Source organism: Oryza sativa, chromosome 8 (assembly GCF_034140825.1).
Source record: "Oryza sativa Japonica Group chromosome 8, ASM3414082v1".
NCBI lineage: Eukaryota > Viridiplantae > Streptophyta > Magnoliopsida > Poales > Poaceae > Oryza > Oryza sativa.
In genome coordinates this window covers 2,220,418-2,280,143 of record NC_089042.1, presented here as the reverse complement: position 1 = coordinate 2,280,143, position 59,726 = coordinate 2,220,418, and the positions used below count along the sequence as shown (strand labels likewise).

The 59,726-nt window shown below is 45.0% G+C and overlaps 3 protein-coding genes and 1 long non-coding RNA gene across 4 annotated transcripts; 2 read left to right on the top strand and 2 right to left on the bottom strand.

Moving 5' to 3' along the window:
* Positions 1 to 9,967: 9,967 nt before the first annotated feature.
* On the bottom strand, positions 9,968 to 11,888 carry LOC4344636 (tryptophan decarboxylase 1-like). The gene has a single exon (XM_015793215.3). The coding sequence runs from the start codon at positions 11,732 to 11,734 to the stop codon at positions 10,190 to 10,192; it is 1,545 nt and encodes a 514-aa protein (XP_015648701.1). The 5' UTR covers positions 11,735 to 11,888; the 3' UTR covers positions 9,968 to 10,189.
* A 16,282-nt stretch (positions 11,889 to 28,170) lies between these two features.
* LOC107281990 (uncharacterized) lies at positions 28,171 to 29,654 on the bottom strand. The gene is made up of 2 exons (XM_015793975.3): positions 29,415 to 29,654; positions 28,171 to 29,333 (listed from the first exon to the last, which is right to left on the bottom strand). Exon 2 carries the CDS (start codon positions 29,289 to 29,291, stop codon positions 28,500 to 28,502), a length of 792 nt encoding a protein of 263 aa, XP_015649461.1. The 5' UTR covers positions 29,292 to 29,333; positions 29,415 to 29,654; the 3' UTR covers positions 28,171 to 28,499.
* A 4,742-nt stretch (positions 29,655 to 34,396) lies between these two features.
* Positions 34,397 to 35,805, top strand: LOC107282029 (uncharacterized). Its single transcript, XR_001548178.3, has 3 exons — positions 34,397 to 34,590; positions 35,038 to 35,237; positions 35,324 to 35,805. It is a non-coding gene; the product is annotated as an uncharacterized lncRNA (long non-coding RNA).
* Positions 35,806 to 53,936: 18,131 nt separating this feature from the next.
* Positions 53,937 to 57,846, top strand: LOC4344635 ((E)-beta-caryophyllene synthase). Its single transcript, XM_015792727.3, has 7 exons — positions 53,937 to 54,213; positions 54,396 to 54,666; positions 55,023 to 55,398; positions 55,872 to 56,090; positions 56,232 to 56,367; positions 56,456 to 56,716; positions 57,404 to 57,846. The coding sequence occupies exons 1-7, from the start codon at positions 54,043 to 54,045 to the stop codon at positions 57,698 to 57,700; spliced, it is 1,731 nt and encodes a 576-aa protein (XP_015648213.1). The 5' UTR covers positions 53,937 to 54,042; the 3' UTR covers positions 57,701 to 57,846.
* Positions 57,847 to 59,726: the final 1,880 nt, after the last annotated feature.

The following is a 59,726-nucleotide window of genomic DNA, read 5'->3' as shown; positions in this document are numbered from 1 at the left end:
GCGAACCGACAGATATCAAAACCCAGTACGTCCTCCGTTTCACAATATAAGTCATTCTAGCATTTCCCACATTCATTGTTCAAGTATAAGGTAATCATCTAGATAATTAATATATATGGCGTCACAATCATGCATTATTTGTGCTAGATAATACGCACTCCCTCCGTCCCACAAAAATCAATATAGTATCAGATGTGAAACATTATAGTATTACGAATCTGGACATACACATGCCATGATTCATCGTTCTAGAATATATCACATCCGATCCTAGATTCTTTTTTATGGGACGGAGGGAGTATATCTAGGTGCTACTTGCCTGTATTAACATGTACGAATGAGTTTGATAAATTGATGGCTCAGCTAAGGTACGATACAGAGAGCTGCGCGCTTTGCTTGCTAGCTTGGTACCATCAGTGTATTCATTCTGACTATATATATCTTGGTAGGGCTAGCTGTGACTAGAACAGCATATAAATGTATGATGATCCAAATGCAAGTTGATCCAATTTTTTGCAACGCATGCATGGCTACCAAATATTTAAATTGATCGATCGAGAAGCAGACAAAACAATTATTAATTGCATCACGAGGACGTCGAGGAACGTCTGCAAGTTTATCGAGCCATAGCTTACATGCATGCCACTACTAATTAAGCTTATTATAATATATCGATGCAATATACTATTAACTCCATCTTGAAATATACTAGCAACTTACAACTAATTAAAGGGATAGATTTGTATTACTACGACGTGTTATTCAGTCCTCAGGCTCCATTTCGTTTGTGATGAAGGGGTAGGTTCTTCCTCGATTTTTGTTAGCACATATTTTCAAGCCAAATTTTGCTACAGGACATCGCGACTTCATGGTTTAGTTCTAGGACACCGCACGAAGTAATTTTTGGAGGAAGACGCTCTCAAATGTTGGATATTTACTGGTGGACAATTTCCGGTTGAAGAAAGAGAAATCGCGTGAAATTAATGTCAAAAATACTCTTGGGCTCACATGTCAGCTCTCCTATCTCTCTTCTTTTCTCTCTCTATCTTCCTCCTTCCAGCGTCACTCTGAGAGGAGAGGCAGCGTGCGGACGACCGGCACGGGCGTGAAGGCTGTGCGGGCGGCATGGCGAGGCGTAGTGGCGGCGACGGTGGCTCGCGGTGACGCCGTGCGGGGTGCGTCTGGCTGGGGCTCACGGCGGCCGTGCGGGTGGCACGGCGAGGTGCAGTGGCACGGCGGACGTGCAGATGGCACAAATGTCGTGCAGGTGCGGCGGCGGACGTCGTCGTGGAGACGCGCGAGTGCCTCCGTCAGCGCGTCCCACGACATTAAGTGCGCAAGGTGGTTGTGGAGCAGGTTGAGTGCCCGCCAGAGTGACGGGTCACCGGCGGCATGGCCTTCTCGCTCGGCCACGATGCGCTCCTCTTCATGCTCCCCTTCTCCGTCTACGCGCTCGTCTTCCTCCGTCCGCCCCGTGGCCTCCATCAGACGCCCTACCCGATTCTCGTGTGCGCTTTCATCACCCCCACCGCGCTCCTCGCCGCCGCTGACGATGTTGTGCTCGCAGCGGTGCTCGCCTGGACCGCGAACGTCTCTGCCGCCACGTCGCTGTGGTGGTGCCTCACGAACGGCGGCTACACGGCGATGGCGTTCTCGAGGGTGAACTAGTACACCAACTTTCATGGACGCGGTGGAGCGGACGCCGGAGATGGCGTTCCTCATCGTGTTCGATGTCCCCGCCACCACCGAGGTCGCTAGGCGCGACGCCGTCCGCTTCGCGGTTACCCTGCGCTGGGCCTTCGTTCGCCAACACACCTCGTAGTGCCACCTGCACGGCCGTCGCGCCAGCAACGGGCCTCCACACGCTGCCTCGCCCTGCATGTTTGAAGAGAGAGAAAAGAAGAAAGATAGGAGTGCTAACATGTGGGCCCAAGGGTATTTTTATATTTCACGCGATTTATCTCTTCTATTCAACCGAAAATTATTATTTTAATGAGCGGTGTCCACTAGCAAATATCAACATTTGAGAGTGTCTTCCCCCAAAAGTCACTTCGCGGTATCCTACAGCTAAAACCACAAAGTTATAATGTCCTGTAGTAAATTTGTCTATACCACTAAACGGTGAGTTTTATGTGAAAACTTTATATAAAGAAGTTAGTTTTAAAAATAAAATAAATTTATAATAATTAAAACTTAATTAATCATGCATTAATAAAATCTCCGTCCAAGCATCTAGTTGATGTATTTTAAAACGAACTCGTACGTAGCAGTAGTATTGTGGAGAGAGGATGGATGGATGAATCGAGCTCAGCTAGCTATAGGTAGGTAGCTCAGCTGTAACGGCCGACAGCCCATTATAAATTGTAGGTCCTCGAAACAGCACGGACGTACTACGTAATACTACTATAGTTCGTTGTAGTAATTAGATTCCCTGATACCGGCATGTATGTCGTGATCTCGTGGCCCTACGCATTACTTCATCGGTCACATAAAAAATCATTCTAATATAAATTTAAAAATATATTTTTTTTAGATTCGTCGTATATTAGAATGTGTCACATTTAGTCCTATTTTTTTATAGGACGGAGGGAATAGGACTAAGCTGCTAAACAGTATATGTCACTACTTATCTCAAGTTTTATGGAGTACTATATGACTAGGCTCCTCTCCGTTCATGAAGACTCTGTTTTTGGATTTCTGTATTCAACGTTTAACCATTTGTCTTATCTGAATCTTTTTAAAAAAATTAGTCATGCATAAAGTATTATTTATGTTTTATCATCTAATAACAATAAAAATATTGAATCACAGAAAAGTTTTAAATAAGAGGAGTTAAATGTTATATCCAAAAGCTGAAAAATAAAGTCTTTGTGAGACAGAGGAAGTACACTTTCTTTGTTTCAACATATATAAGTGTACTTTTAAAAGTGAAAGAGAAAAATAAAAGGAAGAAAAGATCACCTAAGTGACCCATATTAATTATTAAACGAGAGGTGTAGAGATTAAGTAGGAGGATAGTTGAGGGTAAGATAGAGAGAAATTTGAATTGGATATGGTTAGTGTAACAAGTACTAGTATGACAGGAATATACTTATTTTAGAACAAAATTTGTATACAGAATTACACTTATTTATTTTAAGACGGAGATATATATATATACTGTATCTTTGCAATACAGTTCGTGTGTCATGTGATAGAGTCCGAGGATTCAATAAATTTTCTGTTATATAAAAAACTTCAGAGTCTTCTGAGAATTCATGTTTTCTAAACCGTATGTCCGCCGCAAATGGTAGATCGATGGGCCTTAACGTAAGGTGCAGTCCTCCTGCCATACCAATTACAACCTATTTTTAATATACGACGTATTTGGTTTATTTACAAACGTTGGATCCTTTCATCTTATTTAAAACTTTTGTGCGAATATAAAAGTTTAAATCATAGTTATAAGAATATTTGACGATGAATCAAATTAATTAAAATAATTTTTTTAATAAGCCGAAAGGCTAAACATATCTTAAAAATTCAATAACTTTATAGGGTGTGTTTAGTTCCCGTCAAAATTAAAAGTTTGGTTGAAATTAAAATGATGTGATGGAAAAGTTAGAAGTTTATGTGTAGAAAAGTTTTGATGTGATGAAAAAGTTAAAAATTTAAAGAAAAAGTTCGGAAATAAACTCGGCCATAAATTAAAAATCCGAGAGATGCCTCACGTAGTACTGCTGCGCTAGTACTTCTGTCTCTGCCTCTCACAGTATCGATCCTTGAAGTGCCATGTTGTGCAAGCTGCACCATGTCATGTCCAGCTCGTTCGTAAGAGCTCCTTCCCAACCCCCCTCGCCTCGTTTTTTATACGTACGTTTCCCAAACTGTTAAACGGTTCATTTTTTAAAAACTGTTTCTCTATAAAAGTTGCTTAAAAAATCATATTGATTTATTTTTTTAAAAAATAACTAATACTTAATTAATCACACGCTAATGGACCGCTCCATTTTCCGTACGCACTCTTCCTGGTTGGGAACCTCCAGCAGCGAACAGAGCCTAGCTAATTATTGTTGGGAAAGTGATAGATCATACTTTGAGGAGATATCCCCTCGTTTCGTGCATAACAACTAAATAGTCATAAATTTTTTTTAAAAAAATTGGTAACATATATTAATATGAAATATATCAATCCAAAAACATGCAAGTTTAAATTCAACTTCTACAAGTTGTAACAAAAATAACAAATATAGCTGCGAACATATGATAACTATTTTCAGTTTAATTTGTTCTTTTTGTTGCAACTTGTAAAAGTTAAATTTGGTCTTGCATGTTTGTAAAGTGATATATTTTATATTAATCTATGTTGTTAATTTTTTTAAAATTTTTTAATAATTATTTAGATGACATGCAAACAACAAGGATGTTCTCTCGAGGGACGAAAATCCACACCCATTATTGTTAGCTATTGTATGCCCCACTATAAGATGCGCCATCACAACAATCACTGCTTCTTGTCATCCCACTCATACAACACACCGCTTCTCATTGCATTGTCCCATCGTCGCTTTAATTTTGATCGCTAGCTCCTCCATACTAATTCTTCATCCATTAAAAAAAACTTAAAGAATGGGAAATTAATATCTCATCCCTAGTTAGGTTAATTAGCTTTTTTTAAAAAAAATGAAGGGAATACTCCATTGTCAGATTCACCGACCATGACATTGAGACGTCTTACAGATACCGAAATACTTAAATTTCTTTTAAAGGTATAGATGTCATATTAATTAATTATATAACCACTCTTTAAACTTGTTGCAATATGGCGTTGCTACATTGTTTATTGTAAATATGCCCAGCATGAAACGAACTCATAGACAATCTACCTTCTGCATTTATTGCAGCGATCAATATCATTCCAACAAATTTATTTATTTATTTAATTAAATGTGGTTATACATGGTACTCCTACCACGGTTGAGTCTCCGTACATAGTCAGGTCTGGAATATTGTTTTCCTAGAGAATGCATGCAAGGCCTTTGGCTATTGGTTTCATATATCCACAAATTAAATAAATTAACTCAAGTTTAAAAAGAAAGGATATACTCCTATATAGGACTTATGGGGATTGCCTGACCCACAGGTCAGCCTCTACTACTGCATTAGCAGTACTATAGAGGATCTCTGCGTCTATATAACTAGGTGTATATATATGTTTTAATTTCGCTCCCTATAAATTAAAGACCATTATATTTACACCCATCACATACGATCCTTCTTGATAAATCAACTTCATGCCTTTGCAAGCATGACAATTACGTTAACCTCCAAACCAGGCACCATACATATAAACTTCAACAAATTAAGGTTCATGTAGATCGATCGATCATATCGTCAATGACTTGTGTGGCTTTAGATATAACGTGTTAATACTGAAACAAGAAAGTAACAGATGGGCATGCGGTGGATCGAAAGTCAAAGCACATTTCAATTAGTAATTTACTTCTCCATCCTGATGGAACTGATAACTGTCCATGATCCATACACGTATACTCTCCTAGCTAGCAGAACCACTGTACTCCTTGCAAAAGTTAGTTGGTAGCTAGCTATAGCATCAATTCATGTAGTACAATTAACACAGATGAATGCTGCATATATAATTGTGCTAGCTTGCAGGAGTATTAATTATGCTAGAGTTGACTTTGTATAGTAAAAGTACACAAATTATAGTTGAGCATAGAAGACTAGTTGACTGACCATACAATCTACTCCTTCCGTCCCAGAATATACTTCCTCCGTCCCATTTTAAGTGTAACCACGAGTTTCCGCGTCCAACTTTGATCGTCCGTCTTATTTGAATTTTTTTTATAATTAGTATTTTTTTTGTTATGAGATGATAAAACATGAATAGTACTTTACTCGTGACTTATGTTTTTAAATTTTTTTTAACTTTTTTCAAATAAGATGGACGATCAAAGTTGGGCGCGGAAAACCATGGCTGCACTTAAAATAGGACGGAGGGAGTAAGAAGTTTTAGAGTTGGACACGGTTATTAAGAAAGTAGGTAGAAATGAGTGTTCGAGGGTTACGATTGGATGAGTAGTGGAGGTAGGTGGTAAAAATGAATGATAGAGGGTTGTGATTGGTTGGAAAGAAAATGTTGATGGAGAAGTTGTTATATTTTAAGATAAATCCTAATGGCTAAAAGTTGTTATATTTTAGGACGGAGAGAATATAACACTAGATAATAAAGGTGGATCTAGTATTATCCGCAGGTGAATCCATTGTCTATCCATAAACACATTCATTATATATTCATCATCTTTACAATAGCGAAAAAGATTGAGAATGACGATTTATGTATACAATAATTTTATCATCTTTAAGAAAAAGGTATACCATGAGATTCCATATTTTCTAATGTTAAACTTGGTATCTCCATGTAATAATAAGTATCTCGAGGTACCGAGTTATTTTTGGTGCTACAAGTACTTTAAAAAGGAACTCTCTGAATTTTCTCATATGTATATATATTGCAAATAGAAGCTTATATACGACCTATTTATGCAAGAACTATATATGCATGCACAATAATTTGCCACTGACAAGCGCTAGATTCTACGATTTGTCATCGATAAAAATATACAACTTCTAGGTACAATAATATGTACTATCATACAAGTGTTATTTTACCATTTTTACCATTAGTATAGTTAACCTCCGTTATCAATCTTTCATTTTTTTTACGATGCCGAAAAACCACGCCTTGGGAGGTTTGCAATATCTACTACTATTTCAATGCCATTTTCAAATAATTCAATTAATTAAGAGCAAATTTTATAAATCCCTATGTCGTTTTATGGTCAAAATTTCAAAAAATCACATATATTATGATTTGTGGCATATAAGCACATGTTTTATGGTCTAAATGTTTCAAAAAATCCCACCCGGTTCAAATTTTATTTGATTTCAGTATATCTGAGATAATATTTTTCAAAGTAGTGAAAAGTTAAACTGACAACCTTAATCAACAAATCAACAACTAAAAGTTTCATGTACATTCTATGTTTTTTAAAAAAATTAAGTAAATATTTGCCAAGTATGTATAGGGATGGGGTTTTAAATTTGTTAAACTTTTTCTTTAAAATTTGTTAAACTTAGGAACCACAAAAGATTCTCTTATGTTTCACTGGTCATAATACCTGGGGTTTTACGCAACTTCGGTCATAGATCATGGGGTTTACTGAAATTGGCTCATTAATCAATCTACTGCTATTTCAGTGTCAGTGAAAATAAAAAAAAAAGCTAAATCGATCTCGGCTTGTTTTAGTGCATGTTATTTTTTATGGAGTACAGTAGGGGTCTTCCCATACAGGTTAATCAACAAAGTTAAACTAATTAGAATAATTAATGTAAAAAAACAACAATGGCAAAAACGAAAAGAAATGCTTGTTCGATGGCAAATTAATTATATAACTCGCACACTTGTAAATGCCAAATCGCATCATCGAGTTCTCTTGTGAACAGCAAATCATATAAATTCTGAAAACGTTTACACTGACACAGTACGTAGTATGAAAGCTGAGAAGGGAGAAGATGTGTGGTCCAAGAAGAGCAAACTAAAGCATCGCACAAAAAGTACGTACGTATATTCGTGTTTGGTTTCGTGCAGGAAGTGCAATTCATTTTGCTTTTGATCTCTCACTAGCTAGGAGAGCTAGCTGATATCGGTCGAATTCATATCCCAAACTAAATTAGTTTTGATCACGTAGTCGATTACGTTTGTCAACTAATCTACCTACCACACCCTGCGAAGAATATTAATTGCGTCTTAATTAGTTGCTAGCTCCTGGCACGTAAAACTAAGCAGCGTTTACTGATTAATTAAGTTTTAGCTTTTTTAAAAAATATATTAATATGATTTTTTTAGCGATTTTCGTATATAAACTTTTAAAAAAACGCATCGTTGAGCAGTTTGAAAAACATGCACATGAAAAACGAGATGGGGGAGTTGGAACAACTCCAAACGAACGCAGCAAGTCAGCTGCTGGGGCTGGCTAATTAGCGAGATAATTGCACATGGCACAATTAGTCCGTGTCCTATTCTAGACCGGTCGATCTCGGAACCTGTCCGTGGCGTCACAATTGATTAAAAATAATACTACATGTTTTCAATTATTGATTAGATGCGAATCATATATATGTCGTTTTCTTTGTGGCTAGCTAATTCATTCATTCACTCATTGATTATATGCATATATGTACAAGGAATATATATAATGGACCCCCCCACCACCTTTGATTAATTTGGGATTTTGTGGCCAGTGTACGTCTTGTTTTTAAATATGTGATCTGTATATATCAGTTAATTAACGAGGAAAGAGTACACATGAGATTGGAAAATAGCTACTGGATCCAACGAATTTACACACACGCCGTGATAATCCAACTTATGAACGTAGTAGGCATGAGTTCACGTACGTAGTACTACTAATCTTTGAATTGATCTTCGGAAATGCCCGGCAAGAACCGCAGCTCTGAATTAATTAATAAGTTGCACATGCATGTCTTAATTATTCAGCAATTTGAGAGTCACGTAAAAAGTAATTGTATTGTAAGCTATAAAGGGCGTGCTTGTTTGAATTTTATAAGTTAATTTTAGAATTAATTATTTCACTCAATCTTGCATTTTTTTTACCAATAAGATCGAAGATGTGTATAGCTAGTCTTAACATATTCTTTTTTGTTGCTTTGGTCACATGCTTTCGACTTGTAAGGACTATAGATGTGAAAACGTCTTCTAATCATAGCATGTATTTACCCTATACATTTTCCCTAAGATATGGTGAGCTAGTTAAGTACTCTGTTTCATATCATAAGTCACTTTGACTCTTATCCTAGTCAAACTTTTTTAGGTTAGACTAAGTTAAAAAAAAATAGTAACATCTCTACAACATCAAATCAGTTTTAATAAATGTAGTATTGAATATATTTTGATAATATGTCTGTTTTGTGTTGAAAATGTTGCTATATTTTCCTACAAACTTGATCAAACTTAACATAAACTTTAGTAGAATCAAAGTGAAAGCGACTTATAATATAAAACGGAGGGAGTAAATAGCAAGTTGGGACACCTCACGGTACCCACCAGGCTAGTTTCGAATCCCTTCCCAAATGGTTAACTATCCTTATATTATGAACAAACCATATATGGGCCTTTTGTGCATGATGGACCTTACAATGCCAGCCCACGTGTTGGCAGAAATGTAAAAACGGTCTGGTTCAGACTAGTCTGGTTCACCGGTTTTTAGCGAAAAAAGACATCCGGTTCACCCAGTTCTCACCGGATTAATTTCAATTTTCATCATTTCTATAATATTTAATGTGTATTCATCCATAATTAATTTCGTAGCAAAGAGCAGGGTATAACCTAGTCGTTATTAGTATATGTTGAACCATTGGCACTAGAAAAGTCATCGGGTTTGAAAAACACACGCATCTCCGCCGTACATATATATATATGTGGGTTCCTATTAGTAAAATGAATAGCATCAGCCAGATGATTAATTTGGATACAAATCTACAAACACCATGAAGCAGGTGAAGATCGAGGATCATGCTAGCAAGAATACGATTGAATCTAGCAACTCTCGTCATCTTTCGGTGGCAAGAATAACCAACACCGGTGCCTTTTCCCGTGTGCGCCCTCGGCTACTAGGGAAAAAACGAAGAGACGAGAGTCTCATTCACCGGCATGCTCCATTGAAGTGAGATATAGAGGGGGTAATTAATAGCGATTACTGACAAGGTAGAGTTGTAAGGAGCAATGAGACACCTAGGATCACGATCTGACGGCTAAAAATTGTGTGACTGATCGGTATATAGTTCAGTAAAAAATCAGTCACCGGATGTTTACCTAGCTAGCTAGCACAATGCCGATATATACACATTAATGAACACAAAAAAAAATAATATTCTGGGAAAGTAATAAATAAATTTTTATCATATTGTATTTCTTGTGTAAGGTATAGTATCAGTTCATCTTTTAAAAAAATTACAACCAAATAATAATTTATTTTGATCCATATATCCATAGGTATAAATAGCTCACAAAATGAATCAACAGATTCGCATCTAAAACCCCAAAAAAAAAAATCAAAAACGTATATGTGTTCTAAATATGTGTATTTATTTGTAATCTTCTCTTTACTTAGTTCATCATCTCGGTGGTCGTCTTCTTGATGAGCTCCCACGCGCTCCGCACGTGATGCTCTTCCTGCAGCGACGAGCCCACCGCGAAGCGCAGCACGAACCTGCCGCCGACCACCGTGTGCGCCACGTACGCCTTGCCGGTCTTGTTCAGCCGCTCCATCAGCTCGCGGTTCGCCTCGTCGGCGTCCTCCTCCGTCGCGGCGGCGGCGCCGGCGCCGGCCCTGATCCTGAAGCAGACGAGAGCGAAGTTCCTCGGCACGACGACCTCGAACCTGTCGTCGCCGCGGACGAGGTCCTCGAACACCTTGGCCATGGCGACGTCGCTCCGGATGTGCTCCTGCAGCTTGGCGACGCCGTAGGTGCGCATGACCATCCAGAGCTTGAGCCCCCGGAAGCGGCGGCCGACGCCGACCTGCATGTCCTTGAGGTCGGTGACCTCGCCGGAGTCGCTGGCGTGGTTCTTGAGGTACTCCGGGTTGGTCTCGAGGGAGCCGGTGAGGCGGTGGGTGTCGCGCACGTAGAGGCAGGTGCAGTCGAGGCAGGTCATCAGCCATTTGTGGGGGCTCATGCTGATGGAGTCCACGCGCTCCACGCCGTCGAGGTGGTGCCTGAACTCCGGGCAGATGCACGCGCTGCCGGCGTACGCCGCGTCGACGTGCACCCACGCGGCGAACCTCGCCGCGACGTCGGCCACGGCGCCCACCGGGTCGACGGCGTTGGACGACGTGGTGCCCACCGTGGCGCACACGTAGGTGGGCACCAGCCCGGCGTCGGCGTCGGCCTGCATCGCCTCCAGCAGCCTCGCCGGGTCGAGGCCGTAGTCGGTCTCGGCCCCGGTGGGGATCGACCGGATGTTCGCCGGATCAAACCCGGCGAGGCGGCACGCCTTGAAGAACGTGGAGTGCGTCTGGTCGGCGGCGTACACGGCGAGCCGGTGGAGTCCCGCCACGCCGTCGCTGCCGCTCCGCCGCAGCGCGGCGTCGCGCGCGGCAACGAGCGTGACGAGCATCGCCTCGCTGGTCGTCCCCAGAATAACCCCACCGCCGGTGCCACGCCCCTCGCCGGTGCGGTTCATGAAGCTCGTCGGCAGGTTGAGCATCTGCGCGAGCCAGTCCAGCGCGAGCACCTCCATCTCGGTGGCCGCCGGCGACGCCTGCCACGTGAACCCGACCGTGTTCATCGCCGACGCGATGAGGTCGCCGGCAATGGCGGCCGCACTATTCGTGGAGGGGAAAAACGCGAAGAAGTTGGGGCTCGCCCAGTGCGTCATCCCGGGGACGACGGAGCTCCGGAGCTCCTTCATGGTGACGTCGAACGGCGCCGAGTACGTCGGCGGCGAGGCCCTGAGCTCGTCCTGCAGGTACCCCGGCTTGACATTGGGCAGCACCGGCATGGACTCCACGGACTTGTAGTAGTCCGAGATGAAGTCCACCGCCTTGTGGAGGTAGGACCGGACATCATCGGCGTTGAGCGGCTGGAAGGTTTCACCCTCGCCGGCGGGGAAGGCGGAGAAGGCCGTGGGGTTGGTGTCCAAGCTGCCCATATCAACAACTAGTTCGAGATGAAACTAACTGTCTCAGCTAGCTAGCTAGGGTTTTGGAAGCTCTAGCTCGATAGCTAGGTCGCAAGAAGAAGGAGTGAGTGAGTGAGTTAGCTAGGTTGGTGTGTTGGTTTGGTGAGATGGAGGAGATGGATGTGGGTATATATAGGGAGGGGGTGAAGTGGCGTGGGGAGGAGGGCGTTGGAGGAGTCGTGAGGGGAGAAGATGGAGGAGGAAGACGAGGTAAGGTGTTGAGGTGAGGTAGGTAGGTAGAGGGAAGATGCAAGCGGGGTGGCTGCCTGTGACCGTGTGACCCCGTTTTTTTCTCTAAGTAATTGAATTGGATTATCTCACTAGTAGAGTCTCTACCCATGGGCATGCAACCATGAGGTTTTAGAAGTAAATTAAAAAGAAGGGGGGAAAATATGAAAGAGTGATGGGATAGATTTTCAACGACTCCCGCTAATAAAAGGATCAACTGAAATAACGTTTCCAATATCACATAGTTTCGATCTGGCACGAAATTATATAGTTACAGAGGTACTACGTCGTTCAAACTGAAACAAAAGATTCTTAGTGTACTAGTATTCTATTCTTTTTTCTAATAGCATCATATATACACTCAGAGGAAATACCACAGTCTTGTATAATGGGATGTGGATTTTCATCACTCGAGAGGGCATCCTCGTTGTTTGCATATCATCTAAATAGTTATAAAAAATTAAAAAAATTGATAATATAGATTAATAAGAAATATATCATTATACAAACACGCAAGACCAAATTTAACTTCTACAAGTTGCAACAAAAATAACAAATTAAAGTGAAAATAATTATTGCACATTCACAACTATATTTGTTATTTTTGTTACAACTTGTAGAAGCTGAATTTAAACCTGCATATTTGTGGAGTGATATATTTCATATTAATATATGTTGCTAACTTCTTTTGTATTCTTTTAGTGAATATTCAGGTGGCATATACGAAACGAGAGGGTATCGGATGAAATCAATTTCCCTGTATAATGTTAGGCAGTCTGTTCGTGTGACCATGACCGGCCGATGGCTGCGACCGACGACGAAATGAGGAGTGTCAAACTGTGAAACTTGCTGACATGGGTGCATGCGGCGATCGATTAATATAAGTCAGGGGGTGCCTGGGCTGGGCTTTCGATCGTATATCAAACATAATGCGGGGATAATTGATTGCTTGGCCAGTTTATCAGTTTCTGCATGTATGGTTCAGGGGCGCAGCCATGCATGCCTGCCTTCATCTGCGGTACGTACTCCCTCCTCCGTACGTTGTTTACAGCATCAACAGTCTCTATAATGATACTTAATTGTTTTCTTATGATATTTCAAAAAATATATATTCCCTCCGTTTCAAAATGTTTGACACTGTTGACTTTTTAGCACATGTTTGACCGTTCGTCTTATTAAAAAAAAATTGTAAAATATGTAAAACTATATGTGTACATTAAAGTATATTTAACAATGAATCAAATGATATGAAAAGAATAAATAATTACTTAAATTTTTTTAATAAGACGAATGGTCAAACACGTACTTAAAAAGTCAACGGTGTCAAACATTTTGAAACGGATGGAGTATAAAGGTTACAGTGTTTCAGATGACAAAAATATAAACATATACTCCCTCCTTCCCTAAATGTTTGACACCGTTGACTTTTTTAAATATGTTTGACCGTTCGTTTTATTCAAAAACTTTTGTGATATGTGTAAAACTATATGTATACATAAAAATATATTTAACAATAAATCAAATGATAGAAAAAGAATTAACAATTACTTAAATTTTTTAAATAAGACGAACGGTCAAACATTTTAAAAAAAGTCACCGGCGTCAAATATTTTGGGATGGAGGTAGTATCAGCTAGACAGCTAACGTCATTAAGTGTGCATGCTTTCTAAATTAAACTTGTTACTACTAGCATTTATGTGTGAACCGATAGAGTAGGGGATGGATCGATGCACCCTAGCAAAAAGTGTTTTTATTTCTCCCGTGGATATCCATTGTTCCACAAATAGCTATTAATTTTTTTTAAAAAGTAGATTGATATGAAATACTCCATCCTTCCACAAATGTTAGATTTATTCTATAATTTTTTTCAAATAAGTTAGTCATATTTGTAGTTTTCATGTATCTAAGACTTAAATAGAGAGAAAAAATTAAATGTTTAATTGAAACCTGAGGAACCATTTTAATACATTGATTGTATTCATGCATATACTCCTTAAACTTTATTACATACAAGATGAGTTTTCCTGATCTTGGTGATAAAGGTAATATATATAACTCTTGTGGATGAAAGGAGTATATCACTACAGAAAGCAAACTCAAATTCAACTTTTACAAGTTCTAACAAAAGCGTAAATTGTATTCATTGTGCATCAACTTAAGGTGGGTGTAATTTGGTGTAAAAACTTGAGAAATGAGTATTCTAGCAATAACCTGGCAGGTGGGTGCAATTTAGTCTAAGAACTCCATGTGAGTGTACGGGTACAAGGGAGCGATTTTGGTACAATAAGTTAAGAAGTGATGCGACAACTTAATTATTTCGAGCATTTCTTGTTATACACATTAAATTTTTAAGTACTTATTTTGACAATATACTAGCGCGGATTTGTATAAACATATTAAATTTTCTATTCTAATAACTAATAACTAAAAGCCAATTAAACTTTACAATGTAGAAAATATTGTATTTCGGTTGAGATTTGAGAAGGTGAAGCAAACGAAAATCCGAACCGGTGATGTAAATTGGATGTGCAATGTAATTCTTAAAGAATAAATTCAATATTATAAGGTAATATCCATAGAATTGCCATGTGATGGCATATTGACATCATGAAAAAAACCTTACCTAGCACATGCTTAGCCAAGTTTGATGCACCAAAATACTAAATTGTCAAGTTCTAATACTAGCTAGAACGCACCCACTTACCAAGTTGTTGCATTCAGACATTCAATTCTCAAATTCTTGCACTACATCATATCCACCTGTCAAGTTATTGTACCGTGGGTGTAATTTATTCTGTAGAAAAATAAAAAAAAGTAATTGCTAATGTATGTCAGGATTTTCAATTTCGATTTTGTCCAAAATTTCGCTCATTAGATTTTCGGCACTTGTTGGACCGATTTTTTTTTTTTTGAAATTTTAGCATAATTTAACTGAATTTGATTAAATTTTGACCAAATTCGCAAAATTTTTAGGAAAACTTAAAATTTTGGCTGAGATAATCACTTGCTGGGAGGGTCCGAAATTTCGAACTGAAATTGCAATTAATCCATAATGTAAGTTAACTATTTTCAGTTTACTTTGTTTTTTTTTTCAACTTGAAGAAGTCGAATGTGGTCTTAAATGTTTGTGAGTGATATATTGATCTATGTTATCAAATATTTTTTTTAGTGACTATTTAGGTGATAGGGATGTCCCTGAGAGATGAAAATGCCTCTCCATACACCTTGGGGATAAAAGCTCGGCTAGCTTTTGTACTCTACAGGATAATCTGGTCCACTAAAAAATTACTACAGGGTGGGTTTTTTTACTTCCACCCCGCGCTATGGCTCAAATGGCTTGGGACTTGGTCCACTGCCCCCAGGAGTAACGAGGGACCGAGGGAGTATACTAGTGGGAGTAATAATAAAGTTACGGGTGAAATCGTTGATGAAAATTTCTCAATGAACCTAACATTATTTTTATAGAGGTGGTACCGTTTCTACAATTTCTAATTTTAGACAAGTGTATATATAATTAAAATTTGAGTTTTCTAGTTTTTTTCAGTGTGAGTTTTCTAGTTTCTTTCTGCCATGGATTGCAGTCACCACTAAATAAGTAAATTGATAAATATATAAATTCTCAACTAATCGAGAATTTTCCAAAGAAATAGTAATGATAGATACAGTTTCCAACTATTTACATTCCTAAATAAAGTGATTTTTAATAAAGCGCTTTAAGAAGTCGAGTGTGTGTACGGCTTGTTTCGTGGAGCTGCTTCTGGCTGCTATAGCTTCTCCTAAAATCAAAAGCTCCACTAAACAGTCCAACATTTCGATCAGATTCTGCGAAATTATAGTTGTAAAAATTAAAAAATAAACTAGAAGTTAGAAACTTGGATACCAGCTTCTTCAGATTCTCAGAAAATGGTTACCAATCAGCTGCTTTTTAAAATTTTAAATTCCTCAAATAGACTCTAAATTAAGGTGACAATCGCTTCACTACTATTGGTACTGGATGTCCTACGTACCCGTTGCAGCAGGATTTTAAAGTTCTTTCCTGGGAAACATTAATCTTGGTACTCCTAGCTGATATCTCACTGACATGACTAAATATGACAGCTTCTTTATAACAATTAATGTCGTTACTAGTGACTACTATTAACTTCGTACAAAAGTATAAAAACCTAGATATTAACTTCATCCTTATCGGTGATATGGGCCCGGGGGTATCATGTTTAGAGAGAGGAGGCTGCCCCCCAATGCCACATGGCCCTCCTCCAAGGGGAGTCAGGCCCGAGGTGGGGTGGCGGCCACTCCTTCCCAAAAACTAGTCAGAGGAGGCCGCCCCCCAATGCCACGTGGCCCTCCCCCAAGGGGAGTCAGGCCCGAGGTGGGGTGGCGGCCACTCCTTCCCAAAGACTAGTCGGAGGAGGCCGCCCCCCAATGCCACGTGGCCATCCCCCAAGGGGAGTCAGGCCCGAGGTGGGGTGGCGGCCACTCCTTCCTAAACACTAGTTAGAGGAGGCTGCCCCCCAATGCCACGTGGCCCTCCCCCAAGGGGAGTCAGGCCCGAGGTGGGGTGGCGGCCACTCCTTCCCAAAGACTAGTCGGAGAAGGCCGCCCCCCCAATGCCACATGGCCCTCCCCCAAGGAGAGTCAGGCCCGAGGTACGGTGGCGGCCACTCCCTAGCCGAGACTAGAGGGAGAAGGCTGACACAGGCGCCACGTGGCCCTCCCCTGAGGGAGGATCGGGCCCGAGGTCGGGCGGCGGCGGCCCCCTCCCGTGACTAGGGGTCGGGCTCCCCCGACCCCCTCTCTAGGTCACCACGTACAGGTGCCCACCTAACCCATTTATGGCGACCCGAGCGGTCGCGCCAATGCGGCGTGCAGTGTACTCAACCGGTCGAATGACCGATGGAACTAGCTAGTGCGCCTGTTCGCTGCTCGTGTGTCAGGTGGCGTGCAGCCTGACATGTCCCATCAAATAATGATGGTGAGAGGTTCTCATCCTCTTATCCCAGCCGGAGTCGGTCCTCCTGCTCTGTTCAAAGCTAGGCTCCCGTTTCCCGATGTAATAGGAGCCCAAAAGTCTTCACCCATTAAATGGTGAATGACATAGGCGCCCCCCGTGTCAGGCGGCATGGTGTGGTAGGCCCCACGACCGAGGCGACATGTATGCGGCTTCCAAGTTAAGGAACAAGACATGCATTTAATGCAAAAATGGTAATACTTCCCGAGGAAGTTAGGTTGTTGGGCCTATATGGTATCCCCTTGAACTATAAAAGGAGAACCTTGCCCACCGAGAAAAAAACGGACGACTCTAAGAAAACCTGAACTCTAGGAGAAGTAGGGCGAAAGAGCTCTCTGGAGGGAAGGAATCTTTGTAACACTCATCCATAATCCCAAACACAGGAGTAGGGTACTACGCATCTCAGCTGCCCGAATCTATATAAACCCCTTTTGTCTCATCATCTTTGGGGGATCTAACCCCCTCAAGACCACACAGTTTCGCTCACCAAATCCTCAAATCTCACCCGCTGCCCCCGGCCGAACTCACAAAGGGGGGCCTCACGGTTCCCTGGTGGAGGAGTTCATTCTCCGACATCTGGCGCGCCAGGTAGGGGGCGCGTTCGTGATTTTTGAGGTTCTTTCGAGCGCCGGCGTGGTGAGTGTCGCGCCGCCGCTAAGGGGGAAGGCGCAGCATCCTCAGGAGTGTCGCGCCACCTCAGGCAGGGGGCAAGGCCCCCACATCCCTACCAGTTAAGCTTGGCTACCAGGCCTTTGAGGCAAGTCTTCGGAATGTCCGATGGCCCCCAAAAGTTCCGGCCCAGCCTCACTGAGAAGTATGACGACGGCGTCAACCCCTCCGAGTCCCTCCAGATCCGCACGACGATCATAGAGGCGGCGGGGGGTGATGATCAGGTCATGGCGAGCTTCTTCCCCATGGCCCTCAGGGGCCAAGCGCGGGGTTAACTCATGAACCTGCTGCCTACCTCGGTCTACTCCTGGGAGGACTCTTATAGTTGATCTCTGGGTGCCGTCGAAGCCCGGGACCCCCTGTGCTGGCTCTTCCGCAGTGGCTAGCTTTGGTCTCGTCGGCTGGCTACGGTGCCTGGCCCGGCTCAACTAATAGTCCTTTCAAGTTTCAAGTATTTTCAATTTTTCAATTCATCAGCTTAATACAGCTTGGAGTCTTATATTTATTTTTCCCCCGTTCTTTTCTCATGGCCCTGTGACGCTCGCGTGTTGCGCATTTGTTTGCTCCCTCAGTGGTAAAAGCCCAACCTCCTCTCCCATCTACATGAACGTTTCCTCGCTAGGTGTAGGGGCTAAGTTTTCTAGCCCTATTCTAGCCTTAAGTTGAGCGCCGGGTGCCGTCGAAGCCCGGGACCCCCTGTGCTGGCTCTTCCGTAGCGGCTAGCTTTGGTCCCGCCGGTTGGCTATGGTGCCCGGCCTGGCTCGACTGTGGACGGGGATCGCTGGCTCTAGAGTTTTTCGGCTCTCACACTCGGGCGAAAGTAGTCGTCTGTGTAGAAGGGAGAGATATTGGAAGGAGGCCACCGAAAAGAAAGATCAAACAGAATGTGTAGCGTGGGGACACAGGCTTGTGGGAACCTAACCTCGTTTGCTAAGTGGTCGCAGGCTTCCCAAAGTGGTTAGGGACCCATGGAGGGAGGCCCTCTTCAAGCTAAAGGTTTGAAAGGTCACGACATGCAAGCAAGGTTTGTGTTTGCTTCATTCATACAAACGATTCTTTGCTAAAAGTGTGGGGGCTACGATTCCTAGCTCTATCCTAGCCCTGCGTCGAGCTCTGGGCGCCGTCGACGTCTGGGACCCCCTGTGCTGGCTCTTCCGTAGCGGCTGGCTTTGGCCCCGTCGGCTGGCTACAGCGCGCAGCTTGGCTTGATCGTGGGTGAAGATTGTTGGCTATGGAAAATTTAGTCCTCGCACTCGCGCAAAGATGATCGTTTGCATAGAATTATTATTGCTTATGTTTATCTCTCGCCCATCTCTTCCTCGCGGTCCCGCGGTACCCACGTGTCGCGCGCTGGCTTGCCTCCCTTGGTAACAAAAAGTTTGTATTCACCTCATCCATTCAAACGATTCTTTGCTAGAAGTATGGGGGCTATGATTCCTAGCTCTATCCTAGCCCTACGTCGAGCTCTGGTCGCCGTCGACGCCCGGGGCCCCCTGTGCTGGCTCTTCCGTAGCAGCTAGCTTTGGCCCCGCCGGCTGGGTACGGCGCCCAGCCTGGCTTGATAGCGGGTAAAGATTGTTGACAATGGAAAGTTCAGTCCCCACGCTCACGCAAAAATAATCGTTTGAATAAATGAAGTAGAACATGAACAGAGGTTAACAAGAGGCAGGGGCAAGCGAGGTACGCGGCGTAAGGTCACGGGCCCGAGAGAGTCTAACAACATTTGCTGAGTATATACAGAAAATAAGTTCACGACCTAAGGTACGGGCTAAACTCCCGAGCCTGCAGCGCCTCGGAGACCGGGAGGAAAGTGGGAAGTAAAGGCGACGTATGAACGTGACTAAACTCCCACCGCCCAACTCCCAGAATGATAGGACAGAAGATCGGGCCCGCATGTCAACTGACTAGCAGATTGGCGTCAACCCTGACCACCTGTCAAAGGTTTTGGCCAGAGCTAACGCCAGGGGCTACTGTCGGTGATATGGGCCCGGGGGTATCATGTTTAGAGAGAGGAGGCTACACCCCAATGCCACGTGGCCCTCCCCCAAGGGGAGTCAGGCCCGAGGTGGGGTGGCGGCCACTCCTTCCCAAAGACTAGTCGGAGGAGGCCGCCCCCCAATGCCACGTGGCCCTCCCCCAAGGGGAGTCAGGCCCGAGGTGGGGTGGCGGCCACTCCTTCCCAAAAACTAGTCAGAGGAGGCTGCCCCCAAATGCCACGTGGCCCTCCCCCAAGGGGAGTCAGGCCCGAGGTGGGGTGGCGGCCACTCCTTCCCAAAGACTAGTCGGAGGAGGCCGCCCCCCCAATGCCACGTGGCCCTCCCCCAAGGGGAGTCAGGCCCGAGATAGGGTGGCGGCCACTCCCTCGCCGAGACTAGAGGGAGAAGGCTGCCCCAGGCGCCACGTGGCCCTCCCCCGAGAGAGGATCGGGCCCGAGGTCGGGCGGCGGCGGCCCCCTCCCGTGACTAGGGGTCGGGCTCCCCCGACCCCCTCTCTAGGTCACCACATACAGGTGTCCACCTACCCGCATTTATGGCGACCCGAGCGGTCGCGCCATTTAATGCGGCGTGCAGTGTACTCAACCGGTCGAATGACCGAAGGAACTGGCTAGTGCGCCTGTTCGCTGCTCGTGTGTCAGGCGGCGTGCAGCCTGACATGTCCCATCAAATAATGATGGTGAGAGGTTCTCATCCTCTTATCCCAGCCGGAGTGGGTTCTCCCGCTCTGGTCAAAGCTAGGCTCCCGTTTCCCGATGTAATAGGAGCCCAGAAGTCTTCACCCATTAAATGGTGAGGACATGGGCGCCCCCCGTGTCAAGCGGCATGGTGTGGTAGGCCCCACGACCAAGGCGACGTGTATACGGCTTCCAAGTTAAGGAACAAGACATGCATTTAAGGCAAAGATGGTAATACTTCTTGAGGAAGTTAGGTTGTTGGGCCTATTTAGTATCCCCTTGAACTATAAAAGAAGGACCTTGCCCACCGAGAAAAAAGAGGACGACTCTAAGAAAACCTGAACTCTAGGAGAAGTAGGGCGAAAAAGCTCTCTGGAGGGAAGGAATCCTTGTAACACTCATCCATAATCCCAAACACAGGAGTAGGGTATTACGCTTCTCAGCTGCCCGAACCTGTATAAACCCCTTTTGTCTCATCGTCTTTGGGGGATCTAACCCCCTCAAGACCACACAGTTTTGCTCACCAAATCCTCGAATCTCACCCGCTACCTTTGGCCGAACTTACAAAATGGGCCTCACAATTCTCTGGTGGAGGAGTTCATTCTCCGACAGTACTAAAATATAAAAACCTAGAATCATATTGGATAGAATATATCATAGGACTATGAATCTAAACATGATCATGTTTAGATTCGTACTTCTAAAATATGTCCTATCTGATGATAAATTTTATATTTTAGTACGAATGATTTACTGTATATGTGAATAGATATGGATCCATAAAAATATACACGGGCAGTCAACACTGTCATCTTAAATACACAATAACATACATGCATATATATGCGCATCTCATTAATTGGCTTTTGGACACTAAAAATACAACTGTAAAGGTTTTATCTTAAAATTATTTATTTGCTGGCTATATCTTTGGCTACAGTCTATTGTTTACAAACTGCAGCCGTGAAAATGCCCAAGCTAGCTGGCTCCCACATCAATATCCAAATTAAATGACTTATTTAATAAAAAAATAGAGTGTTTATATATATTAGTTGCCCCATGCAGTGTGTCAAATATATAACTACTAGGACACATTGCTACTTCATTTTTTTCCCCAGTTCATCCGGAGATATTATTTTTATTATTTAAACCACTTTATTAGATTGTTTCAAACACATAAACCCTCCCAAAACTTGATTTTAAAATGATTTTTTCCACGCCAGAAAGAAATAAACCACTGTTCATGGTGTGGCAACATTTTCTTGCTATTATGGCGTGACTGGAAGGTTCCTTTTTTTAAAAAAGAATAAATTTGTGAGAGTTGATTTTAAAATTTTGAATTTATAAAAGTCTGAAAAATAAGAAAAATTCTCATCCAGACATGTAAGTACGTACTTATTATCACAGCAAGTTAAGATATATTGCTCGTTCTCAAAAAAAAAGTCAGATATTGCCGCATATATTTGCACTTCATGCATGTTCAGATCATCAGATGGTGGTGTCAAGCCACAGGGAATTAAGCTAGCTTGGTGTTAGACTGTTATATAGTCCCTCTGTCTCTAAATATTTAACGCCGTTGACTTTTTAAAACATGTTCGACCGTTCGTCTTATTCAGAAATTTTTGTTGAAATGTGTAAAACTATATGTATACATAAAAGTATATTTAACAAAGAATCAAATGATAGGAAAAGAATTAATAATTATTTAAATTTTTTTGAATAAGACGAACGTTCAAACATGTGTAAAAAAGTCAACGGCTTCAAATATTTAGGGAAAGAGGGAGTATATTAAGTGTGGTTGGTATTATCTAAATAAGAAAATAAGTGTGGTTGGTGAGGAAAAAAAACTGTGTAGTCGGATTATGGTCCAGGGATGTACTACGTGCACAATTCGCCTCTTCTCAGAGAGAAAACGACGTCTGAATTACGCATGCACATTGATTAATTAAACGACCGGTCGTCTCGTCTCTCTCACACCCCCCGGCCAGCCGGCTACCATTTCTAAAACGTGGAAAAGTATATCTATTCTGCTAATTAACAAGCTAGCTACTTCAATTATAACACATGTTTTGTGTGCATGCTGATATGATGATCAATAAATCAATTGATTGATTATTACAACGCGGTATACGTACTGGCCTGCATGGGAACATATACAGCAGCTGATCGATATCGATCGTCGCATAGTTTTCGATCAGTTTTTAACTGTGCAAAACTTAAGTTAAGCTGTACTTTTTTTTCTGTGTGGTTATTATTATTATTATTTTTGTAAATGTGCATACTTAATTAATTACTGTACGTATACTATATCGATCGTAGCAAAAGTTAATTACTGTACGTATCCGGCGGCGGCTAAGGGCTGGCTGCTAGCTAGGTCGTTCGTCTCATCGACTGATATAAACGTACGTACGTACGGTGAAATTATAAATTTGGATTGATCCATGACGACGATGACTTTTTGGTTGCTGTGAGGAATAATATTCTATCTATACGTATGCATACGTACATGCATACATAGCACTGTTCCCTATCGAAGAGCGCTCAGGCCCGGCAGCTAACACGTAACGTAAAAGCACACCGTCAATCAGTTTGTTGCATGCATGTATATACAATAATGTAAATTATATACTCCCCTCCGTTCCGTTTCATATTATAAGTCGTTTAACATTTTTTCTAAATAAATTTCTTTGAGTTTGACCAAATTTACAGAAAAATATAGTAGTATTTTCAACACAAAATAAACATATTAAGAGCTCCCCTACCGTCGCCCTACTGTCGCGCTACTGCTCCACCGCCCTACTCCCTCGAGCTCCCCTGCCGCCGCCGCGCTGCTGTCGCGGCTGCCACCGCCGCGCTCTGCGACGTGCTTCATGGCGGTCTCCCAGTGGGTCCCGGTGGGCCACTGCCGCCGCTCCAGCCCCCATCCGCCGCCGCCGCTGCTCTGGCCCCTGTCCGGCACCGCCGACAACCCGACCCTTGCCCGTCGCCGATGCTCCCGTGAAGAGAAACGGGGGAGAAAGAGATGATGGAGAGAGAGAGGGAGGAGGAAGATATGGCCCTGCCGCCGCCCTGACCGCCATCGACCACTCCCTCGACCACCGCCGTCGCCGCCCTAGTGTCACCTGCCTGTCGCTGCCGCTTGCCCTAGTGTCGCCTACCTGCCTCCCTTGACTCCCTCGATCGCCGCCGCTTGTGAAGGGAAGAGAAAGAGGGAGAGGATGACATGTGGGCGGCCCCACATGTCAGTGGGTCCTACAATATATTTTTGTGTGTGAATGACAAATGGATCCCACATAATTTTTTTTATTTCTAATGCCACCTAAGCACCACGTCGATCAATGCCATGTGGAAAGAAGACCGAGTCAATACTACCATGTAGACGCCACGTCAGCGAAACCGTCCTCCAAAACCATCTAGCTAGGGAGTTAAATTGCACCGGTTTTAAGAGTTGTGGTGTCGAGATATCCGGTTTTGTAGTTTAGGGTCATGGATTATATTTCAATCACTTTTGAGTGTCACAAAGTGAACTTATTCCAATTATATGTGCTACCCAAATTTGGGTACAGTTTCCCATCTAAATATATATTAATTACTTCAAACGATCTTATACATGCAGACAAAGTATCACGTACCTGCCAAGCATAGAAGCCTTGGAGAATAACATGGGAATATACGGGGAAATATAGAGAAGATAATAAATTAAAGAGATCAATTTCTATACTGGACAGTTTAATTAGGGTGTAAAATAAAGTAAAACCCAGAACCGGCATACACAATTTTCTAGGCAATTGTCAAGCTAGTTGAATTGACCGTCTAAATAATTTCTTCATCCAGCCATTTCGTTCCGTTGAAGCCTTTATACGTCCATTCTTGTGAGTGCGTCATACATACGTACATGCATGCATCTAAAATTTGCAGTCAAGTCTACCTATATCTAATTAAGCTTGCAAACTTTAGTTTCCGCGGCGCAAAGTGCAAACGATATTATATTATCAATCTGATTAACTAATTAACTATCTCCGTTTCACAATGTAACACTTTCTAGCATTATCCACATTTATATATATGCTAATGAATCTAGAAAGTCTTACATTGTGAAACGGAGGGAGTAATTAAATAATTAATAGTACTCTCCTCCATCCCACGAAATAGCAATTTAGTACCCGATGTTAACCCATCATAATACTACAAATTTAGACATAGATTATTCTGTCCAGATTCATATACTCCATCCGGCCGTCTAAAAAAACCTAGCATGTCTAGATTTATTTATTGTATTAGATTATATCCCATCCAAGTTTCAGTTGTGGTTTTTTTTTTTTTTGAACGATATAAGTTTCAGTTGGGGATTTTTTTTTTTAAACGGATGGAGTACGTATCAATCCAATTGACCAGTAGGAACGCGTGCACGGCAGCATCAGATCAGGATTCTGTTTCTCCATCGATCATAATCGATCAGGTGCACGCGTCAAACCGGAGCCGCACGGGTGTTTCGGTTGCAATGTTTTTTCAATTTTCTGCAGTGAAATTTTCGGCTTGTTCAGTTGACCGGCAATAGCTAGCAATCGTACTGTCTACGGGAAGATCCAACAAATAAAACGTTTGCGTTTACCCGGCATTTATGCGCATATATTGTGATTCACGCATGTGCATATATGTATCAGCGTATGCATGTGCTTATATGTCAAGCTAGCTAGAATTAATAGTCTATAATTTCTTCAACGATATGTTTTTTGCTTTTCATTTTGTAGGTATTGTATATATTGCGGAATATAATGCACAATTCTAGAAACGGAATTTTGGGAAGTTCTATAAATTTCGGACCGAATTGAACTAAGTTAAAATTTGAACAAATTTTGGTTAAATTTGAATAAAATTAATTTTATTAATTGAAAAAGTGTATGTTTCTATCGAAATAATATCCTACCAGGGGAGATCCATGGACCCGTAATTATTAATTGTACCAATGGCGCCATAGACAATATCAAATTATTAATTGTACAAAAACATTGGCTAATTCTATCATAAAGCACATGCATCTTCATTTTGTCATATACTCCTGGTCGTCAAAGTTAGATAAATTTAGCTTATAACAAAACTAAAATACTTTAGAATACCGGACGAGTATCATATAGTATAATATATACCATCGGTTGGGCAATGTCATGATAATTGAATGAAATCATCAGTTCGTCACTAGTTATATACGTGTTACTGGTGTAATGTTCAGTTTATGCAGGAAACCTATTGGGCGGGATGTTGCTTGGTCAGCTAGCATATACTAGTATATAACAATAACGACCATAACAATATTATAATTCCAACATGTCAGGAATCGAGACATTAGTTTCATTTGACAAGTAGTAGTATATTAATTTACGCGTTACGATGGATACTACGTACCCCCGTCCCAAAATAAGTGCAGTCGTGAGGAACCGTGTCCAGCGTTTGACCGTTTGTCTTATTTGAAAAATTTATAAAAAAAATTAAAAAAATAGACACCCATAAAGTATTATTCATGTTTTATCATCTAATAATAATAAAAATACTAATCACAAAAAAATTTCAAATAAAACGAACGGTCAAACGTTGGACATAAATAGCGCAAAACTATACTTATTTTAGGATGGAGGGAGTAATTAACTAGTACAGTGGACACATGTTTATTACAATATGATCTCGTCTCAAGGATGACAAAAGGAAAAAAAAGAACAGAATAAGGCGACTTGCTAATTAAACAGAAGCTAACAGTAACCAAGCTTTCAGTAAGAGGTTCAATCTGTCAGCAAATTTCTGAGCTGTTAGGAAGATTTCATCTGTCGGTAAAAGGTGATCCATGCATGTAAATGCCGTCACTTTATATGTCGGCTAATGATTTGCAAAGTCTTCAATGGCCTCTAGCGCACTCAGTGAAGAAATTACATATCATGAGCAAATTAAGATGCACTAACTGAGTCCTTGTATGGGGCTTTGGACGACGGATAGGATTGTTTGGGGAAATCCACTACGTGCAATAATGTGCTAGCCTGCAACATTCATCGATGGTTGCAAAATCCTCCATTTACAATTTGCATTGCATAGTAATTTTTTGACATGATGGACTGACGGACTGTGCAATAGCTAACAACTCATAGAGTCTAAACATATTTTTCCCGTGAGCTAAGTGCCTGTCAGGAATATAATCTATATTCGTCGGTGAAACCGAGACCGTTGGATTAAAAAGAGTTTGCACGCGACAGCAACACCAGGACTTGTCACAACATTTCAGGTACATATACATACGTATATATCTGCAAATTAAATAAGAGGAAGAAAAATAAGAAGCAAAAAAGATGATACAAGTTTATTAATTTCATTTTCTGGACCCAGTCAAGTCGCCGTGCAGACAGGAGGAGAGTATACTTTTCGATTCAGAGGAGGTCTCCAAAACTCGTCATGCAATATGAAAAAAAATGCCGTTTGTTGTTTTACTGCTTCTTGGTCATACCTACCAACAAATGCAAGGTCGATGTTGATGATCCTAGTATAACTGAAAACGACGACGACTTCTGCCATGAAATGCCGTACACTTTCTGCTACCTTTGTTCAGCTTCTCTCTCTCTAGAACTGTTTACGCAAGCTAATCTGTACGTAAACTAGCTATAGAATAGAATGACGCATGTGTTGAACTTGGTTGGTGAATATGAACTCTAGCTTTTCGGCTAGCTTTCCTCTCTCTCTTGATCGATCTGTTTGAGTAATTAATTAAAGCATATAGGAGTATATAGTATATGGTATAGTACATGAAACTGGTAATGGAATGACCAATATGTCTGGAACTGAACGTTAATTATATATTGTCTTGACTTTTGACCGGGCATTCATTCACGCGCAAAGATAAAAAAGGTAAAAAATCTCTTGCGACTTTGCCTTCTAGCTACCAACCTAGAATAGCTTATGAATATATAGTAATTTCGATTTGATCGGGTTAATTAATTTAATTTTGTCCTGGTAGAACATATTCCTCAAGCTAACCATACATTTTATTACCTCCCCGTTCTATACTTGTGGGTCGATGTGTTGTCTGGTAAAGTATGGTTTTAACTTCCACGGCTAATAATTTTTAAATGATTATACTAATATTTAATATTAAAGAAAGCTTATTAACGAAATCTTAATTTTTATATTTCAGGATACAACACGCTTCAATAATTTAACATATTTTCAAATGTTTATGCACGATATCTTTTTTTTTAAAAAAGAAGAGTCAAAGCTTAAATATTAAATATAAACAGTATTCGGTGATAATAATTGGCGAACGTGGGTAAAATAATGGCCGAGTGAGAAAATAGCATGCGAGTACAAGCAAACAAGAGATTAATTATTATTAATCGAGTACACAAATACTCTAGCTGGCTGATTGTGCATATTGTAGAAAGAATGATCGATATTTCCTTTAAAAAGAATCATTAATATATCTGTCAACGTCCATGGCAGCTAATTATGCATTGCCACGTAATATGTATTGAGCAAAGGGGGGTGAGTATGACATGTCTGCCTAGTTTTTATAAATTCCTTCTTTATTCCATTATGGTAAAAGTGTTTTTTTTGAATTTATAAATAATGGCCGAGAGGACATAGTTATTGAAATGGATACAATTAAGCTTGGAACTAATTAATGTTCAAGATGTCGCTCCCCAGTGCGGTCACAGATAAACATTTAAAAGTTTAGGCATCAAACGCGATATGGTCCAGCCGAGATGGTCAACCAGCCCATATCACGTTGGACCTTTTTGAGAGGCTACGGGCCTATGGCCCATAAATGTAAATTGGGCCCAGTTTAAATAATGGTGTGGGGTCTGATCCCATGGAAGGGCTTTTCTCAACATGGCCCAGGCTACGTTATTTGTCCTTGCAAAACAAAAAGGAATAAGTTCACTTCAGGTCCCTCTATTTGTCGCTCAGTTCGATTTTCATCCCTACAGTACAAAACCGGATACAACGCATCCTCCAACTTAAGAAACCATGCAAACAAGGTCGCTCGGCAGTATAGTCGCTAGTTTTGGCTGACTTGGCGCCTACGAGGCGCTCATTTGAGTAGGTCTTCATCCAACGTGGCACCTACGTGGCAATCCGATCCCAAAAAAAATAATAAAACCTGTGGGACCCACATGTTAGTTTTACAAAAATAATAAAAAGTGGTGGGGCCCACACGTCATCCTCACTACCCTCATCTCTCTCTCCAACCGGCGGAGCGGGGTGGGCGGCGGCTGGAGCAGCGGCAGAGCAGAGGGCGGAGGCGAGAGGCGAAGCGAGGCGGGCAGCGGCGGGTCGGTGGCCGGAGCGGCGGCGTGTTGTGGCCCACAACTTGTGGGCGGAGCGGCTGGTCGGCGCCCGTGGAGAAGAGGACCGGCGGTGCATCGTGGCCGGAGCAGAGGGACGGAGCGGCCGGCCGGCGGGGGAGAAGTCGCGGCCATGAACGGAGGGGCGCGGGGCGCTGACCGGCTGGAGGAGAGGAGCTTCCCGCGGCCCGTAGCTGCTCCGCCCTCAGCTCCGGCCGTGGCCCACCACTCGTTCCACGCGTTCTCCCGGTGGTCGTTCACCTGCCCCTGCACGCCGCGTAGCGGGCTCCGCCGGTCCAGCACTGCGTTTTTCGCCAGCCGGTTGAACATCCTCGCCACCGCCTTGTCGCTGCCCAGCCTATTTGACACCACGCCGTCGCTGAGCAGCCGCACGTCGTCGTCGGGCCAGAAGCTGATGTCGCGGAGGCTCCGCGTCGGGCTGCGGCTGAAGTGGACGCCCACCTGCTCCAGCTCCGTCGCCGACGGGACGAACTCGTCCTCCCGCTGCCTCTTGCGACCGGTGCTCGGCGGAGGCGGTGGCAGCGTCCCGTGGAGGAGGCTCCGGTGGCAGACGTCAATCGGGTGTAGCGCCAGGGCGTCGCCGGTGATCAGAGGTGGGTCTCGCGTCATCGACACGAATCAGAGCACCATGTCGTTGATGACATCATCCGTCTGTCCATCACACGGATCAAATCAAATCGGTTCTTCGATGATTCTTGATTTCTTGATTGATTGGTCGATTCCGCGATGTACCTAACGCTTTGTGCGGGCCGCGAACGACGGCGACGAGGCGCCGTCCTACTCGTAGCCCGCTCCGGCCACTGCCCAACCTGCTCCGCCGGCCGGCCGCTGCGCCCCGCTCGTAGCCCGCTCCAGCCGCTGCTCAACCTCCTCCTATCGGCTTCGCGCGTCGCCGCCCGCTTGGCTCCGCCGGCCGCCGCCGCTCCGCCCTCCTGCCGGCGAGCTTCGCCCGCCGTCGCCTCGCCTGTCCGCCTTGCTCTGGCGAGTTGGCATGTGTTTAGAGAGAGGATAGAGATAATAGATGAGGCCAATTGTGACTGTGGGCCCCACCATTTTTTATTATTTATGTAACTGACATGTGGGTCCCACGGGTTTGATTTTTTATATCAAATTGTCACGTCAATGCCACATTGAACGAAGACCTAGTCAAAGAAGCGCCACATAGGCGCCACGTCAACCAAAACCAGCGACTATACCGCCAAGGGACCTTCTTTGCACGGTTTTGTAAGTTGGGGGATGCGTTGTATCCGGTTTTGTGCTGCAGGGATGAAAATCAGACTGGGCGACAAATAGAGGGACCTAAAGTGAACTTATTCCAAGGAAAAAGTACACAAGATCCCTCACCGGAGTTTGCTAATTCGCGCATACGCGCCGCAGGCACGCACTCCGGCCCACCCGGCCCACGCGCGACACGCGCGCCGTCGCCCACCAACAATTTTTTTTTGGTTTTTGGTGTTTTTTTCCCCATTGCTTTTTCCCTTTTTCGCTTTTTTTTCCTGCGCCGTGGGAAGTCGAATCACCATGAATATTTTTTTTTGTGATTTTCTAAATAATATGCGCACGATTTTATTTTTCGTGATTTTTTCACATGTTTTGTTGTGAATTTTTTAAACCACATGCGCACGTTTCAATCAAAAGTTTTTAAAATTTTAATAAAAAGTTTTTGAATTATAAGTTTGAAAGTTTTTATAATTTAAGTTGTATGATTTTAATTTTGAGATGAAAGTTTTCAAATACGAGTTAAAAGTTTCAAATCTTTAGTCGAAAGTTTTTAAATTTGAGTTGAAAGTTTTTAAATTTTGAATTGAAAATTTTAAACTTTCAACACTAATTTAAAAACTTTCAACTCTAAATTTAAATTTTTAACTCAGATTGAAACTATTCAAATTAAAAATTTGAAAAAAAAATAAAATCAAAAATTAAAAACTTTCAACACAATTTTGAAAACTTTCATTTCAAAATTTGAAAACTTTGAACTCAAATTTGAAAACTTTCATCTCAAAATTTAAAAACTTTCAACTCAAATTTGAAAACTTTCATCTTAAATCTGAAAACTTTCAACTCAAAATTTGAAAACTTTCAATCCAAAATTCAAAAACTTTCAATTGAAAAATAAAAAGCTTTCAACTCAAATTTAAAATTTTCAACTATTCTTTTTAAAACTTTTAACTAAATATTTATGTTTTTTAAATATTTATTGCTAATTACCATAATTAGCCCTAATTTACTATAATTAGTATTGATTAGGTAATTAGCCTAGAAGGAAGCGGCCGCGTGCGCGCTGCTTCTGTGGCTCGGCGCGCACGCGCCGAGTAGGAACACCCTCCCTCATCTTATCATCCAGTTACGAAATTGTCCCCTAACCACAAAACCAGATATATTATATCCTTCAACTTACAAAACCGTTCACTTTAGGTCTTTCGGTGATTTTGATCCTAGTTTTGTCTAACGTGACAGCTGAGTCAGCGTGAGGCCCACGTATCATGATGCCACGTCATCACCCTCTCCCTTCTTCTTCTCTCTTTCTCACACACTTTTCTCCTCTAGGCAAGCTGGCCGGCGGATGGGGAGGAGGTCACCAGGGGTGAGGCGGGAGAGGAGGAGGTCCGGCGGTCGGCGACGAGGTGGCGGTGGCTGCAACGCGGGAGCAGGGCGCTGTGCCTGGGTCGGATGTCCGGGGCGAAGACGACTGCGGCGGCGGCGACCGGAGGATCGAGGACCCTCTCCTCTAGTCATCTCGAGGAGCACAGCCGGTAGGAGAGGAGTGCTGGCACGGTGGGGGAGGAGGGCTGACGAACCCATCCATGGCGATTTGACGGTGAGACGGCGGATGGCTTGAGTTGTTCGTTCAGACTTCAGAGTGCCTTGAGCATAATATCTCTCCGATGCTGGTGGTGGTGAAGGCGAGGCCCTCTTTTAGGTTGAGCACCTTGACCACACCGTCCTCTGCCAGGAACGCCAAGGGCATGGTCCTTCCCAAGCCAGAAATTCAGAAATGCCGCTCCTTGTCCTGATTTTCTTCCTAGTCCTCGGTGTACTTTGCCCCGCGGCAGCGGCCAAAGAGCAGTTAATCTTAAACGAGTTCACCAGCACAAACCTTCATCTTCGACGGCATGGTGATGGGCTGCTCGATCATGCTGACCAACAACGTACACAAAACAAGCAAGGGCCATGTCTTGTACTGGTGCCTGCCACAAGATGCCCAATAGCACGGGGGATGCTTGCAGTCCTTTCTCCAATTAATTATGCCTTCGTCATCATGTTCGAGGAACTGAGCAACCACGGCATGTGCTCGGCTCCAATGCCGCCATTGCCGCGGCCGGCTGCTGCATGCTCCCGGATCGATGCCGATGGCGTCTTGGTGCAGCTCGTCGGAGTTCATCGGCTGGAAGATAAGAAAGGAGGAATGAAGACGGAGAGGGAGGAGGGCCGGCGAGCTCGCCCACTCCGCCCGACGCTGTGTGGGTGTGGCGAGGAGAAAGCAGGAGATCAGGAAGGAGAAAGGTGGAAGGAGAGGAGGATGACATGTAGGCTCCACATGGGGCCATCAATTTTTTTTGTATTTTTTTTATCAATTTTAGTGTGACGAGATAAATTGAAAGTATAGGTTTCCCAAATACAATTTGCTTTTTTATCCATGCCTAGCAAAGTTTTAATTTGGATGCAAACTATTGACATTGTTTTTAATATTGCATGATGTGCAACAACATAGAGAATTAAATTTGAAAATATACTATTCATCAATTTTTTTTCTTAAGAATAGTCGGGATGCAAAACTTTTTACAAAAATATAAACTGTTGCGTGAAAATAATGTGTGCGTAACGTTGCGGGCGGTGTCGCACCAGGGAAGCGGTCTCGCGGAGCGAGACCGAACGGTCTCGCAAAATCAAATAGCGAGACTGTCTAACAGCTCAATTTAATTAGTGATTAATTACTTAATTAACAATTAACTAATAATAATTTAGTATTAATAATAATTTAGTAATTAATTATTATGATTACTGATTAATTAATCACTAATCATGATAATTAATCGCTAATTAAATTGGCATTGAATGGCTCATGCATGAGCGAGAGCGCTATCCGCGAGACCGCGCGGTCTCACGCTGCTGCCGAGCAAGACCGTGCGGTCTCGCGCTTTTTCCGCGTGATACCGTCCGTGACGTCATTCTCATATCACTTTCACGTAACGGTTGTGCGAGACCGACGATATATTTCTGTAAAAAATTTTGCATCCCGAATATTTCTGAGAAAAAATTGAATGAATAGTATATTTTCAAATTTAATTCACAACATAGATACATGTAAGCATTATTGAGGCATCTCCCATATTCAAACATGTCCTACCTTTTGTTTTCTTAGGCCTCTCCTAATTAATAGGAGATTCATTTTCATTAAAGAGTGAGATACATAGCCGGTACTTAAACTTGCAGAGTAATATTATTTAGGTCCGTGAACTTGAAAATTACACATTTAGATCCGTGAACTTGGTTTAATGTACCACTCCCGGTCTAATCGTTATTTGACCACGTTTGACCCCCAACATAGCATGCCACGTAGGCAACACTTTTGTACTCAGCCCCCTCCAAATATACATTCGCACATAAATTGCCTTGACCAGTGCATTTCAACCTAAATCCCCCAAAATATTCCTAAATCGGCTAAGGTTTTGACGGTGAGGTTAGTGAAAGGAAGCCGAGAGGTAGCGGCTGTGGTGGCCTTGGCGGTGAGATTAGCAGCAAGAGGCAGCGCAGTGCAGCAAGGTTAGTGGTGGCACAGTGCGGCCGGATTAGCGGTGGGAGGTAGCGCAATGCAGTTTGCACGATAGGCATTCCCATGGATTCTCCAAGCTCGTCCTCGTCTTGAAATCGCCGGAAGAAGGTGTTGTTGATTGCCCGTTGTGCAAGGATAAGGTCATTTTGGAGCATAGAGCAAATGACAATTGCTAATCGGGACCACATTTTCTATACATGCAAGGAGAAGAATGAAAGGGAAGAACGATTTGAGAAATTTTTTTAGGATTCTGATGTCACTATATAGCTAAAAGGAGATATATGCGACGTGTTGTGATGTGGAGGGGGCTAAGAGCAAAAGTGTTGACTACGTGACATGCCATGTTAGCGGTCAACCATAGGTAAATGACGTTTGGACTGGGGGTGATACATTAAACCAGGTTCACGGATCTAAACGTGCAATTTTCAAGTTCACGGACCTAAGTGATACCACCATACAAATTTAGGGACTGACCATATATTTCACTCTTCATTAAATATGGTGTTATGTCAACATTTTTATGATGTGGTAAGGAATTAATGGAGATAGAAATGAAATGAGTTTCATCTAGATTAAACCATATATACATTATTTCCAATATGACTCGTCTATGCATGTGTTGCCTATGAAATAGCAAAAATGAAACAATACATTGTGTGAGTTATTTTAACCATCAATTAAATTTCTTAAATATCTTGTTTATATGTCACTTGAAAACATACTAATGAAGCCTCCAGTCTGCAAGGAATGGCCTTACTGATATATAGGTACATGTAAATCTCGAGGAGCTATTGAAGGGTGTCATCTACCATAGAGATGGGCTGGTAGTCAAATGGTGACATCTTCTTGAGTTATTGCTTATGTCCTGGAAGCATTTAATTTATTTTGTTTTTTAGCCAAATAATAAGTGCAGCGAGAATTAGTGAAATGGAAAACAGTTGTATCAGGTCTGCCCTTTGTTCTTCTTATATATAGGGGGAGAGAAGTACCAGGGAACCACATTCCCTTTCTCAAAGATGGAAGCAACATCTCTAGATCTTCGCTTCATCTTGGTTCTTGTTCTACTTCTGAATCCAACATTTGCAGGTGCAAGGGTGGATCCACACAGAGCTCAAGTGGTGCACACCACACAGGGTAAGTTCTGAAAAATTCATTAGCATTTGATCATGTTATCACATAAATAAAGTAGCATATGTGTGATTAAGAGGTACTTGTGTATGATACCTGGTAATTTGGATTCTACATTTGCCCCTAGACAGGTGAGTTCTTTCTCGACTATTTTTTGACGTTATTGGTATACCTTTTCTTGTCATGTAGCCTCTATCTAAAAAAAAAAGACTTGATTTCTGGCTAAGCATAGAGGCAAGTAAATAGCCAGAAGTCAAATCTTTTTTAGAGAGAGGGAGTATGTTGTGTCTTGCAATGTTTGTTGTGATTTACTCTGTTTATAACTAGTGCTTTGTGCATATTCAACAGTGAAATTATAGATCAGATTCCTTCTCCATGCAAGTTCTGAATGGTGATAGTCTGATTGATGATAAGCATTATAACAAGTGGTAGTTAATCTCTTTTTTTTCACAGAGGATTGTATTATTGACATTGGCTGGGTAGTGTTCTGCACCAAAAGGTTCTGCAAATTTAGTTGCTGGGGTGAAGGTCTTATAAAGAAGGGGAAAGTCCGAGACTATTGGTGCAGTGATTTTCACGGCTGCAACTGCTTGATTTGCCGTGGCATCTAAAAAAGCAGGGGCTGTTTTGTTAACCGTATATAGTACTAAAAGGTGTATCATCATGCTTAATTATGCATGGGAATAGTCAATAATAAGTCAGTTGCTTCATGTTCTACTGCTATATGATTTGATTTCAGGTCTGGCTCCGTGTGTTATCCCCTCCTGGCTGGGCTGCCCTCTCTCCCCCTCGTGGCAGCTGGCTCCAGGATTGGTGGTCATTCTCCAGGGTATGTTTACCTGAGCACCTTCGCAGCGGCTTCGACTCCTTGGTATTCCTAGTCTCCTGGCAGCTGTAGAAGGAACGAAACTTCAGGGTTTTCGACTCTGCGCTCGCTTCGGTCGCAGTGGTTCTAGAGTCCTTCCGCTCGGAGGGCCAGCTGTGGTCTTTAGCTAGTGTTACTTGTTTTGGGGATTTCTTGGGAGTGTAGCGTGGCTCTGCCCCCCTCCCGCTGTTTGGAGTTGCGTTTTTAACCGTCGTAGTAGTTCCTAGCTTCAAGTCCCCCCTTTAGGCATAAGCCAGTCTAGCTGATTACTTTGTGTAACAAAAACTCTTTTCCTGCTAATATATTGACGTGCAATTCTTTTACGTGTTCACAAGAATATATGATTTGATTCGTCATGTGGATGTGTTGTTCTGAAATGATATTCATGTGGATGCAGAGTGTTTGAAAAAACAGAAAACGAGAAAATCGAGGAGATACGTAAAACGAGACAAGCTATTAACGTGCGATTAATTGAGTATTAACTATTTTAAACTTGAAAAATGGATGATATGATTTTTAAACAACTTTTCTATAGAATTTTTTTAAAAAAGGCATTACCATTTAATAGTTTGAAAAACACACGAAAAATAAAAATAAGAGACTTTTTCCCTCTGTCTAGAACGTATATATAATTCGGCTCGGAATTTTAGGAAGAAGCAATCACTATCACTCGAACCAAATCCTAATAATTTCATTTCAGAATAGAATTCTATTGATCGAAACAACCCCATGAGACTTTGATTTGGCTGGAGAAATTCCTGCGTCTGTCACTGTATTACTCTTTCTGAAGATGGCACCAATAATACTACCAAACCAGTCTTACACTTCCATTAATTAGCTAAATCAGTAGTATATGGTTAATCAGTACAAAGATGCCTTTGTAGATTGTGTACAAAGTTTAAAATTCCACAACTTGATCTTGCTGAATTACCTGTATTGATCCATCTGTAGCTATGTTGCGAGCTATATACGACACCACAAGAACTTCTTAACACTCTTAGGCGTTGTTTAGTTCGCGAAAAGAAAATCTTTAGGGTGTCACATCGGCCGTTTGACCGAATGGTGGAAGGGATTTTCGAACACGAATGAAAAAATTAATTTCATAACTCGCCTGGAAACCACGAGACGAATTTATTAAGCCTAATTAATCCGTCATTAGCAAATATTTACCGCAGCACCACATGATCAAATCATGACGCAATTAGACTCAAAAGATCGTCTCGCAATTTACATGCAAATTATACAATTAGTTTTTTTTCGTCCATATTTAATGTTTCATATATATATCTAAACATTTGATGTGTCTAAACATTTAATGTAACAGAATTTTTAGAAGTTTGAAGAGAACTGAACACAGCCTAAATAAAGCCTTATTTTGCAACAGATGTGCGTCCGTCTAGTTACTCGTCTACTACTTTTGTTTGTTTTTCTTTCCTGACCAGCTGAGCTCAGCACCCCGTAATACTGTAGAATACTGTAGTATTGTAGCGTTATCATGGGCCGGCCATTTTGGGCCTAGATGGGCCTGTTGTGATACGTGGGCTGCTCTTTATATCTACGTTTAACCTTTTGTTATTTTGATGAGAAATTTGCATATATGCCATCCATAGAAATTGGCTTTGCTAGAATACCATCACTTAAATTGGATTTGATCAAATGCCACTCTCAACTAGGGTGTATTCGCTGGAATGCCATCTTAAGACCATTTTGTCCTTAGGCTTCTTCTTCCTCCCATCAATGTAGGAAAAACTCGCCCATGGCCATCGCAAGCTATGGCCGCTAACAGCTGTTCGCGTGCCCCCGTTGTCTTCTTGCTCGTGGCAGTGTTGACACAAAATTTGTCGTACACACGAAGGCCTCAATGATTTTCTTAGCTCTGGTGCAGATCCTATCAATCCGGTTTAGGGCGTGACAATTAATTTGATTCTACAACTAACAAGAAAAAAAATAAAAAGGTTAGATCATGGGGGCCAATCGGCCAAAGGGTCGATATAATACCATGTGCCAACTGAATCCTGAATAAACTTGCCAACCGAATCATCTATAATTACGACGTTAATTCATTATTTGACTCGGTCTTGACTAAAGGTAATTGCCTAATTTTTTGATTGGGCTCTTAATCCAGTGGCACGGTGATTGGGCCCAATTACAGGTATTTTGTTGGGTTTATGGGTCCAATATTCCATAGGCTTGGTTATGAATATAATTTTTCCTCCCCTTTATGTTTATTTCTTCTCAACTTTGGTAGTTTTGTCATATACATCCAAATATACATCAACACTCATAAAAATTATTAGAAATAAACCCTACCACTATTCTGGATGTTTTATACTTTCATATTTATGCAGGTATTTGATAGTGTAAAATTGGTATTTAACAACCGTCAACAACCGCCTCGCCGGACGCCGGCCGCTCGGCCGGTTGCCGGCTTGGCGGCTTGCCGCTGCCGCAGGCCCACAGCGGCGCAACGCTGCCGCCCGCCTTCTCCTGTCTGCCCATCTCCGTTCCCATCCGGACTCCTTCTCAGCTGCTCCATGCCTCCACCGATCCGGCGCTCCACCCTTCAGCCCAGGTAACGAAGAGTGAACAGATCAACAGAATAGTTTCCTAGTGCCTAAATCGATTTGTGATTAGAGATTAGTGAATCTGTAAATAACTTAATATGCAATTTATAAATTATTACTGATAAGTGAATGTGGACCGTTGTTTTTAGGATTGGTAAAACATGAAGAGGAGCGGAGATATTGCGTCGCTATTTCGGAACCATGAAGCAAAGCAAAGAAGATTGCGGTGGTGTTTGAATCTCATAAAGATGAAGATGAAAAATAAAGATTAAGTGTTTCACACAAAGCGAGGTGGTAATAACATGTGATTAATTGAGTTTTAATTGTTACAAAGTTGAAAAATAGATTAATCTGATATTTTAGAACAACTTTCATATAGAAAGTTTTTACACGAAACGAACCGTTTAGCAATTTGAAAAACGTGCCACTTTTATCAAAATTGATTTTCAAAATGCTCAAAATCCGTCAACTTTATAAATTTTGAGGGTTCAAGTCAAGTCCCTCTTTCCCTAATAAAAAGTCCATTTTACTTCCTAACTATTGTACCAACCTCTGTAGAAGAAACGAACAGGACCGCATGTTGCTTATCTTCGGATGAGGTCATTGGTAATGAAGCTCCTGAACCTGGAGAACCACCACCACAAGTTCCTACAGTTGATGATGAAGTTCCTATACCAAGAAAAAATTTGTGGCTACGCCACTGCCGAGTACGATACTTCCTAATTGCAACAAAAAAATTTCTGGCTACGCCGCTGCCGAGCACGACACTTCCTAATTGCAACAAAAACGTGAAAAACACATCAAAGTCTAGGTACACATCAAGTATGACCGACCGGCCGACCGGATTTTCTCGTCAATGAATTCTTGTAGCGCCCGTTCCGTGGTGGCGCCTAGCGGGAAAATTATCTCTTAAAAACCCTAATTGCGAAATTTGCTTCTTTGCTTATTGTCTAGTGTCTGTGCCATCTCAAGATCTCAATCCCCGATCTATCGTCGAGTTCAATTCCGAATCCAAATCCTTCCCATCAAATTCCTCCGCAAAAGTCTATTTTGCCTCCCCCGAGGTCGATGGGCCGAAACCCGCTCGGCCCATCTCTCCCCCGGCCCCCTCTCTCCCGGGCGCCCTCGCTCTCTCTCTCTCTCTCTCTCTCGCCCTCTCCCCTCCCCGGCGCGCTCCGCTTCTCCCCCCACTCAGCTCCGCTCCGCCTCGCCCGCGCGCCGCTCGCGCGAGCGCGTGAGCCGCGCCGCCCGCACCGAGCCAAGCCCTCCTTTCCGCTCCCTCGCTGCCGCTCCCCGCGCGTTGATCGCGCGCGCGTCCGCGTGGTCCTCGCCCGCGTCGCGTCTGCGCCGCCCGGCCCCGCTGCCCTGCCGCGCCTGCAGCCGCTCGGCCCCGCAGCCAGCGCGCGTGCCGAGCCGCGCCGCTCCATCCGCCACGCCTCCCGTTGCAAGCCGCACGCGCGTGCCGTGGTGGCCGACCGCCTGGTCGCCGCCGTCGTCAGCGTCTGCCGCGTCTGTCGCCCGTGTCGTCGCGCCGCTCCAAACCGCCCGCCGTCATCGCCGTCGTCACCGCCCGGCCCCCGCCACTCCGCGCGCAAGCCGCCAAGGGACGGAGGCAGCGCCCCTCCTCTCTCTGCCGCGTCGCCCCCGCTCCCCTCCTCCTTTATCCCGAATCGGCAAAGGGGCAAGCCCCCCTTTCTCCCCCTCCTTTTCCCCTTTTCCTCCTCGCCGGCGTTATCCTCCCTGTCGCCGCTTTGGCCGCGACCGCCGAGCGCCAGCTCGCGACCTTGACCGCGCAAGTCGGGTCCCAAACCGACATTGCCGCCCATTTAAACCCCAGCCTCCCCTTTCCCTTCCTCTCCCATTCGTCTCCGCGCCATTGCCGCCGCCCCCGTGTTCAGTCTCGCCTCCGCCGTCCTTCGCCGAGCGCCGGGAGAGCCGGTGCGTTCGAGGACGCGGAAGGGGACTTCGGCCGCGCCCTCTTCTTCCTCTTCCCCGGCCCGAGGCCGGAGAGATTACTCCCGCGCCGTCGACCTCTCGTCACAGCGCCCCTCCTCATCACGGTAGTGCCTCCCTCCGTTCTTCCTCCTCGCTCCATCTTCCCCCCTTAGATTTCGGTAGTAGCTCGAGTAGCCTCCCCGTAGTTAGCCGGCGCTGCCCCGACCGTTGCCGTCGCTCGCTGTGTGCTCGCTGCCGTCGCCGCTCGAGCTCCGTAGCACCCGCACGTCACCAGCCTCGCTCGGCGTAGCTCCGTCCAATCCGACGCTAGCGTCGAGTTCCCGAAGCCGCGTAGATGCTCTCACCGCCGGGAATCGACCCCTCGTGGCCTCGTCGCCGTTTCCTTCTTCCCTCCCCGCCGGTTGTCGCCACCGCGATTCGCCGCCGTCAAGCTCCCTCCGGCGAATCCGAGCCGTTGGCTCGTCTCCCCTCATCACGAACAACCGCCCGGTGTGCTCGCTTTTGCCCGTATCGCCGTGGTTCGCTCCGCCGCTCGCCGCCGCCGCCCGCCATCCATTCGCGGCCGGGTCGTCGTCTAACTCCCGCCAGCCCACGTGGCCGCCACGTAGGCGCCACGTCGGCGCCAGCTCAGCCTAGACCAGGGTCGAGCCGACCCCGGTCAGTCCCTCCCCGTGCGCGCGTTCCACCGCGAGCCGTGAGGCTGCGCGTGGGCCCGCCGCATCCGCGTCCACCGCGAGCCGCGCGCGTGCACCGCGTCCCTCCCCCGCCCGCGCGCATAAGCCGCGTACTCCCTCCGCACGGTGAGCCGAGCCGCTGATAAGCGGGTCCCACCCGGGACCGCGCGTGGTGAGCCCGGTCCACCGGACTCTCTCTCCTCCCTCCGCGCGCACGCGCGTCTTGGGCCTTCTTGGGCCGGCCGGCCCGTTAAGCTCGGCCGAGCCACCCCATTTCCCTTAAGCCGCGCCTTAGCCGCCCGAGGAAAAGTCTATAATCCTTCCCTCTTTTCTTTTCAATTCTTTTCTTTTCCAAAAGGATTTAATTAAATCCTTTTCCTTTAGACCAAAAATCCAATAATCTTAGAAATTCAATATCTTCCCAACCGTAAATCCGTTTGACTCCGTTCAACTTCCAAAATTCCTCAAATCTCGAGATCTATCTAATGGCATGCTTAGAGGTCATTAATAGGGCTTTATTTTTTCGCCGTTTGTTGAGTTGTCCCATTTCGCGTGTAGTTTCGGAGCCCGAAGACCCGCAGCGCGAGGATTTCGAGGATCAAGCTCCAGATCTCGAGCAAGGCAAGCCACCTTTGAACATCTTGAGCCTATATTTGAAATTTAATTAAGTTGCTTGAAAAATATTATGCATTGATAGGATCGCACTTAATCTGTTTGTCCCGTCTGCAAGGCAGATTGGCGGACCTACCTAGTTTGTTGCATATGATCCTTCCTTTGTTAATTGTTATACCATGTTCCCTTGTAACCACCCAGTTGCGCCTCGGGAATCGTGCACTCTGTGCGAGTACCGACGGTCGCCTTCAAACTTAAAATCTGAGTAACAACTTGGGTAAAACTTGGGTTTTACAAAAGACTTGGAAAACCCGACACCTGGGTCGGTGCTTGCGAACTAAATGAATTTCCAAAACCGCGGACCGGGGAACGTACCGGGTGTACGGTTTTCCCGCTCTCGCACTTAAGGACCGTTTCCTTGGAATTTCATCCGAACATAAGACAAGTACGACCACATGGGTGGAATGGGACACCCCTGGCTGAGTAACTAGCTTATCAGGGGAGCCTTGATGCCGAGAGACATGTGGATTCGCCGGGGTGGTGTCGGGGAGGACCCCTGGGCTTCCTGGCACAGTATGGTCTGGGACCTAACCTGTTGTTGGTCTGGGACCCCTCTCGTCGGCATATGGTAAACCTGTGTTGGCTTTGGAAATGCCTTGTCATGAAAGCTTGGAGGTCTCCCGACGTGGCTGATCCCCACGGGCTGGGTGATCCGGGTTAGTAATGTTGTGTGGGTAAAGTGTACCCCCTCTGCAGAGGTTAACAAACTGTTCGAGCAGCCGTGCCCACGGTCATGGGCGGATGTGAGGTGATTCCTAGCGTAGTTTTGTTTGACTACTGCTTGTGAAATTGCTGTTGTGAAAAGGGGTTCGATGTTTGAAAAATCAGCAGCTGACGGGATCAGCTAGGCCCGGGTGGCCGATTGTAAAGTTGTTGGCCCGGGTGGCCGTTTGAAAAGCTGTTGGCCGGGTGCCAATCTTGTTTCAATTCTAAAGACTGATACATTGCACATACTCCGACCGGACGAGACGCACTGTCTCATCCGTGTCGTTTGAGAAGCACTCACTTAGTTGTTTTTAGAAAAGAGTTCAAATAAAATCAATTACGAAAACAACAGCCTTTCCTTGAAGCCTACATTAAACACTTATTTCCCTGGCTTGCTGAGTACTCCCGTACTCACCCTTGCTCTATATAAATATCCCCCCCCCCCAGTTGCTGAAGAAGATGAAGCGGATCCTGCTGATGAGGAGTTCTTCCAGGAGCAAGCCGGCTATGATGAGTTTTAGGGTTTCGGCCTAGTTCCCAAGTCGCGCCTGTGTTGTTTGGTCCAAGTCCTGGCTTCCGTTTCCCTTCTGTAATGCAGTTGTGAGCTCGGGATCTGTCCGCAGCCCAACATGACTGTACCTCTACTCTATAATAAAGAGACCTCTGTTGCTGTGATATTCTGTCTCCCTGTCATACCAGCACTATTTCCTGGGACTGGTATCGATTAACAGGTTAAATTGGAGCGTCACGGGCTAGTTCCGGTCGGGACTAGTTCGGGGCGTGACAAGAGATGGTATCAGAGCACAGGCTTGGCCCTAGGGCGAAACCCGACGTTTAGGACGACCCTAAGGATACTAAGTTCAAAACTGCTTGCGAAAAGCTAAGGCTTCTTTTGGTTTCCTTATTTTCAATAGTTTGTTTCTAAAATGGTTACTGATCCTTCTCCCTCTTTCAAAATTGTAGATGGCAGTGAACTCCAGCTTCAGTTCCCACGGTTTTGGTGAGGGTCACCACGTCGCTCAGCTTCGTGACCTCGCCCGTTTCCTCGGTTTCTCGTGTCCCGAGTACACGGGGTACTCCGTGGACCGTGTTCCCCCTCACTGTGAGCTCTCTGTGTACCTTTACCCCCGTGGAGGTATACACGGAGCCGGCCTTCGCCCACACCACTTCACCGTGGCCAGGCCCACTCTCCAGATCGCGTACCAGGACCTCTCCTGGACTGCGCTTCGTCGCCTGGCCCACGACTACAGCCACCGTCTCGGAGGCTCCGCCTTCCGGCAGCTTCCACGCCTTCCTTCTGGCCACTCAGACGCCAGGTACCCTTGTCCGTACAGCGAGTCTCAGCCAGTGCTGACTCGCATGGTTGAGCTTTCGGAGGCTCAGGCCACTCAGCACGACCTACTCCTTGAGGCTTACCGCTCCCTTGCCCGCCGCTACGCCGCTTTGGAGGCCCGTCTGGCCGAGGAGGGTGTCACCTCAGTTGACACTATCTCCTGGGACTCAGGCCGCCTCTGTCACGCCAGCCACCTGTCCTCCCACAGCTCCCGTGGCTCTGCCCGCACTCCCAGTGGTCCGCGCTCCCCCAGCTCGCGTGCGCCGTACTCACCAGTGTACTCCCCCTACCCACACCCAGTTAGCCCTTCCTACACCCCCGGACACACCCCAGTTGCTTCCTCCCGCCGTGGCCCACGCTTTATCCGCACCGCGCGGAAGCGTGTTGTTGGTTCTTCCACCGTGTTCCGTTTCCACTACCCAGCTCCCCCACCGCCAGCGGCCCGTGCTGCTGCCGGCCCTCGACAGGTTCCGCCGGTCCCTTCGCGCCAGCCGATCGACGTTTCTTCGACTGAGGAGCCGACTACAGGAGGCAGCCAGGCCGACGAGGAGTAGAGGAGGCAGTCTTCAGCAGCCGTCCGGGTGTCAGGCCCTTTTGTTCCGCCGCCAACTCTTTTGGAGTCGTGGCGAGGTAGTGCGTGCGTGTGTTTGTTGTGGGTGTTGTTTGGTAGTCTGGTTCTCCTAGGTGGTGTGCGCACAGTCAAGCTCGGCGTAGCTCTGTGACTTGTCCACACCCGTTGTATCAGGTGTTTTTATGATTTGAAAAATCCAGTTTATGCCTAGTGTGTGCTATCTGAGTTGCTATTTACTTTGCTACTTGCCCTCCTAAGTGCTTATCTAACTCTTACCCCGCCCTCTTCTGGGAGTTTAGATGGCTAGCCGCCCCCGCCGTGCAGCTCGTGCACCAGCCCGCTTTGGTTTTGAAGATGGTAGAGCCGAGCCAGAAGCAAATCATGAGTCAGCTAATGAGCAGTCTCACCACAGCAACCGTTCACACCGTACTGTTTCCCGCAACGCAGAAGTTGAGCAACCCCGCCACAGCAACCGCTCGCATCGTACAGCTTCCCGTGATACGAAGATGGAATAGTCTCACCGCTCTCACCACACTGCCAGTCACAATTCTGGAGAAGAACGCCTCCCTTCCCCACCTCATGTGGAAAACAACATGCAACACTTAATGGCAGTTCAGACACAAATCTTGCAAGGATTAGCCGCAGCCATAGCCGGTTTTCAGCATAATACGCATGGAAATGGCCACCCTCACATGAGCAACAATAGATCCAAGCTGACAGACTTTCTGAGGTCTCGTCCGCCAGAGTTCTCTCAGACCGTCGAGCCCGTCGAGGCTGACGATTGGCTGAAAGATGTGGATAGAAAACTCAACTTAGTGCAGTGTACTCCTGTTGAGAAGACGCTCTACGCCTCTCACCAGCTAAGAGGACCCGCTGCAGATTGGTGGGAGAATTACTGCAATGCACACCCTGAACCCACTAACATTGCTTGGGATGAGTTTGCTACGGCTTTCCGTGCAGCTCATATGCCTGAAAGCACTATTGACATGAAGAAAGAAGAATTCAACAGACTTAAGCAAGGCAACAGCAGTGTCAATGAGTACCTAAGTATGTTCAACAAGTTGGCTCGGTACGCCCCTGAGGAAGTGGACACAGACAAGAAGAAGATCAGGAAATTTTTGAAGGGGATCGCAGTTGGAATGAGACTCCAGTTGCTTGCTCATGACTTTCCCACCTTTCAACATATGATCAACAAGGCACTTCTACTTGAGGATGCCAGAAAAGAGGCTATCGAAGAATACAAGAAACGCAAGTCTAACCATCAGGGAAATTCTTCCCGAGGCGCACCTCGCCCTCGCTACGGTCAGCCCATGCAATATCACCAGTCGGTAACTCAGGCTAACCGCCAGCCAGGCTACGCCCCTCGTCCTCAGATGAACCATCCGGCACCTCAGCCACAGCAGCGTGCCCCTAGTGGCAATACTGCGCCAAACAGTGTTACCTCTTTTAAGTCACCACAGGGACCGTCAGCAGTTCAGTGCTTCCGGTGCAACCAGATGGGTCACTATGCCAGACAGTGTCCTCAGAATCCTACCAACACCAACTCAGTACATGCTAATGGCAGCACTGCCAGAACTCCTACTCCAGCGACAGCTCAGTCTCGTCCCAGCTCTCAGGCAAGTGGACAAGGTTCACGTGCTTCCAACCACTTTGGTCGAGGACGTGTGAACCATATTCAAGCTGAAACCGCTCAGGATGCTCCAGACGTTGTGATGGGTATGTTCTCTGTCAACTCCGTACCCGCAATAGTTCTGTTTGATTCAGGAGCTTCCCATTCTTTCATATCACAAGCTTTTGTGAAAAGAAATGGTTGGAAAACCCAAAATTTACGTGTACCAATGATAGTACATTCCCCTGGAAGGAATATAAGGGCAACTCAAATATGCCCGGAAGTTAACCTTAAAATTGAGGAAGTTGACTTCCTAGCCAAACCGATAGTCCTAGACTCGCAAAGCTTGGACATCATCCTAGGTATGGATTGGTTGGCTAAGCACAAAGGACAGATAGATTGTGCCGAAAAGTCCATCACCTTGCAAGGACCTGGAGGAAAGCAAGTCCGCTTTACCCCTAACACCCCTACCGCAAGTCGGTCTATCCTAACCTGTTTACAAGTCACCTCCTTGGAGTCGGTGCCCATAGTCTGTGAATATCCCGACGTATTCCCAGAAGAATTAACGAGTATGCCACCAGACCGAGAGATTGAGTTCGCTATAGAACTGGCACCAGGCACGGCTCCAATTGCAAAAAGGCCCTACCGAATGGCAGCTAATGAGTTAGCAGAAGTTAAAAGACAAATCGAAGAGTTGGAGAGTAAAGGTTATGTGCGACCTAGCTCATCCCCTTGGGGAGCCCCAGTGCTTCTGGTTAAGAAAAAGGATGGCTCTGAGAGAATGGTAATTGACTATAGAGCCCTGAATGAAGTAACTATAAAGAACAAGTACCCGTTGCCACGGATTGACGATTTATTCGATCAACTTAAAGGAGCAAGAGTTTTCTCAAAAATTGACTTGAGGTCAGGTTACCACCAACTGAAAATCAGATCTGAAGATATCCCGAAGACCGCTTTCTCAACGCGTTATGGTCTATATGAGTTCACAGTAATGTCCTTCGGACTCACCAATGCTCCAGCATTCTTCATGAACTTAATGAACAAAATCTTTATGGAATACCTGGACCAGTTTGTCGTGGTGTTCATCGATGACATCCTGATATACTCCAAGAATGAGGAAGAACACGCTGAACACCTAAGGCTGATAATGGAAAAGCTCAGAGATCATCAACTATTCGCTAAATTCTCGAAATGCAAATTCTGGTTAGATCGAGTAGCATTTCTTGGACACGTGATCTCCTCCCACGGTGTCGAAGTAGATCCCAGCAAGGTTGAAGCTGTACTTGCTTGGAACCCGCCCAAGAATGTGTCAGAGATTCGCAGCTTCCTAGGCTTAGCTGGATATTATCGAAGATTCATTGAAGTATTCTCTAAGCTAGCCAGACCTATGACCGAGCTGTTAAAGAAGGAAAATAAATTTCACTGGTCTGCATCCTGTGAAGACAGCTTTCAAGAAATGAAGAAAAGGTTGACCACTGCCCCAGTTCTCACCTTGCCAGATATCCGAAAAGATTTCGAGATCTTCTGTGATGCATCAAGACAAGGCTTAGGATGTGTCCTAATGCAAGAACGAAAGGTTGTGGCCTATGCATCCAGGCAGCTCAGGCCTCATGAAGTCAATTATCCCACCCATGATCTCGAGTTGGCAGCCGTGGTGCATGCCCTTAAGATCTGGAGGCACTATTTAATCGGGAACAGATGTGAAGTATACACCGATCACAAAAGTCTTAAGTATATCTTCACACAGACCGAGTTAAACATGAGACAGAGAAGATGGTTGGAACTAATCAAGGATTACGATCTTGGAATCCATTATCATCCTGGTAAAGCCAACGTGGTCGCTGATGCGCTAAGTCGCAAGGCCTATTGCAATGTAGCTCAAATACGGCCTGACCATGATCACCTGTGCAGAGAATTGGAGAAGTTAAGGCTGACCGTGGTACAGTCAGGTGTCCCTGCCAGCTTGACAGTACAGCCTACCCTAGAGTCGCAAATCCGGGAGGCTCAGAAAGACAACGAAGGGATAAAAGAATTAATAAAAAGGAATACAGGAGAAGAAAGACACCAATTTCTCCATAGACGATCAAGGCACAGTTTGGTGCGGTCCACGCATCTGTGTACCGGCCAAGAAGGAGTTAAGAGATCTCATCCTAAAGGAAGCTCATGAGTCCGCCTACTCCATTCATCCAGGAAGTACGAAGATGTACCAAGATATCAAGGCATACTTCTGGTGGGCTGGAATGAAGCGAGATGTCGCAGAATACGTAGCCTTGTGTGACATTTGCCAAAGAGTCAAGGCAGAGCATCAGAGGCCAGCTGGTCTGCTGCAACCCCTACCGATTCCCGAGTGGAAATGGGAAGAGATCGGAATGGATTTCATCACCGGTTTGCCAAGAACCCCTAACGGGTACGACTCCATCTGGGTAATCGTGGATCGACTCACGAAATCAGCTCATTTCGTGCCAGTGAAAACCACCTTTGATGGAAAGAAACTAGCAGAACTCTACATGACCCATGTCGTGTGTAGATTTGGCTGTCCCAAGAAAATTGTGTCGGACCGAGGCACTCAGTTCACCTCAAGGTTCTGGAAGCAGTTGCATGAAGCCCTCGGAACTGATCTAAAATTTAGTACAGCCTACCATCCGCAGACCGATGGTCAGACCGAAAGGGTAAACCAAATCCTAGAAGACATGCTACGAGCGTGTGCCTTGGATTTCGAAGGCACTTGGGATCGTTGTTTGCCGTACGCGGAGTTCTCATACAACAACAGTTACCAGGCTAGTATTCAGATGTCGCCGAATGAGGCAATGTTCGGAAGAAAGTGCCGCACTCCCTTGTGCTGGAATGAGGTGGGCGAAGCACTGGTATTCGGTCCTGACATACTCAAGTCAGCAGAAGAATAAGTTAAGCTAATCCGAAAACGTTTAAAGACAGCGCAGAACCGTCAGAAAAGTTACGCTGAAAATCGAAGGCGTGACCTTGAGTTCGAAAAAGGAGATCATGTGTACCTGCGAGTATCACCCCTCCGTGGTGTGAGAAGGTTTGGGATGTCCGGCTAGTTAGCACCCCGCTACATCGGCCCCTACCTCATAACCGCCAGACGTGGCGAAGTGGCTTATCAGCTTGAGTTACCTGAAGGTCTCGCAGATGTGCATAACGTGTTCCACGTATCCCAGCTAAAGAAATGTCTTCGAGTTCCAGAAGAGCAAGTCCCCCTGGGTAATATCGAACTGGAAAAGAATCTGACCTACAAGGAAAGACCGATCAAGGTTCTTGAAGAGGCAGAACGTCAGACTCGAAGGAAGACCATCAAGTTCTACAAAGTCCAATGGAGCAATCATTTTGAAGACGAGGCAACCTGGGAGCGAGAAGATCTTCTCCGCGCCGAGTTCCCGGAGCTGCTCCCTTAGGTGCTGAATCTCAGGGTCGAGATTCTTGTTAGGGGGGTTGGTCTGTAGTGCCCATTCCGTCGTGGCGCCTAGCGGGAAAATTATCTCTTAAAAACCCTAATTACGAAATTTGCTTCTTTGCTTATTGTCTAGTGTCCGTGCCATCTCAAGATCTCAATCCCCGATCTATCGTCGAGTTCAATTCCGAATCCAAATCCTTCCAATCAAATTCCTCCGCAAAAGTCTATTTTGCCTCCCCCGAGGTCGATGGGCCGAAACCCGCTCGGCCCATCTCTCCCCCGGCCCCCTCTCTCCCGGGCGCCCTCGCTCTCTCTCTCTCTCTCTCTTTCTCTCGCCCTCTCCCCTCCCCGGCGCGCTCCGCTTCTCCCCCCGCTCAGCTCCGCTCCGCCTCGCCCGCGCGCCGCGCGCGCAAGCGCGTGAGCCGCGCCGCCCGCGCCGAGCCAAGCCCTCCTTTCCGCTCCCTCGCTGCCGCTCCCCGCGCGTTGATCGCGCGCGCGTCCGCGTGGTCCTCGCCCGCGTCGCGTCTGCGCCGCCCGGCCCCGCTGCCCTGCCGCGCCTGCAGCCGCTCGGCCCCGCAGCCAGCGCGCGTGCCGAGCCGCGCCGCTCCATCCGCCGCGCCTCCCGTTGCAAGCCGCGCGCACGTGCCGTGGTGGCCGACCGCCTGGTCGCCGCCGTCGTCAGCGTCTGTCGCCCGTGTCGTCGCGCCGCTCCAAACCGCCCGCCGTCATCGCCGTCGTCACCGCCCAGCCCCCGCCACTCCGCGCGCAAGCCGCCAAGGGACGGAGGCAGCGCCCCTCCTCTCTATGCCGCATCGCCCCCGCTCCCCTCCTCCTTTATCCCGAATCGGCAAAGGGGCAAGCCCCCCTTTCTCCCCCTCCTTTTCCCCTTTTCCTCCTCGCCGGCGTCATCCTCCCTGTCGCCGCTTTGGCCGCGACCGCCGAGCGCCAGCTCGCGACCTTGACCGCGCAAGTCGGTTCCCAAACCGACATTGCCGCCCATTTAAACCCCAGCCTCCCCTTTCCCTTCCTCTCCCATTCGTCTCCGCGCCATTGCCGCCGCCCCCGTGCTCAGTCTCGCCTCCGCCGTCCTTCGCCGAGCGCCGGGAGAGCCGGTGCGTTCGAGGACGCGGAAGGGGACTTCGGCCGCGCCCTCTTCTTCCTCTTCCCCGGCCCGAGGCCGGAGAGATTACTCCCGCGCCGTCGGCCTCTTGTCACAACGCCCCTCCTCATCACGGTAGTGCCTCCCTCCGTTCTTCCTCCTCGCTTCATCTTCCCCCCTTAGATTTCGGTAGTAGCTCGAGTAGCCTCCCCGTAGTTAGCCGGCGCCGCCCCGACCGTTGCCGTCGCTCGCTGTGTGCTCGCTGCCGTCGCCGCTCGAGCTCCGTAGCACCCGCACGTCGCCAGCCTCGCTCGGCGTAGCTCCGTCCAATCCGACGCTAGCGTCGAGTTCCCGAAGCCGCGTAGATGCTCTAACCGCCGGGAATCGACCCCTCGTGGCCTCGTCGCCGTTTCCCTCTTCCCTCCCCGCCGGTTGTCGCCGCCGCGATTCGCCGCCGTCAAGCTCCCTCCGGCGAATCCGAGCCGTTGGCTCGTCTCCCCTCATCACGAACAACCGCCCGGTGTGCTCGCTTTTGCCCGTATCGCCGTGGTTCGCTCCGCCGCTCGCCGCCGCCGCCCGCCGTCCATTCGCGGCCGGGTTGTCGTCTAACTCCCGCCAGCCCACGTGGCCGCCACGTAGGCGCCACGTCGGCGCCAGCTCAGCCTAGACCAGGGTCGAGCCGACCCCGGTCAGTCCCTCCCCGTGCGCGCGTTCCACCGTGAGCCGTGAGGCTGCGCGTGGGCCCGCCGCATCCGCGTCCACTGCGAGCCGCGCTCGTGCACCGCATCCCTCCCCCGCCCGCGCGCATAAGCCGCGTACTCCCTCCGCACGGTGAGCCGAGCCGCTGACAAGCGGGTCCCACCCGGGACCGCGCGTGGTGAGCCCGGTCCACCGGACTCTCTCTCCTCCCTCCGCGCGCGCGCGCGTCTGGGGCCTTCTTGGGCCGGCCGGCCCGTTAAGCTCGGCCGAGCCACCCCATTTCCCTTGGGCCGCGCCTTAGCCGCCCGAGGAAAAGTCTATAATCCCTCCCTCTTTTCTTTTCAATTCTTTTCTTTTCCAAAAGGATTTAATTAAATCCTTTTCCTTTAGACCAAAAATCCAATAATCTTAGAAATTCAATATCTTCCCAACCGTAAATCCGTTTGACTCCGTTCAACTTCCAAAATTCCTCAAATCTCGAGATCTATCTAATGGCATGCTTAGAGGACATTAATAGGGCTTTATTTTTTCGCCGTTTGTTGAGTTGTCCCGTTTCGCGTGTAGTTTCGGAGCCCGAAGACCCGCAGCGCGAGGATTTCGAGGATCAAGCTCCAGATCTCGAGCAAGGCAAGCCACCTTTGAACATCTTGAGCCTATATTTGAAATTTAATTAAGTTGCTTGAAAAATATTATGCATTGATAGGATCGCACTTAATCTGTTTGTCCCGTCTGCAAGGCAAATTGGCGGACCTACCTAGTTTGTTGCATATGATCCTTCCTTTGTTAATTGTTATACCATGTTCCCTTGTAACCACCCAGTTGCGCCTCGGGAATCGTGCACTCTGTGCGAGTACCGACGGTCGCCTTCAAACTTAAAATCTGAGTAACAACTTGGGTAAAACTTGGGTTTTACAAAAGACTTGGAAAACCCGACACCTGGGTCAGTGCTTGCGAACTAAATGAATTTCCAAAACCGCGGACCGGGGAACGTACCGGGTGTACGGTTTTCCCGCTCTCGCACTTAAGGACCGTTTCCTTGGAATTTCATCCGAACATAAGACAAGTATGACCACATGGGTGGAATGGGACACCCCTGGCTGAGTAACTAGCTTATCAGGGGGGCCTTGATGCCGAGAGACATGTGGATTCGCCGGGGTGGTGTCGGGGAGGACCCCTGGGCTTCCTGGCACAGTATGGTCTGGGACCTAACCTGTTGTTGGTCTGGGACCCCTCTCGTCGGCATATGGTAAACCTGTGTTGGCTTTGGAAATGCCTTGTCATGAAAGCTTGGAGGTCTCCCGACGTGGCTGATCCCCACGGGCTGGGTGATCCGGGTTAGTAATGTTGTGTGGGTAAAGTGTACCCCCTCTGCAGAGGTTAACAAACTGTTCGAGCAGCCGTGCCCACGGTCATGGGCGGATGTGAGGTGATTCCTAGCGTAGTTTTGTTTGACTACTGCTTGTGAAATTGCTGTTGTGAAAAGGGGTTCGATGTTTGAAAAATCAGCAGCTGACGGGATCAGCTAGGCCCGGGTGGCCGATTGTAAAGTTGTTGGCCCGGGTGGCCGTTTGAAAAGCTGTTGGCCGGGTGCCAATCTTGTTTCAATTCTAAAGACTGATACATTGCACATACTCCGACCGGACGAGACGCACTGTCTCATCCGTGTCGTTTGAGAAGCACTCACTTAGTTGTTTTTAGAAAAGAGTTCAAATAAAATCAATTACGAAAACAACAGCCTTTCCTTGAAGCCTACATTAAACACTTATTTCCCTGGCTTGCTGAGTACTCCCGTACTCACCCTTGCTCTATATAAATATCCCCCCCCCCCAGTTGCTGAAGAAGATGAAGCGGATCCTGCTGATGAGGAGTTCTTCCAGGAGCAAGCCGGCTATGATGAGTTTTAGGGTTTCGGCCTAGTTCCCAAGTCGCGCCTGTGTTGTTTGGTCCAAGTCCTGGCTTCCGTTTCCCTTCTGTAATGCAGTTGTGAGCTCGGGATCTGTCCGCAGCCCAACATGACTGTACCTCTACTCTATAATAAAGAGACCTCTGTTGCTGTGATATTCTGTCTCCCTGTCATACCAGCACTATTTCCTGGGACTGGTATCGATTAACAGGTTAAATTGGAGCGTCACGGGCTAGTTCCGGTCGGGACTAGTTCGGGGCGTGACAATTCTACTATTATCAAGAGGTAGCTAGCCATGGCATGAATGATATGTATCCATGGCAATGTGGATGAGGTCCTGTTTAGTTTTCACGCAAAAACTTTTCATCATGTCACATCGAATATTTGGACACATGTATTTAGTATTAAATATAAATAAAAAAACTAATTACACAGATTGCGTGTAAATTGTAAGACGAATCTTTTAAGCCTAATTGCGCCATGATTTGATAAAAGTATTAATTAGGCTTAATAAATTCGTCTCGCAATTTACAGACGGAATATGTAATTTATTTTGTTATTAGACTATATTTAATATTTAAATGTGTGTCCGTATATCCGATGTGACACGCCAAAACTTTTCACCGTAAAACTAAACAGGGCCTGACCACAAAATGCCTTTTAGCCTAGTTCACCAGAATGCAGCAACATCAGCACAGCTGCAAGTTGCAAGAGAAAAGCCACACAGCTTGTTTGGCTATTAATGGAGAGGCAGATTGAGACGTGTGCGTGCCAAGTTGAAGACTGGATCCCCCGTTCGAATCTTCTAAACATGAAGATTAAGGGATTAAGGGGGTGGTTAGGTATAGGGATGTAAAGTTTTAGCGTGTCACGTCGGTATCTAATTACATAATCCCTCAATAAACAGTGAGATGAATTTATTAAGCCTAATTAATCCGTCATTAGCAAATATTTACCGTAGCACTATATTGTCAAATTATCTCATAAATTAGTCGCAATTTGTGCAATTAATTATTTTTTAAGCTTATATTCAATACTTCATACAGGTATTCAAACGTTCAATGTAATATGGTGTAAAATTTTTGTGTGGGAACTAAACGATGATGGAAAATGAGGGGTGGGAGGGAGAAAGAAGAAGGTCAGAGGTAAATTGGTCGAGGATAACATTCTAGCGTAGATTGAGTAATGGCATTTTAGCGAATCCATGGTAGATATGTAATTTTGTACGAATATGTGGCACGCTTCTCTAGCCGAACGGAGCTTTATTTGTGGTGCCACGTCGGTTTATAAGATTCCTATCTCTATATATAGCAGCCAAGTAAGTTAGGGAAAGACCAAGTTAGTTTGTAGCTCAGCAACAACTCATCCTAGAGCTTGCAGAGCAAGAGGGAGTTGAAGTATGGCAACCTCTGTTCCGAGTGTACTACTACTACCTGTGCCTACCTGCACCGATATGCTAGTCTCACCAGTAGAAGGAGGAGATCTGCTGCACTGTAAACCCCACTTTGATCACCATCCTAATGTCTGGGGCGATTACTTTCTTACCTTCTCACCCTGCACTCCATCAATGGTAAAACAGCACAATTAAATCAGTAAATTATATATAATTTACTACTACCCATATGCAATTTTCCTATCTATCTATTATTCTTCATTTAGAGATATATAGTACGTATAGTACATATAAATATGCCTAACAAATAATTAATTACTTCGTAGCATAATCGTCCTCGCATGTATATGTATATGTAGCTTCTGAATATGAAGAGAAAAGCTCATGTTTCCGAGGAACAAGTGAGAAGGATGATACTTGAGTGTTCTTCTGGCCCCAATTTGCACGTAAAACTTGAGCTCGTCGACACCTTAGAACGTCTTTGCATTGACTACCACTACGAGAAGGAGATTGAAAATGTGTTGCGCCGGGTTCATGAGGAAGAAGACGATACCGACAATCACTATGACCTCCACACTACAGCTCTCCGGTTCTATCTGCTCAGGAAGCATGGATACTATGCCTCTCCAGGTGGGTGTGTGTGTGTAATTGACGATGATATACCATATTTTTAGCATGAACTAATACTCTCCCTTAGTTAACTAAGATTATAAGTCGTTTTGAGTTTGGTCAAACTTAAATTGCTCTTTATTTGACCAAGTTTGTAGTCAAATATAGTAATATCTATTTATAATACCAAATTAGTTTCATTAGATCTAAAATTGAATACATTTTCATATTATATCTGTCTTGGGTTAAAAATGTTACTACTTTTTCCTACAAACTCAATTACATTTGGAACAGTTTGATTTTGACCAAAGTACACAATAACTTATAATTTGAAACGGAGGTAATTGAATATATGCAATGAAATATGTTCGTTGTAGATGTGTTCCAGAGGTTCAGGGACGAGGAAGGAAATTTCACACGCGATGATAACAATAACGGCACAAGAAGCATGCTGAGCTTGTACAATGCTGCCCATCTCAGGATTCATGGGGAGGAGATACTCGACGATGCTATCGTCTTCACTAGGAACTATTTGCAGTCTGTGGTAAAACATCTGCAGTCGCCAATGGCGGACGAGGTGTGCAGTGCACTTAGGACCCCTCTTTTCAGGAGGCCAAGAAGAGTTGAAGCAAGGCACTACATCTCAGTTTACGACAAGTTGCCCACACGAAATGAGACCATTTTGGAGTTCGCCAAGCTCGACTTTGGGATTTTGCAATCTCTGTATTGCGAGGAGCTCAATATCCTCACCATGTATGTTCTAAAAATCACTAGATTAGGTCCAATTATCGTTTCTGCTATAGGAATTGGATGAAAATTATCATCTTGGTGACATGCTTTTCAAACTACTAAACAATATGTTTCGTGCGAAAACTTTCTATATGGAAGTTGTTCTAAAATATCAGATAAATCTATTTTTAAAATTTATAATAATTAAAACTCAATTAATTATACATTAATACCATCTTATTTTACGTAAAACACTTAATCTTCATCTTCATCTACACCACAAGAGAATACCTTATTATCTTTTCGTGCTAGCTATAATACCTGAACCAACCCTAAAATTCAAAACATGCATAGGCTCAATTTTACTGTCCTTGCCAAGGTATTGGGAGTTACCAAAATTCACCTATATATCTATATAGATGTCCAATTTAATGCATGTACATACAAGAACTGGACCTAGAATGTGAATTTTTATTTATTATTTCGGTGTGGTGAAGGTGGTGGAAAGAGCTCCAACTCCAGGATCATCTAAGCTTTGCGCGAGATAGGATGGTGGAGATGCACTTTTGGATGCTTGGAGTTCTCTTCGAGCCTCAGTACTCATATGGGAGAACCATGCTCACTAAATTGTTCATCTTTGTCTCGATTTTCGATGACATCTACGACAACTACAGCACCTTGGAAGAAAGCAAGCTGTTCACAGAAGCAATTGAAAGGTCAATTGATTAAGTTTCTTCTTTTAATAATGAAATTCATTCCGAACTTAATTTGTTTCAAAGAAGCTGCATGGAGCCAAAATTCTTGTCTTTAACTTGAATTTAATTTTTATCAATGATTGAACCATAAAAATATAATAGATGGGATGAGGAAGCCGCTGAAGAACTTCCAGGCTACATGAAGTTCTTCTACAAGAAAGTACTGACCACCATGAAATCCATAGAAACTGATCTTAAACTCCAAGGGAACAAGCATGTCGACTATGTCAAAAACCTAGTAAGTAGCTAGTCTCATCAACTACCTGCAGGCAGGCAGGCAGCTGATCTCATTGATCACAACTTTAACTGCTTGGTTAATCTTGCAGTTAATCGACGCTACGAGATGCTTTTACAACGAGGTGAAATGGCGCTCTGAAGGTGCAGATCAGGTAGCTGCTACGGTGGAGGAGCACCTCAAGATTTCAGTGCCAAGCAGCTGCTGCATGCACGTCCCTGTCTACGCCTTCGTCGCCATGGGAAACGATGTCACAACCGATGATGCTATCAACTGGGGCATGGCCTACCCCAAGATCATCACATCTTCCTGCATCGTTGGCCGATTACTCAATGACATAGCTTCACATGAGGTATGTTTGAGTGTTTTTTTTGGGTAATTTTACCATCTTACCAGGAGGTATCATATTTTTTATGTATTGGTACCTCTAGATACTTACTCCCTCCGTTCCAAAATATAAGCATTTTTAGAGTTAGACACGGTTATTAAGAAAGCAAGTAGAAGTGAATGGTGGAGGGTTGTAATTGATTAAATAGTGAAGGTAGGTGGGAAAAGTGAATGGTGGAGAGTTGTGATTGGTTGGGAAGAGAATGTTGATGGAGAAGTTGTTATATTTTGGGACAAATCTTGAGAGCTAAAAGTTGTTATATTTTAGGACGAAAGGAGTAATATTTAAGGTATCGGAAATTTTGATGTAAATTTAGGTACCTCGAGGTACTTTCTTAAAGATCGTAAATTTCTCTTTTTTGAAACTTTTTTACATCTTATAAGCCGAAGAGACATGATTGAATCAATAAAAAAAAACAAGCTCTATATAGTATCTGCTAATTAATTACTTATTTTGTCCCCAAAATATAAGAACTTATGTTCGGATGTGACATTTTCTAGTAATATGAATCTGAAAAATAGAAAATGTCACATCCGATTCTAAGTTGTTATATTTTAGGACGAATGGAGTAGTTAACTAGTTGCTAAATATTTCTCTTAATTAATCTGTTCGCTAACTTGGATCGGCCAATTAATTTCCTTATTATTGAAGAGAGAGCAAGGGTCTTCGTCGTCGTCGTCGTCGACGGTGGAAGCCTGCATGAGGGAGCACGGCGGCATCACGAAGGAGGAAGCCTACGCGAAGCTGAGGGAGCTCGTGGAGGAGTCATGGATGGACATCGCCGGGGAGTGTCTCCGGCCGGCGGCGGCTCAGCCGCCGCCGCTGCTGGAGGCCGTCGTCAACGCCACACGCGTGCTGGATTTCGTCTACAAGGACGACCAAGATGCATACACTCATCCAAGTTCGCTCAAGGATACAATACACTCCATCTACATCCTCTCTGTTTAATTAGTTTTCTTCTAATGAAGCGTGACTGTATTTCAATTATTAGGTCTTCTATATATGTATATGTTGAACTTTGGGAATATTTTTGCCTTGTAAAATATGTTTTTTTTCCATTGAAATATGAATACAGTGGTATTACTTTTGTGTTACTTCCAGTTCCGTTTGGACTTATTTGGTTTTGTAGGAGAACTTCTATATATAAATTTTTTTCATGAAAAATCAACACCGTTTAATGGTTTCGACAATCGTGCTCATGGGCAACGATGGACAAACCCAACCGAGAATCTACATTTTATTTTTCGGGGAAAAAGGAATATGTTACTCCTCACAAACAAGACGTGAGATGAACCGAGAATCTACACTGATCACAGCAATCTAGACGTACTTACTACTTAGCTTACATGTTGGTTGAAATTAACGAATGTCAAATCTTCAAATATGAGCTCATGTATATTACTACCTCCATTCCAAAATAAGTTCATCTTTCACCCATCCCACACATACTGATACAAAACCTAAAAGATTAAAATATCTCTACTTTATCAAATCCCCATGTAATTATTTCTTACTTTATCTACTTCCAATACAATTATTCTCTACTTTCACAAACTACAATACAAAGGTTACTTTAAAAATGATTTTTTTTGAGCCAAAAATGAACTTATTATTATGGTCCTATGGAGCAGAGGTAGTATATGTAGTGTAGGATACTGCTGGCTAGTACTGATCTTTGATGGTTTTGAAGTGTTCTCTTTGCAAAAAACAGTCAAACAGATCTTGTTGTGCCCCTCTGAAGTCTGAACCCCACCAAACTCCTGTTTCAGTTCACTCCATTCTACCCTTGCTCTCCGTCCTGCTGCAGATATCTTCAGAGTTTCACATCCCACTCTGAATTATATTGTTCAGCATATATACATTGAGAGAGAGAGATCAAACATAATAGTAGAACGGTAGCACTGATATTGGCTTCTGAAAGGAATATATGCCCCAGCCAAACATCGATTGAGAAGCTTGTCAAGAATGGCCTGCAGCGGGTTCTTCGGTTTCAGGTGAATATGTTGAATATGGAAAGCCTAGATTATATATCACAACCTTCACATGCATGGCTGATGAACTCTCCACCCTTGCTTACCTGCTTAATGTGGAAACCAGGTCCGCAGTGAAATGCCATGTAGCAAAGCATCTCCATCCAAACATTCATGATGATATCCCATCGATCATTTGCTTCTTTCATCTTAAGCAGCTCCTTGGCAAGTTGGCCACTTTGGATTAACACAGGCTCAACTGCCGTCAGTATTCTTGGGTGCTCGAAATCCTCAGTTAGATTATCTATCTTTGCAGCTACACTTCTGACAACAGCATCTTGATCTAGAGCTTCCTGGCGGTCTTCCAGACATTCAACGATGAATTCCTGAGCATTTCTAAGCCGCATGTGCCCATCATTGCCAGATAGGATGCCATGCTTTGCAGAAAGGTACATGACATATTTAGATAGTTCTCTGCTTGGACCTCTGGATGGAGAGCTGCAGCCTAGCTCATCTTCATGGAAGAAGGATATGTCCGTCGCAATATGCCAAGCAAGGACAGCAGACATGAAACCGGCACGCTGAATGCTATCGCTGATCAGCACCTGCAGCCGAGCTCTTGATGAACTTTCAATGTGCAGTTTGCTCCTCATGAGCTCCAACTTTGCCCATTGGCCGGTGAATTTGCTGATGTCCCCACACATCATCTGGATGCAATCTGCTTCCAACCTGTAGTAGCTTATCAAGGACGAGCTTCTTCAGCTCATGAGAGATGTCGACATGAGTCATAGTGCTGGGCTGGATGCCGATCACACGCTTCATGCATTTCAGTAAACAACTGCCAGCTGCTGCTCTCTTCTGCTTTATACATCCGATGATGAGGTTGTACTGTGCCAACTTTTGGGACCATTGTGGTTTGCTCTCTGGATGGACAAGCTTGACGATGCTGAAGATCACATCATGACATCTAGTACAAAGGAAATCAGATACAGTTGCCATGAAGT

What these genes read in the sequence shown, in the direction of transcription:
- LOC107281990 (XM_015793975.3), bottom strand. Translation starts at nt 29,291, where the DNA reads ATGACGCGAGACCCACCTCTGATCACCGGCGACGCCCTGGCGCTACAC.
- LOC4344635 (XM_015792727.3), top strand. Translation starts at nt 54,043, where the DNA reads ATGGCAACCTCTGTTCCGAGTGTACTACTACTACCTGTGCCTACCTGC. An exon ending in GAGCTCAATATCCTCACCAT is followed by an intron (nt 55,399 to 55,871) that starts GTATGTTCTAAA and finishes GGTGTGGTGAAG; the next exon opens with GTGGTGGAAAGAGCTCCAAC. An exon ending in ATGACATAGCTTCACATGAG is followed by an intron (nt 56,717 to 57,403) that starts GTATGTTTGAGT and finishes TTATTATTGAAG; the next exon opens with AGAGAGCAAGGGTCTTCGTC.
- LOC4344636 (XM_015793215.3), bottom strand. Translation starts at nt 11,734, where the DNA reads ATGGGCAGCTTGGACACCAACCCCACGGCCTTCTCCGCCTTCCCCGCC.